The 72,089-nt window shown below is 45.8% G+C and overlaps 1 protein-coding gene across 4 annotated transcripts; it reads right to left on the bottom strand.

Annotated features, from left to right (window-relative positions):
• Positions 1–20,896: 20,896 nt before the first annotated feature.
• PIK3R1 (phosphoinositide-3-kinase regulatory subunit 1) lies at positions 20,897–67,232 on the bottom strand. Of its 4 annotated transcripts, none has more exons than XM_066602819.1 (15): positions 66,679–67,232; positions 38,886–38,978; positions 37,189–37,263; positions 35,703–35,831; positions 35,020–35,221; positions 34,841–34,920; positions 28,092–28,197; positions 27,548–27,646; positions 27,256–27,436; positions 27,035–27,160; positions 26,735–26,877; positions 26,429–26,605; positions 26,259–26,327; positions 25,519–25,686; positions 20,897–25,427 (listed from the first exon to the last, which is right to left on the bottom strand). In XM_066602819.1, the coding sequence occupies exons 1-15, from the start codon at positions 67,010–67,012 to the stop codon at positions 25,238–25,240; spliced, it is 2,172 nt and encodes a 723-aa protein (XP_066458916.1). In that variant the 5' UTR covers positions 67,013–67,232; the 3' UTR covers positions 20,897–25,237. The 4 variants fall into 4 exon arrangements, with proteins under 4 accessions (XP_066458916.1, XP_066458917.1, XP_066458919.1 ...); XM_066602820.1 differs by lacking the exon at positions 66,679–67,232 and adding an exon at positions 41,558–41,810; XM_066602822.1 differs by lacking the exons at positions 34,841–34,920; positions 35,020–35,221; positions 35,703–35,831; ... (1 more) ...; positions 38,886–38,978; positions 66,679–67,232 and adding an exon at positions 29,953–30,240.
• Between the last annotated feature and the right edge of the window lie 4,857 nt (positions 67,233–72,089).

The following is a 72,089-nucleotide window of genomic DNA, read 5'->3' as shown; positions in this document are numbered from 1 at the left end:
TTTATTCCAGACCTTCTGATAAATTTTGTTTGTTGATTCCTTTCTACTAAGTAGGAGCGTATTTCCTACTTCTGTGTAGAAGCCCCATCCTACCAGCATGGATTTTTCTAAATCAATGCCGACAGATATAGGTTCACTAAATTATGGTGTTTTAAGAGGAACCTGAGTTAAGAGGTCTGGCTGTACTGGTAGTTTTCTGTCCCATGCGGCTAAAATTGCTACCTGTAATACTCTCGCCGGAGCCTCGGCCCATGCTACTGCAGGGATACACAAAGTGAATTTCCCCAATAGTGCCATCGCTGCCCTGATAGTGCAGATTTTGGGAACTTCTCGACTAAGAAACGTAATTCCCGCATTTCTGAAGAAAGACTTTTTTCTGGCTGCGTGTCGTGTCTGATTTTTTCCAATTGATTACCCGGGCTCCACAGGCTCTGCCTGTTCTCTTGTATCCGAATTTAGAGAGCTCTTTTCAGAGTCAGAAAAATAACATGAGCTGCTCCGTCTTTTCTGTTGTTTCAAAGAAGAGTCCGAGGCTGGTTGTACGACATGAGACGTCAAATCTGAGTGGACCTCCTCCCTAATTAAGGTTCTGATGTCATCCATAAATCCCCCTGATCCTTCCTTAATTATATTGGCAGTGCAAATTTTACATAGGGATTTGTTATATGCTATTGGGAGCTTTTTCACGCATGCCGCACATTTTTTTTAGCCTGCTCTTTGTGGTCGTCTCCTTTTTTATCTCCCTAACAACAATAAGGAAAAGGCATATCAAATGTATAGATTTTACACACATACATTTACGCCAGTGACCTTTTTACCCAATGGGCTACTTACGACCTCAGAGGTAGCAGCCGGTTTAATTATGTCCAATACCGGAGTACTCATGGTATGAAGCACTGCAGGTATGCTGGATAGAGGTCTTGTACACTACAGGATCCAAAAATGGAGTCCACCTTCTTTACTTCTCTCAGATTCCTTTATTTATTTCAAATTTACAGCACATCTGCTTTGCCAGCCCCCGACGCCAACACAATTGCGTTATCATTCTGGTCACATGACCCCGCAGGCTCCTAGTGCTGACTAGGGGAGCGACAGAAAACCCTACCTGCCCTATGCAGACCCACGGGGACCAGGCTGAGAGTGTGAGGAGCCAAGAGAGGACCAGCCAGTGGCCCCCACATATGGCCTGCCTGGACCGCGGTGGGGTGGAATCTGGACCAGTGAACTGTGCCTGCAGCATCCTGGGTGAAAAGTCCACAGGAAGAGAGAACAGCGCCTGCTGACTCCGATCCGACGTGAGTATGCTTCATGCTAGGAGCTCCAGCCACCAGCACCTCTCTGGATACCTGCCTCCTGGCAGGACAGGTAAAACACTGAGGAAGGTGGGAAAGTGGGGGTGTTTTAACCCTCTGTGTGTTTCTGTCCTATCAGAAGGAGGTGATCTCAGGTGGTGCTGTTGTGCAGATGACTGGGAAAAGTGTTTTTTTTCCTAAGGGTTTTCAATTGAATCTGAATAAAGCTTCACATCTAGATGGTGGAATTCATTTTGCTGTTATATGAAGTGCTGCCCTGCATATACTGTATACCATAGTAGGTAAGTCAGATTTCTATTGTTTGGCTTTATTCCTGATACATTAGTGTTTATTTATTTTTTCTATCAGAATGTAGCTATTTCTGAATACACAGTCACTTGATATAGTGTGATGGTGGGGTCAGGTTTCCTATTGTAAAGCAATTAGTCATATTGCAGTACATATATACTGATAGAGAGGTTGCATCTAAAATGTGTACAAAAGCTAGTTAGAAGACTTTCCAGACTTTTACAGTGCCTGATCATAATGTAAGGGCCTTTAAAGGTGTTTTTAAACTGAACAATTATCGAAAGTGAGTGAACTACTGAATGACAAATGATATCGTTCACTTTTTGCTCATCATTCATCATTCATCGTCGTTCACTTATCAGTTGCTTTAAAAAGCAATTGTTCAGTCATTCTCAATCACTTATACAGCGATTGTGAAAGACGATTCTCGTTTGAACGAGCCAATGGTATTAGTGTACCTTGACACCACCGGAAGCTAAGCGTTTGAATGGAGGAACGCCCCTCTCACACCCCCAGCTTCCGATAGGGTGAAGGCACGAAGGTCCTAGCTGCATAATGGACATTGCTTCATGGCTGCCCGGCAGCCTTAGCCTCACGATTACTTCGGTTCTTAGCCTACATTATGAGCTGTAAATGTTCCCGTCTCCCGGGCGGCCCCCGCCTCACTGCTGCATTAGCCGGCAGCTGTTGCTGCGTCTGTGCTGACTGATGGCTGGTCCCCTGCTCACCCCGATGTCATCCGACTCCGTCAGGACAGCCTGCCGCCCAGCACCTCTATGTTCCCTCACGGCTGCTTCCCCGCTCAGCACTCACAATTAGGTCCCCCGCAGTGAGAGCCGGGCAGCCGGCGCTTGTGTCAGCTGTCTTGTGCCTCTCTGATTTCTTCTGGCCGGTGCCTCAGTGGTGATGAGCGCTCACCGCTCCTAAGGCACCGGCACTCTGCAGCTGGCCTCACATTTCTTCAGGCCAGCGCCTCGCTGCTCATGAGCGATCACCGCTCCTTAGGCACCGGGGCTCTGCAGCTAGGCTATAGTTACTGCCCTACAGAACCTAGACCACGAGCACATGTGCAGCCAATCACAATTAGGGGGCGTTCCCCCCCCCCCCCCCCCGTCTATCTTGACTCCACCAGTAAAAAATCGTGGCTAACAGCTTAAAAAATTGCACGAACGGGCAATTGCTCCATGCAGAAGTCCCAAGCTTAATTAGTTTAAAAATCGTACATTTACGCGATCTGGGGCTACGTGTCGCTTAAAAAAACACTGCTGCAATCGGCGGAGAGAGAGATAAAGCCCCAAAGGGATATCCCCAAAGCAGGGGGGTGAGGGGGGGGGTTGGAATAGAGAGGGCATAGAGGGAATTCCTGAGGGATTTCCCCATAACGGAGAGAGAGAGGGCGGATCTAGAGGGGAACAGCTGACCATCAAATTTAAAATGTCCCGCTGTAAACTTCTGATAGTCCCGGCTGGGAAGAGGGGAAGCCCCGGGACGATGAAGGGAAACCCCAGGGAGTCCCTTCATCCCTGTGGGGCCTAACATAGCGGGACATTTAAAATGTGCTTCTGGGTTTAGCAGTGCAACAGCACTCACTCCCCCTTATCTCCTTTCCTCTCCCATTCCCGTTGTTAAAGGTTTAAACTAAACAATCAGAATGTTTAGCTAATCTCCCTACCCTTGTTATCTGGCTCCCATAGGAGTCTGCGGAAACTCCAGCGCATCATGCACCAAAGATAGGTCAGGTCCTATTTTTGCACGCAGCAGGCAATTTCAGTTGCTCGCGTCCTATTTTTCTTTTGGTGCGTGTTTTTTGCCCGGCTAAAATCCCTTCATCTGAATGTTTCCTTAGGAAATCATTGGTTCTAGTAGTCACATTTTTTTTGTGCATGTAAGTTAGCTGTGTGAATCCCCCGTGTGAACGAGCCCTAAGAGTGCAATGTCCTACTTACTATATTACCTCTGCTGCCATACACAGCACTATAGCTCAGCTTTCGAGGAAACACATCGTCAACCCTTCACATCACTAAAGTGCTTCCAACACTTCAATAAAACCTTTTGCAATGAAATGAGACATTGACAACAAAAGAGGAGCACGGGACAAGTGGGGGAGTCATTACGCGTCAGCACGCCATAAGTATTTGTATAATTGGCTGCCTTCTAATTGTAATCCCTGCAGAGGGAGGAAGGTTTGAGCTGTGAATGTCAGTACGGTGGGGGAAGGGGGGAATGGTGCAGCTCCGGATAGGATTACATTCACTGGTAAGAAGGTCTGAGTTAATATAGTGGTCTGATGTCTGAGGGTGCATTCACACAGGCGAGAACATCATACGAGTTTTGTGCATTGCCAGACACACAAAACTTGCATGAAAATATCACCCATTATTTGCAACGGGTGTGTTTACATAGGTGATTTTTCTCCTGCAATGATCATGTGAGATAGAAAAATTGCAGCATGTTCTATTTCTGTGCGGGTCTCCCACACATCACACACTACACGGACAGGGTGTCCGTGTGCTGTGAGTCGCACCCGAGAATGTCCGGAATGACTCACTGTTACCCATATGATTGCACCCTGAGTTAAAGGGAGCCCTGTCATGTCCCCACAGCATGTATTGTATGCGGACCTTACAGCTCCAGAAAATCCATAAAGACATTTTTTGGCTCATGTGGATGGAGTTTTGAAAACCCTATTCCCTTGTATAGTAAATAGCTGTAGATTTGATTTAAGACCCATTGGAAAAAAAAATTAAAGGGAACCTGTTACGTCCCCATAGCACCATAAACTAAGTTAAGGTGCAGCGTCCCAAAGGGAGACCCCGGACACCTGACATACGTGGGGAGCTGGGGGGGTAGAATGCTGACCTGTCACGGTGGTACTTACCAGACTCCTTCCCAGAGGGATACATGCAGCCAAGGCCAGAGTATCATTGCAGGCCACCTGGGACAGCCTTAGGATATGGAATGCCCATTAAACAGGATAACAGGGTTTGTAGTTGTCACCGGTGATGCCACCGTTCCTATACACACTGGTATGACCCTTCGGCAGAGAATAAATGCAGCCTTAGTCAGTTTTTAGTACCATGGGTCCCTAGGAACGGTTAGAGCCCAGCAAACTTTAATTGGAAAACTTGAAACAATAATTACAAGGCAGTTCACTTACAGACTTTAGGCTAGGGTCACACAGGGCGGATTTGCCGCGGTTTTGCCGCAGCAGATCCGCCCGCGGCAAAACCGCCCGCGGCTGCTAATCCCGGGATTAGCCAGCCATGTGGATGAGATTTCTCGTCCACACGGGACGGCTAATCCGCTGCGGTAAATCCGGTTGAAACCGCGGCTGCAGCCGCCGCAGCCGCGGTTTCAAAAGCAGCAGCATGTCCATTCTTTTTTCCATTCCACTGCGGCCGCGCTCTCCTCTATGGGAGCGCCGGCCGCAGTGAAAGAGCGGGCGGCCGGGCCGCTTCAAAGCCGCCGCGGTTTAAGCCAAACCGCGAGATTTCCGACGAAAATCCGCCCCGTGTGAACCCAGCCTTACAGTGCAGGTAAAAGGCTAGTCTTCAGAACGTAGTTCCTCCACACGGCTCCCACAAGCTCAAAGATGCACATGTGTGAACAGTCATTATTGTCTTGCAGTGCCTCCACCCCAACTTGCAGACACATGGGTGTGACAATTAAAGGGTGTACCTCTATGCAGTGATCCAGGCTCCAGACGTCCGTGTAGGAAAATTAGACAATGAAGTAGTACCTCTGCACTGGCCTTGAGAAGAAGTAGTTGCTTGCAATTGCTCTCTCTATCTCTGGGGGCTCACTCCATTAACATCCAATCATACATGGCACAGAAAATCTCTCCTCCTTTTCCTCTTCACCACAAGAAGGCTGAAGGTGCCTCCATGTGGCTCTGTGTTAGGTGGAACTCAGGTAGCAGGCAAGATGGAAGACCCGCTACTCTAGAAGATGGAACTCCTTTCCAGCTCTCAATCACTCCTGTTTATATCTTCTCTCATACTACATGACATGACAGACTGGATACATTTACATGCAGGCATTAGATTTTTGCAAACATTAACCTCTCAAATGCTGCAGCTGTGCAACACACAAACTAGAAATAACAAGACAGCTTTGCACAGTGCATCCACATAGGACCAGGATGTACTGGGTCACTACAATGGTGTTGTTAGGGAATGTGACTGGGAGCCAGGGGAGGTAGTTTTTTTTTCATACTCACCTGTGTCCTGCTTCCTGCATTGCCTGCTGCTGAAGATCAAACTCTTTTTATACATGTCTATGGGAAAGCATTAGAGATGAGCGAACGTACTCGTCCGAGCTTGATACTCGTTCGAGTATTAGCGTGTTCGAGATGCTCGTTATTCGAAACGAGCACCACGCGATGTTCGAGTTACTTTCACTTTCATCTCTGAGACGTTAGCGCGCTTTTCTGGCCAATAGAAAGACAGGGAAGGCATTACAACTTCCCCCTGCGACGTTCAAGCCCTATACCACCCCCCTGCAGTGAGTGGCTGGCGAGATCAGGTGTCACCCGAGTATATAAATTGGCCCCTCCCGCGGCTCGCCACAGATGCGTTCTGACAGAGATCAGGGAAAGTGCTGTCTTGCTGGAGTTGCTATAGGGAGAGTGTTAGGAGTATTTTAGGCTTCAAGAACCCCAACGGTCCTTCTTAGGGCCACATCTAACCGTGTGCAGTAGTGTGGAGGCTGCTTTTTGCAGTGTTGCACTTTTTTTTTTTTTTGTATATCGGCCGTGCAGAGCATTGCGCCCTGCAGTAATTATACATAGTCCAGGGCCAGTAGTGGTGGTGAGGCAGGGACAGAAGACATATTTATTGAATATAGGCAGTGGGCCTTTCCAAAAACATTTGGGAAAAAAAATCTATTTGGGCTGCCTGTGACCGTCCTCAGTGTACTGGGTCTGTGCTGGGGGTAGTTGTCCTAATTCATACGCAGCCAGCTAAGTGTTACAGCAGGCTTGCGCAAAATTATTTCCTGGCTTTGCTGTGCGTTCCGTAAGCGAAGTCAGCCTCCAACCACAGGCCAATAAGTGGCACATTTAATTACAGCGTTCTGTTTCTGCACTACTGGTAATACAGCATGCTGAGGGGTAGGGGTAGGCCTAGAGGACGTGGACGCGGGCGAGGACGCGGAGGCCCAAGTCAGGGTGTGGGCACAGGCCGAGCCAGTGCAGTGGCCAGGGGTAGAGGCAGGGCCAGACCGAATAATCCACCAACTGTTTCCCAAAGCGCCCCCTCGCGCCATGCCACCCTGCAGAGGTCAAGGTGCTCTACGGTGTGGCAGTTTTTCACAGAGACGCCTGACGACCGACGAACAGTGGTGTGCAACCTTTGTCGCGCCAAGATCAGCTGGGGAGCAACCACCACCAGCATGCGCAGGCATATGATGGCCAAACACCCCACAAGGTGGGACGAAGGCCGTTCACCGCCTCCGGTTTGCACCACTGCCTCTCCCCCTGTGCCCCAACCTGCCATTGAGATCCAACCCCCCTCTGAGGACACAGGCACTACCGTCTCCTGGCCTGCACCCACACCCTCACCTCCGCTGTCCTCGGCCCCATCCAGCAATGTCTCTCAGCACAGCGTCCAGACGTCGCTAGCGCCACTGTTTGAGCGCAAGCGCAAGTACGCCGCCACACACCCGCACGCTCAAGCGTTAAACGTGCACATTGCCAAATTGATCAGCCTGGAGATGCTTCGGTATAGGCTTGTGGAAGCGGAGGCTTTCAAAAGCATGATGGTGGCGGCGGCCCCGCGCTACTCGGTTCCCAGTTGCCACTACTTTTCCCGATGTGCCGTCCCAGCCCTGCACGACCATGTCTCCCGCAACATTGTACGCGCCCTCACCAACGCGGTTACTGCCAAGGTCCACTTAACAACGGACACGTGGACAAGCACAGGCGGGCAGGGCCACTATATCTCCCTGACGGCACATTGGGTGAATTTAGTGGAGGCTGGGACAGAGTCAGAGCCTGGGACCGTTAACGTCCTACCCACCCCCAGAATTGCGGGCCCCAGCTCGGTGCTGGTATCTGCGGAGGTGTATGCTTCCTCCACTAAACCACCCTCCTCCTCCTCCTCCTCCAACGCAACCTCTGTCTCGCAATCAAGATGTGTCAGCAGCAGCAGCACGTCGCCAGCAGTCGGTGTCGCGCGGCGTGGCAGCACAGAGGTGGGCAAGCGTCAGCAGGCCGTGCTGAAACTATTCAGCTTAGGAGAGAAGAGGCACACGGCCCACGAACTGCTGCAGGGTCTGACAGAGCAGACCGACCGCTGGCTTTCGCCGCTGAGCCTCCAACCGGGTATGGTCGTGTGTGACAACGGCCGTAACCTGGTGGCGGCTCTGCAGCTCGGCAGCCTCACGCACGTGCCATGCCTAGCCCATGTCTTTAATTTGGTGGTTCAGCGCTTTCTGAAAAGCTACCCACACTTGTCATACCTGCTCGGAAAGGTGCGCCGGGTCAGCGCACATTTCCGCAACTCCAAGACGGACGCTGCCACCCTGCGGACCCTGCAACATCGGCTTAATCTACCAGTGCACCGATTGCTGTGCGACGTGCCCACACGGTGGAACTCTACGCTCCACATGTTGGCCAGACTCTATGAGCAGCGTAGAGCTATAGTGGAATACCAACTCCAACATGGGCGGCGTAGTGGGAGTCAGCCTCCTCAATTCTTTACAGAAGAGTGGGCCTGGGTGGCAGACATCTGCCAGGTCCTTGGAAACTTTGAGGAGTCTACCCAGATGGTGAGCGGGGATGCTGCAATCATTAGCGTCACCATTCCTCTGCTATGCCTCTTGAGAACTTCCCTGCAAACCATAAAGGCAAACGCTTTGCACTCGGAAACGGAGGCGGGGCAAGACAGTATGTCGCTGGATAGTCAGAGCACCCTCATGTCTATATCTCAGCGCATTGAGGAGGAGGAGGAGGAGGGGGAGGAGCATGAGGAGGAGGGGGAAGAGACAGCTTGGCCCACTGCTGAGGGTACCCATGCTGCTTGCCTGTCATCCTTTCAGCGTGTATGGCTGGAGGAGGAGGAGGAGGAGGAGGAGGAAGATCCTGAAAGTGATCTTCCTAGTGAGGACAGCCATGTGTTGCGTACAGGTACCCTGGCACACATGGCTGACTTCATGTTAGGATGCCTTTCTCGTGACCCTCGCGTTACACGCATTCTGGCCACTACAGATTACTGGGTGTACACACTGCTCGACCCACGGTATAAGGAGAACCTTTCCACTCTCATTTCCGAAGAGGAAAGGGGTTCCAGAATGATGCTATACCACAGGGCCCTGGTGGACAAACTGATGGTAAACTTCCCATCCGACAGCACTAGTGGCAGAAGGCGCAGTTCCGAGGGCCAGGTAGCAGGGGAGGCGCAGAGATCAGGGAGCATGTACAGCGCAGGCAGGGGAACATTCTCCAAGGCCTTTGCCAGCTTTATGGCTCCCCAGCAAGACTGTGTCACCACTCCCCAGTCAAGGCTGAGTTGGCGGGAGCACTGTAAAGGGATGGTGAGGGAGTACGTAGCCGATCGCACGACCGTCCTCGGTGACGCCTCTGCCCCCTACAACTACTGGGTGTCGAAGCTGGACACGTGGCCTAAACTCGCGCTGCATGCCCTGGAGGTGCTTGCTTGTCCTGCGGCTAGCGTCTTGTCAGAGAGTGTGTTTAGTGTGGCTGGGGGAATCATCACAGATAAGCGTACCCGCCTGTCAACCGACAGTGCCGACAGGCTTACACTCATCAAGATGAACAAAGCCTGGATTTCCCCAGACTTCTCTTCTTCACCAGCGGACAGCAGCGATACGTAAGCAATACGTGGGCTGCACCCGCGGATGGAAGCATCGTTCTCTATCACCATCAAAAACGGGGACATTTTTGCTTCATCAATCTGTGTATAATATTCCTCCTCCTCCTCCTGCTCCTCCTCCTGAAACCTCACGTAATCACGCCGAACGGGCAATTTTTCTTAGGCCCACAAGGCTCAGTCATATAATTTTTCTAAACAATTTTTATACGTTTCAATGCTCATTAAAGCGTTGAAACTTGCACCTGAACCAATTTTTATTTTAACTGGGCTGCCTCCAGGCCTAGTTACCAATTAAGCCACATTAACCAAAGCGATTAATGGGTTTCACCTGCCCTCTTGGTTGGGCATGGGCAATTTTTCTGAGGTACATTAGTACTGTTGGTACACCAATTTTTTTGGGCCCTCGCCTACAGTGTAATCCAATTAATTTTTTGCCCACCTGCATTACAGCTGACGTTACATCAGCTGTGCTGGGCACTGCAATGGGATATATTTATGTACCGCCGGTGGGTTCCAGGGAGCCACCCATGCTGACGGTCCACACAGAGTTGTAACTACATGTGTCCACTTCTAAAGAACCCCAGTCTGACTGGGGCATGCAGTGTGGGCCGAAGCCCACCTGCATTAAACATGACATTACCTCAGCTGTGATGGGCAATGCTATGCGATATATTTATGTGCCGCCGGTGGCTTCCTGGCACCCACCCATGCTGTCGGTCCACAGGGACTTCACAATAGGGAGTTGTACCTGCCTGTGTCTATGAATTAAAAAGCCCGGTCAGGTTGGGGCATGCAGTGTGGGCCGAAGCCCACCTGCATTTAATTTGACGTTAGCTCTGCTGTCCAGGGCACTGCAATGGGATACATTTATGTACAGCGGGTGGGTTCCAGGGAGCCACCCATGCTGTGGGTGTACACGGAATTCCCATTGCGGAGTTGGGGATTCCCAGTTGTACCTGCCTGTGACTATTTATAAAAAAACGCGGTCTGACTGGGGCATGCAGACACCTTCACAGAATGAATAGTGTGTGGCACATAGGTTCCCCATTGCTATGCCCACGTGTGCAGCTCCTGATGGCGGTGGCACAGGATTATATTTCTCATTGCTTCTGTACAGCATTGTGGGCTATCGCCCTGCCCCTTTTAAAGAGGGTCGCTGCCTAGCCGTGCCAACCCTCTGCAGTGTGTGCCTGCGGTTCCTCCTCATGGCAGACGCACTTATAAATAGACATGAGTGTGGCGTGGCATGAGGGCAGCTGAAGGCTGCGCAGGGACAATTTGGTGTGTGCTGTGGACACTGGGTCGTGCAGGGGGGGGGGGGTTGGGCAGCATGTAACCCAGGAGAAGTGGCAGCGGAGTGTCATGCAGGCAGTGATTGTGCTTTGTTGGAGGTAGTGTGGTGCTTAGCTAAGGTATGCATTGCTAATGAGGGCTTTTCAGAAGTAAAAATTGTTGGGAGGGGGGGGGCCCACTCTTGCCGCTATTGTGGCTTAATAGTGGGACCTGGGAACTTGAGATGCAGCCCAACATGTAGCCCCTCGCCTGCCCTATCCGTTGCTGTGTCGTTCCCATCACTTTCTTGAATTGCCCAGATTTTCACAAATGGAAACCTTAGCGAGCTTCGGCGATATACAAAAATGCTCGGGTCGCCCATTGACTTCAATGGGGTTCGTTATTTGAAACGAACCCTCGAGCATCGCGAAATTTTCGTCCCGAGTAACGAGCACCCGAGCATTTTGGTGCTCGCTCATCTCTAGAAAGCATGCATACGGTGCTGTGAAAGAGTTGAACATTCCGAGTGGTGCGCAAACATTATGGGCAGGCAACGAAGGAGCAGATGAGTATATAAAATACATCACCAAACTCCCTGCCACATCCGCTAACAGCACCATAACTTTGTTTTTGGTTTTGTGGGGACGTGACAGGTTCCATTTAAATAGCTGTAGATTCGATTCAAGACCCCCTAGAACAAACTTTAAGGGAACCTGTTACGTCCCCAAAGCACCATAAATTAAGTTATGATGTTAAGGGATGTGACAGGGAGCCAGGTGAGTTTTTTTAAACTTTATACTTACCTGTGCCCTGCTTTCTGCGTTGCCCACTACTGAAGATCCAATTTTTTATGGGGGTAATAGTTGACTGTAGACTTATCTGGAGCAATTAATGCCAATCAGCTGCTGCAAAAGCAAATAAAGTCTTGGGGTGCATTAAAAGAGGTATAGGGGCGAGCGACAAGAACATTATACTTCCTTTATATAAGGCACTCGTCAGGCCTAACATGGAATACTGCGTGCAGTTCTGCACACCGGTGCTCAGGAAAGATGTCACAGTGCTTGAGGGGGTCCAAAGAAGGACAACTAAATTAACAAACGGAATGGGAGGATTGGAATACCCAGAGAGGCATCAAAATTGGAATTGTTCACCCTGGAAAAAAGACGGTTAAGGGGCGATCAAATAACTATGTATAAATACATTAGGGGACAATACAAGGATCTCTCCCATGATCTGTTTATACCCAGGACTGCGACGGTAACGAAAGGGCATCCACTACGTCTAGAAGGTAGGTTTTAGCAACACAGAAGGGGGTTCTTTACTGTAAGGCCTTCTTCACACGGGTGACAAAGTTGTGCGATTTTGTTGCGTTGCTACAATGCTACAAATCGTATGTATGTGAAGCCCATGCTTTCCTATGGGTTAATTCACACATGCGATGTTCTGTAGCATGCGACATCCCGACACAAAAACCTCACAGGTCCTGCGATATGCCCGCAACTCGTGAGGTTTTGTAGCCCATGTTTCCCCATAGAGCATTCCTCTCCATTGCATCGCATAAAAACGCGATTTTTGAGCGATGCAACTTTGACAGTAGGAAATCCTACTGTCAAAGCCCTAATCTAAGTCCTAGCTGCAGGAAAAAATTAAAAAAACAGTATACATCACCTTAGAAGCACTGTCAGCCAGCCGCATCTTGTCCCCGCCACTATTCTCCTTCATCTCTTTTGAAAAATCCCCACCTCCTGGAAGCACTGCCTTTCATTGGCTGATGCTTAGCCAATCATAGCCATTCATCGAGTGCTGGCTCTGACTGGCTAAGTGTCAGCCAATCATAGCCAGCGCTTCCAGGAGACGAGGATGTTTCAATCCCCGTCCAGAAGAGATAAAGAAGACCAGTCCTGGGGACTAGGAAGAAGCTGTGGCAGAGCCCTGGACAGCGCTTCTAGGTGAAGCATACTTTTTTTTTTTAATTCTGCAGTTAGGGCTAATATTTCAACCCCCCCTCCTCCACCCAAAAATCCTCGCATGTGGTACTATGAAGTTGCGGGTCGACTTTGCCACAAGTAGACTTAGCGATATCGCATGGACCAGCGATGCAATGTTCCTCCGATTTTCTCACGGCGATACCGTGTCACCCGTGTGAAGGAGGCCTAAAAGAAGTGAGACTGCGGAACTCTCTGCTTGAGGATGTGGTGATGTCAAAATCAATGGAGGATTTAAGAGGGGACTAGATGTCTTTTTAAAGCCCTGTATTATAGGATATAGACATTAAATAACCAGCAGTTTTATTGATCTGGGGCTTGTAGTCAGGTAGGAACTGTCAAAACGTTGATCCAGCGATTATTCTGACTGCCATTATGGAATGAAGAAGGAATTTTTTTCCCCCCAAATGGGCTAAATTGGCTTCTGCCTCATTGGGTTTATTTTGCCTTCCTCTGGATCAACAAGAAGAAGTGGAAACAAGCTGAACTGGATGGACATTGTCTCCTTTTAGGCCTCCTGCACACAGGCAGATTTCCATTGCGAAATCCGGAGTGGGATTCCGCCTCCGGAATCTGCAGCAAATCCAGCCCATAGCATGCTGTGAGAATATGTAATTTCCTGCCCACAAGCGGAAATCGATTGCAATTTTCCCCTTTGGGGGTGGGGGGGGGGGTGGGGGGGAAGAAATCAGAGCATAATCTTATCACTGTGTCAGGATCTAGCTACATTGGGTTCTCCAGTGCTGGAAATAGGTTTGAAAACCTTGCCCTAACCACTTAGCAACATGTGATGCAGCATTACCAGGGAAACATTGATACCATATCCCAGAGGTGTAACTTGAAGCTGCTGGGCCCCAGTGCAAGATCTGGAACTGGGCCCCCAACTATAAAGCTTCATTGATCGTATTGGTTTGCAATATGGGGAAGAGAGACTTCATGGGCCCCTTATGGGTATTGAGCCGTGAGAGAAAAGACCTTTAATTCTGTATTCTCACATATGAGCTAGTGATGACCTACATATTACCTGAAATGCCAACTCAGATTAATTTGGAAGCTTCTCTGCATTCCAGTAATTTCTTCACATTTGAGCAATACTCGGCTCGCTGTATTTATTCAATGCATTAGAATGTGTTCCATGGAATTAGGAAAGCCTGCCGACTGGCCAGGAGTTCAAATGCGACAAACAGGTGAAGGACAGTTTAGAAATTAGTGCCAAGACCAGCCGTCATTGTATTAAGATGATTTTTCAAAGATTGTAAGCTTCGGCTTTAATTAGTCTCTTAAGCCCCTGTTTAAACTGAACGACGCAGCGGCAGACCCACAATGATTTTATGGTCTACTTGAAAGATCCAATCAGCGATTTATCACTGATCAGTGTTCGCACTGGACAATGACTATACAAATTGCTTGATCTAACGAGTGATTTGCATGGTAAGTGTCCAGTATAAAATGGGTTTTACACTCAAGCACAATTTTGTCTCTACATGTACCCTCTGAATGTACGGAATATGTTGGTGCCATAATAAAGAAAAGTTCTGCTAGATAAAGAACCCACAATGTCCTTCATAACTTAGGCGTATGTTAAACTGGTCATCAAAAGATTCTACACTGTAGAGTCACTGTAATCCAATGCAAATCATTAACCTGGTGAATTGATTCTAAAATCTCTACCTGTGATACATGAACTATCTGCACCAGCCTACCAAAATTCAAAAGCAGTATTAATTTATACATGTTAATACTTAGTGGGTCTCCTTTGGCCCTAATGACAAATATTCTCCAGGGCATACTTTCTACTAACATCTAATACACTTCAGCTAGTTATTTCCCTCCATTAATCCTGCAAACATCTGGCGAGTTCTCTCACAAAAGATAGACACTGCTCATATTTCCCAACCCAATGTTCCAGTTCATCCCAAGGATGTTCCATCAGGTTTAGGTTAGGACTCTGTTTAATGTTGGTTTGAGGACATGGATGACCCCAAATATCATTCCCTGTATTAGTTTGTAACTATATCAACCTCTAGTATGTGGCATGGACACATCTATATATATAAAATTGAATGTATGTCTGTCTGCGTGCGTGCGTGCGTGCGTGCGTGTTTGTCCTTTATGCGCTACTACACCATTCATCCGATCGCCATGAAACTTTGGGAAGTTGTTGAGTACACTCCTGGGAAGATTATAGGCATAGTACAAATATCCTACGATAAATGGCGCGCGCACGAGCGTCGAAAGTTACGCCCCCCCCCCCCACGTAGATCGAATAAGTAAGCCACCTGCTACTGTGATGTCATCACTGATGTCATCAACATCGGACGCCCTTGAACATGCCCCAACATGTTCTATAAAGCTGCATCGTGAGACCTCCTGCTCATCTATATATATAAAATTGAATGTATGTCTGTCTGCGTGCGTGCGTGCGTGCGTGCGTGCGTGTTTGTCCTTTATGCGCTACTACACCATTCATCCGATCGCCATGAAACTTTGGGAAGTTGTTGAGTACACTCCTGGGAAGATTATAGGCATAGTACAAATATCCTACGATAAATGGCGCGCGCACGAGCGTCGAAAGTTACGCCCCCCCCCACGTAGATCGAATAAGTAAGCCACCTGCTACTGTGATGTCATCACTGATGTCATCAACATCGGACGCCCTTGAACATGCCCCAACATGTTCTATAAAGCTGCATTGTGAGACCTCCTGCTCATATATTAATATATTAAACAGACGACCTCCTCCTCATATACTAATATATTACACAGACGACCGCACCGCCTCCTCATATCTATATATATAAAATTGAATGTATGTCTGTCTGTCTGCGTGCGTGCGTGCGTGTCTGCGTGTCTGTTTGTCCTTTATGCGCTACTACACCATTCATCCGATCGCCATGAAACTTTGGGAAGTTGTTGAGTACACTCCTGGGAAGATTATAGGCATAGTACAAATATCCTACGATAAATGGCGCGCGCACGAGCGTCGAAAGTTACGCCCCCCCCCCACGTAGATCGAATAAGTAAGCCACCTGCTACTGTGATGTCATCACTGATGTCATCAACATCGGACGCCCTTGAACATGCCCCAACATGTTCTATAAAGCTGCATTGTGAGACCTCCTGCTCATATATTAATATATTAAACAGACGACCTCCTCCTCATATACTAATATATTACACAGACGACCGCACCGCCTCCTCATATACTAATATATTACACAAGACGACCTCCTCCTCATATACTAATTCTATGCGCAAAAGAATTAGCGTCCAAATTTTACGTACGGAACCGAATTCTCTCGCTTCGCGATGTAATAGAAACTTGAAATTTGGCACGAGCATTGAATATGTCATAAATAGGAAAAGCTAATCAGTCCCAACTCGATTATTCAATTCTAGGTGCAAAAGAATTGGCGTCCAAATTTTACGTACGGAATGTAATTTTCTCACATAGAAACTTGAAATTTGGCACGAGCATTGAATATGTCATAAATAGGAAACGCTAATGGGTCCCAACTCGATTATTCGAGATTCTATGCGCAAAAGAATTAGCCTCCAAATTTTACGTACGGAATGTAATTTTCTCACATAGAAACTTGAAATTTGGCATGGGCATTGAATATGTCATAAATAGGAAACGCTAATGGGTCCCAACTCGATTATTCAATTCTATGCGCAAAAGAATTAGCGTCCAACATGTTCTATAAAGCTGCATTGTGATGTCATTAAGGCTCTATTATGACACGTACAGCTTGGAACCACTAGAGCACGCCAGCCAATTACCATTGGAGTTGGAAGTGGGTAAACAAGTACTAGGATATCTTCCTAAGAAGCCACAGCAGCCGGATAAATTGTATGTTCCACCCAACGGCTATTTTACGGAATCTAATTCTCTCATTTCCTGATGTCATAGATAGATAGATAGATAGATAGACTGTATGCAATAACCCTGATAGATAGATAGACTGTATGCAATGACACGTACAGCTTGAAACCATAAATACTAGAGCACGCCAGCCATTTACAGTCAGTCTCCATTGGAGTTGGAAGTGGGCAAACATGTACTAGGCTATCTTCCCAAGAAGCCACAGCAGCCGGATAAATTGTATGTTCCACCCAACGGCTATTTTATTCAGCCCGCAAGGGGGAAGCAGCGGCCTACAAAATCTCATTCTCTCATTTCCTGATGTCATAGATAGATAGATAGATAGATAGATAACCCTGATAGATAGATAGATAGATAGATAGATAGATAGATAGATAGATAGATAGATAGATAGATAGATAGATAGATAGATAGATAGACTGTATGCAATGACACGTACAGCTTGAAACCATAAATACTAGAGCACGCCAGCCATTTACAGTCAGTCTCCATTGGAGTTGGAAGTGGGCAAACATGTACTAGGCTATCTTCCCAAGAAGCCACAGCAGCCGGATAAATTGGATGTTCCACCCAACGGCTATTTTATTCAGCCTGCAAGGGGGAAGCAGCGGCCTACAAAACCTCAGTGGTCGCTGCTGCCGTCATCTAGATATATAAAAACGAATGTATGTATGTCTGTCTGTCTTCGCAGCAACGCGCGACGGGTACGCTAGTCTTAAAATAGATCATTCCCTAAAATAAAGGCAACAGGCACCAATTTGTTTTTCTTTACCTCCTTGCCAACTGCCTTGCTGTATGACATAAATCGGATACCCAGGAGCAGTGCTCTACCAGCTTTTTTGCCGCTCTCAGAGTTAGACCCATCAAGGAGGAGAAGCGAATGGACATGGCAGAAGTTTGTGGAGAATGGGAAAAGCATCCAGATTACCAGAGAGGGCAGATCATACCAGCTATAGATTGAAAGAATAGCAAACACAAGGCATATTGCAGGACCGTGGGCAACCACATGGGCTGTATGCACAAATGTAGAGAGACCACCCAGGAGAACTGCTACAGGGGAGTCCAATCACACACTTCTCAGCATTAGTGTACATCAGTGCAAGAAATAGGAGATACTTCAGGGGCTGTGGGGGAAAAAAAAAATCAGTACCAGAAATGAAGCTACGCGAGATCTAGTGAAAGCAGCAGCATCCTGGACAAACCGACCTCATGTTCAGCTTGTAGCAGTGGGAGAGGCACATTCACATGGAGAGTCTGAAGTTAGTAGGTTACTAACTATACTAGATCTGAAAAGGAAGATTGCAGCCTGAAATTTAGTGCAACATTTCTGACTCCAGGTGACCACTAATTTATGGGCAGAGGTGTCCAAAACAGGGCTGATTTAGCTAAACTAGTGGAAGCAAAATCATTCAAATCAGCCAGATTAAGTCTAATTTCTTTTTTTCTAAGAGCCACATTTGCAGAATGAAAGCAGATTGGCTGCTCCTGCCATCTCCGACTTTTCTTATGCATTAAAGTGTGTGTCTATGATTAGAAATGGCTGCTCTCTTCCCCCAAAACATCACTGCTTCCTGTCCATTGTTTCTGTGTGGTATTGCAGTCCAGTTCCAATCAAGTGAATGGGAGCTGAGCTGCAATCCCAGACAACCCATGGACGAGGGTGGAAGAAAGCTGTCATATGCATCAAACACTGCACACCCCTTTTTATTTTTGATAGACCTCCCCGAGGGCTCATGTCTACGACTGCATCTTCACCATTGCACAGATGTGTGATACATGATGGAGTCAATGGACTTTCATTGATCCATGCACATATTGATACACAAGAGAAATAGATCGCAGCATACTCCTTTTCTCCACGTACCACGCAGCGTGAGCCCTATGCATTTGTATAGGCAGCATTTTCATCTGCCTCCACGCTCTGCAACAGAGCAGAGAACTGAAGGGAGAATCCGCAGGGAGGCCTGCAGCGTTTTATGCATGAGCCCTTGTAGTTAGTCCAGGTTTGTCGATATGTAGATCCTTGATAGAGAGTGAGGCAAGGGCAGCAATCAAAGTTTTATTAGTCAACATATGTTGCTATAACCATGGAAGTGCCAGCTTAGATCCCTTCTTTCTTGATTAGTAGTCATTAATAATTGGTTGATCAAGACTGGTCAGTGACATTAATAAGACCAGGATTCAGACCAGTCTTGGGATCACCCAGTCTGCAGAGGAATACCTTTTAGTTCATAGGGCTCTCCAGCACAAGTTATCACATATGCCAATGACATATGGATTGTCTACATGGACCAATGATTGTGAATGAGTATTCATTAGAGATAGGGCATGTAAAACCAGGGTAGTGGTCAGCTGTGGTCACATTTTGTGTGCACCCTGAAACATTCATCATTCTTGGTAGCCCCCCCCTGTGAAAATGGGATGAGCTGCCGACAGCAACAGAAGTGAATGAGTGATTGTATGAATGATAGTTGGTCCCCCTCAGAGTCTGACCCGACTAGTGTAAACAGTCAGGTAATCAAAAGGACCTCAAACACCCACAGCAGCCCTTACTAGGACTTTTACAAGTTACTTTGAGTACTTTTTACACAGGCCAATAGTCACCCAAGTGGTCATTTAAGGGAGCTGTCCCACCACAAACACTTTTCACATATCCACATGGTGGGCGATAAGCATATGATTGCTGAGGGTCAGACTGCTGAGACGTAAGAATCACAAGAACAGTGCAGAGTCAATTTAGTGAATGGAGTTAATGTGTGACCACGGGTTCATTCACGATTCATGGAAGTCGAATGCTCAGCTATCTCCTTCAGTCCAGCAGAAGTGAATGGGTGGCTCATCACTCATGCACACAGTCATTCCATTCACTAGGGAGACAAGGTACGCTGTTATGATCATAAGTGTTTTATGGAAATATGCCAGGCAAAACTAAATCTACTACATTTTATGTGGATCAAGGATCACCAAGAACAGAAGTCAAGGTGCGTGCCTCAGACTTTACACTTTAGAAGGCCTCATGTCCACAGGCACATGGATGATCCGCAGTTCAATATGCCATAGACTATCATTTGGTATCCGCAGGTGTTTAAATACCTGCGGATGTCAATTTTCTTTCCCCAGCATGCGGATCACACGCGCAAGAACACAACATGCTCCATTTTCTGCGGTTTTCCCGCACAGATGGTTTCCATTGAAGTCAATGGAAGCCATCCCAATCCATGGCACATCGGCAGCTGACACCGTGGGAAAGCAGGAGCTTAAAAAAAAAAAAAAAAAGGCGGCACGGCACATGTGCCATGCAGAAGAAATAAGATCTAGCCGTGACTGAGGAGAGCCCCGCAGTGCTCAGACAGGTAAGTAAAATGCATTTTTTTGGCTTCATGTCTGCGGGCCGGGTGGAGTCCGCTGAGGGATTCTGCACAGGGAAACTATGCGGGCCCGTGGAGGCCGAAGACTCTATTCACACGGTGCAATTTGGTTGTAATAACCACCACACCAAAAAGTGCATTGGTGAGACCAGGTGGGTTTTTACTATCTTTGCAGTGAGATGTGGCAAAAGCCACACGCAGTTTCGCAAATGCACTTTTTGGTTCATTTTTTTTATTGCAACCGAACTGCCCTGTATGAAAAGGAGCCGAAGGCGTCCCCGTTCCACGGGATAACTGTCGAGCACTTAAGCACCGGACATTCGTCCAAAAGATTATGGCTCCAGGATTTTACACAGGAGCCAAAAAATAAAATCTCTCTCTATCTATCTCTGAATGGAGGCAGAGCGCTGGAGATCTCTTCCAGGCGCCCGTCTCCGGAGTAAACAGTTCTTCATAGAGCAACCGCCTGTTTACATGGGCCAGTTATAGTCAGGCCTTCATGCCAGCACAACATAAGCAACAAATAAGTGAATGAATTAGCAGTCGTCGTTCAATCGTTCGTTGTATTTACACTGAACGTTTCTCGCTCTTCCTTGGAGTGTTCATTTGGGTTGGTATTAAGGCTGCCTGTCCACAGAGGAGTTTTCATTGCGTTCGTCGCGGCGGGAAACACCGCCAACGTTCTCCATAGCGCTGCTACGGAGAGCGATTCCCCCGTCCACGAGCCGAGAATCATTTCGATTCTCCGCTTGCGGCCGGCAAATCACAGCATGCTGCGATTCTCCGCTGTCAGCCTGTCAGATAGGCTGACCGTCGGAGATCCATCTGCAGGCTCCTGCTCCCGGGCGGCGGCTCCCACGGCGGGATACCGCAACACCCGTGGACAGGAAGCCAAACTCTATGATACAGTTCGGTTCTATCCAGTAAAGGTAATAAATTGCTCACAAAGACGTAGTTTTCAAAACAATCTTTATTTTGTTTGAAGGTCTAATACAATGTTTTAAAGCAACTTAAAACGAGACACAGAGCTTTATCAAAGCTATAGCTCAAAGTTTCAGAGGCACAACTTTATTAATTGCCTTGTAAAGGCAAATAACGACTAACCATCCTTTCCTCCCCAACAAAAGACCAAAGAATTAATGATGTTTAGCAAAGTCATCTTTTAATGTTGTATAAACAAATGAACATAATTTTATTTGAAATAGGAATAAAAAAATAGCAGCACATCGGGCAGCTAATGCAGTCATATGGTGACAAAGAATATGAAGTCATTGACATAGCGAGTCATAAATATTGACGCATTAAGCTGTTATTTAAAGGATATAAAATTTGGCATGTTTCGCCTCTGCCAGGCAAGGAGCACAATGCTGCCCATTTCTAAAGAGATCCTGAACACCACATAGAGGTCTGTCCAAATAAAAAAAAAAAATTGGACAACCATGCATAACCAAGCCTACATTATGGGCAGCAAACTGCCAAGACTGGAAACGAGTGGAGACTTCAACAATTCTAGTTTAACAGAGTTTTCCTTGCAGTGCCCGCTGTCCATGCCAGGATACACCGGGGTCGGAGTGGAAGCAGCTGCTCCAGCCAGTGTAATGCCCGGCGAAACCCATTGGAGCTGGCCTTGCAATTACAAGTGCTGGCCACTACACCGGGTTTGAGCAGCGGTTTTCACTCTAACCTCAGTGAACCCCGGCACTGGCAGCGGGCACTGCCTGGAAAACCCCTTTAATGTAAATCAAACTTAAACAATAAGTGTCTTTACATGAAAGAGCATCTACTGACATTCACAAATATACAATATATAAGTAAATGTTTCAACTGGCCCAAACCAAGATCTATCCGAGGTCTCTCGAGTTCCATAAAGGCAATTCCATGAGGCCAGCCACTTGGAAACATATGGCCAGTTAGAGATCACAATGGCTTTGTATTGAGAGAGATCATTCAGATATCTTAAGTTCTAACACAGTTGACGGACTTGTGTTTTAGGTAAAAATTGGGTTTCAAGTGACCATTTACAGTAGGGACAGGTAGGCTTTGGCACTCCATTAATTGCTTTATATGTGGTCAGCACCTTTAAGCAGAGCACCATATGGAACATAGGTTCAGCGCCGTCTAGAGTGCTGAAGGCTGTCTATATAAAGAGGACCACCAAAGCAATAATACAAGTTGCCTTCTCAAAAAAACCTGTTCTAGACTTCTAAATGCATCAACAGTCAACGAGTTTGCATTGTAGATCAAGGGCCAATATTTACATCTGTAGAAAATGAAAAAAAAACAAAAAAAACTTTTTTTTTCCTTTTTGCATCGACTTTGTATTGTAGACTCAGTTGCCCTGTACACCTTTCCTACTGCAATATGGATAATCACCACCTTAAAAGGGGGTCTTTTTCTCCCCATTCCTGCCCATGGGCTGTGGCTCATATTGCAGCACCGCTGCATTCACTTGGATAGGGATGAACTGTAGAACTGTAATACCAGACACAACCTATAGATAGGAGTGGTGCCGTTTCTGGAAAACAATGCAGACACTTCTGAACCCCTTTAAAAAAAAAAAAAAAAATCAACTTATTGATCCCTCTCACACTTACCAAGAACACAATATACATTAAATTTACATTTTTATTTTTCCTTGTTGAAAACATGTGTTTGTGCTTCAGAAATCTGCATGGTGTACCTTGAATCTGATGAACAGTGCATGTGCAATTCACAAACTTAATTTATTCTATCTTAAGAAAACCTCTTCCATTTCACCTATTAACGGTATGAGAGAGAAAAAAATAAACTACAATGAAGTTAGGGAAAAAAAAAAATTAAATTTTTTTTTTAAAAAGTATGGCTTAGATCGGGGAAGAAGTATGCTTTTCCCCCAGAGTCTTAAGGAGAAAACAAAAACCGCATACAAAAAGAATATCTTATAACCTTAAATTATCAAATGATGTAAAATCCAAAAAAAGTACCCCAAAAAAATAGTTCATAGCCAAGGAACAACTTATCAAGCAAAAATTTCTGGGCCGCATGATTTCCAGAAAAGTCTACAGATTAAAAAAAAAAAGTAGCTGATGATGATGGTTTAACATGACATAACATTGACTTAATCTACAGAAGCCAAAAAAGTTTGCCCAAAAAGTTTTTCTAAAGTAAAATCGGGAGTCTGAAAAAATGCAGACCCGCTATTATTAAAGTATAGTTTGGTTTTCAGAATACGTTAATGTACTGTAAGAACAAAAGCTCATCTCACAAGTCTTGGGACTTCCCAAGTATTCCAAAGTTGGAGATGGCGGACAAAGTCAACAAATTTGGATGAACGCAGAGCACAATTCATCCTGGTCTAGAAGGTAAAAGCAATGTACAGGGACTATAATGTAAGATAAACCACATAGGCGACTGGATAATGTCAGCAAATACTACAAGGCAGGCAACGGCAAATACTATAGAATACAAAACTCAAGCAGTACGTGTCACCGCTTCCCAGAGCCATTAGTCAAGGTACGTTTCAAAAACGATTGGCCTGTGAAGGAGCAGTGGAGAAAGTGCCAAGAAAGTAAAAAAAAAAAAAAAAAGGTACATTGATGACGTTTGTATCCCACAGTATTCCATGCTCATCTGCAATCTTTTCCGATACGACTTTTGGGGAGGGGCAGAAATTTAAATGCAAGAACAATTAAATTTATACTAGGCCAAAAACAAAAAAAAAAAGTTGCCCCATCATCCCAAAAAAGCCGGATTCTAACCATAATTCATTAAACACGTCTTAATCTCTTGGAAAAAAACCAATGCAGTGAAGTTACTTATGGCAGGGTTAGCATGCTACACAATTGAAATGATGGGGTTTGTCACGTTCATATTGAGCAGGAGGCAGAAAGTTTGTGCAGGCTTTCCACCTAGTCACAAGTAGTAAGGACAGAGGACAAGAAATCGCCAAGTACCATAATTAGAAACAAAACCATAATAAAACACTGTCAAACTCTTGATTTATTACGTTTATATATTTATATATTTTCTTTTAGGTTTTATTTCTCTTTTCTTAAAAAAAGCAGCTTTGAAGCTCATTAGGCACTGCCCAACAACGCATTAATCAAATATTTGTAATGAATTTTCAATTATTTTCTTCTTTAATCTTGGGCACAACGCCAAGTTACTCTATACAAGGTTCACGGTAAAATAGTTTTTTTTTTTTCTTCTTTTTTAAATTCCCATGATTCTCTTCACCTCAGCTACTACCATCCACTCTTAACCCCCCAAACAAACGTACTGCACATTTCCTAAAACACGAAATAGAAACTATAAACAAAAAAGTAACATTTCTTGGACAGAACGGTATGTTATTGGTACGTATAAAAAAAACAAAAACAAAAAAAAACACGAAAAACAGCTTAAAGAAAATGGATGTTGCATAGCATTAAGGATTCAGCAGTCAGCAAAATAAAGAGACAGTTTGGTATTGATAGGTTTCTTTTTGATAGCTTGTCCCCAATTGCTATGTACATATATATATTTATATATATACTGTTTTTTTAATCAGTTTCCATCCTGTCGTTGTCCGTATTAAATAGGTTCTCTTAACAGAATTCGTTTTTTTTTTCTCATAAGTCTTAAAAAAAAACACTTCCTGGCACTTTGCTTGGGTTGAAAGCAAACTCTTAAAAGGTTCCATTATCCAAAAATTTCTCCCGAAGTGCCGTTCTGCTACATTTGTAATTTTTTTTTTTTTTTTCTTTTTTTTTGGGGAAAACGAAACAATCCGCAAGGCTTGTGTGGGTAGATCCACTTAGCAATATGTCACTGGTCCTTGAAAAGGCTGTTATGGAACGGTAAGTTTCCCCTGACGAAAAAAAAAAAAAAAAAATGAAAAAAAAAAAAAAAAAAAAAAAGAAAGTACTGTTCTAGCAAAAAGACACCTTGGCTTCTTGGATCTGCGGTGACCAACATTCAAGCTGGTAAAGCTTCAATAGAACGTAAACAAGCACCATGGTGAAGGCCTCGAGGTACCTGCAGGCCGGGAGATAGGCTTCTAATAGCATATCTTTCTGTTGCTGTGCTTCTCGATCTCACAAAGCAAGCACAATAGCTTAGAAACATACATTCACAGCTTAACACTCATCTCCTGCTTCCATGGCGAAAGAAAGCTCTTATCTCATCTGAAGGTAGCTTTGATACTGCAGCTCAATCTTGTGAAGTAGGCGGACGAGGGAGCTTTTTTGGAGGATTTTAGTTTTTCCTTTGCTGAAACTGGCATCAAACTTTTTTTTTGTCGATGCGGGAATAGACTCCAGAGTTCGTTAGGTGCTCATCGCCTCTGCTGTGCATATACTGGGTATGCTAGTGTGACGTTGAGAGAGTCATTGTGCTGTACGAGGGATGTGTGTTGGTAATGTAGCACCAGTTCTTTCAGAGAACTATATAAGTTGTATGGTTCTGCAAATCCATAGCCGGTAAGGGTTTTGTTGATGACACAGTGCTTGACCTCCCCATCCGCTCTGCAAGAGAAATCAAGTCATGAATAACCAAGCCAATATGGATGACGGGGCATTTATTAGCATTGGGGGTCTGTAATAAAGAGATACATACACTACGGAGCAGGCGTAGCACCCTTGTTTGCTGCTCTCCCGTACAAGGAATGTTCCATCTCGCTTTCCACGTAACAGGCTTTCGGCTTGATTTCTGTTAATATTCCCTACGTTCCACGTCCTTTCATCGTGGTGAGGCAAGTCCTCATCTTCCACTGTGGAGTATTGACTAGGGGGCGGAATAGAAAACTCAGGTTACAAAGTGAATGAAAATGTAGCAGAGTCATTTGGATACACTATCTCATCTTGAGCAGTCAGGCCTTTAAATGGCAGAATTCAGCTCTGCCATATGCCCTTTAAATCCCAGGTAGCCATCCCGTTCTTGCACAACGACATGCTCTAGATGGCAGAGCACTAGATAAATGCACGTTTCTCATGACTCATCTAGGGAGACTCTGAACTGCTGTGCCTTCAAGGCATCATGACACTACACCTGCTATAAAAGGTATTTAAACCCCCTGGCATTAAGTGCATTTCAGCCCCATTAAAGCTATAAAGAGGATTTGCATGGCATGATCGGCCATAAGGACCAGAAGATTCTCGACTTAATATAACCGTGACGCCATAGTAATCTAAAGAACTAATCCATGGCGCTTCTTTGGTCACCAGGATGCCCATTTACAAGAGATCAGATAGTAATAAACTTTATGCAGTGCCAGCTGGTAATGCATTTTTGGAACTGGGCATATTAGAACTAGAAGTCCCCCCCTGCCCTCCAGGAGACAAAGTAGGAATACTTACTCTTCTGTGTTCTCTGTGCCCAGCCACTCATTCAACTTCTTCTGTCTTACTCCTTTTTGTGTCAACCACCTATCGTATGAAGAAAGGGAGAACAAGATGAGTAAGGAGGCCTGATGCTCTAGTTATAGCAAGCAGATACATACTAGAGATGAAGGTGGAGCAGAACTTACAGTAAGTACTGATCTCTGGTCTTCCTCAGCTGTATCAGGTCTGGTTTAATACTATTCATACGTTTGTCAATCTCCCTGTATTCAGCAGCCTGCTTCTTGAGATCTTCTTCCAGCCTTCGTTTACTGTCTACAATCTCGCTGATTCGAGATTTTAATTTTTCATAGTTATGAAGAATTCTATAAAAAAAAAATATTGAGTCAGTCATGATCAGTCTTGGCCATTCTTTATCCTCAAAGCCAACAAGGCCAAGGCTCAGCTTCTACCCTCACACCACTTTACACTTCAGTTGTCCAACATCTATGTACCTCTGAATCTCCTTCTCATTCCCTTCCCGTCTGAACTTCTCGATGTACTCCTTACTATACTTCTCCTGGGTCTGACACTGTTCTTCAAATATTTTAATGGTTTCATTAAATGCTTCGATGGCCGTCCTTTTCATTTGGATTTCCTGCAAATGTCAAAGAGGATTTGGTTCAATTCTGCAATTCTATCACTTCCTGATCATCTAGACAGCAGACCCTTATTGGAAACTTGAGCAAGTCAAACAGCCACAGAAACGTTCGATCTTTCTAGAAGGTTTACATGAAACTGTGGTTTTGCCTTACCTGTGACGTTCTTGTATAGTCTTCATACAATCTATCATATTCCTGGTTCTTTTCTTGGAACTGAAGGTTGTACTCATGCAGCTTCTTGCCAACAGCTTCAATACTATCTTCTTTCACTACTTGATCCTAAAGAGAGAAGTAAAAGAAGACATTGTTGACCTCTCTTCTACTCCTCTAGTGCCGACAGGACCATCTGGTAGCAGACTACAAGGGATATCTACCTGTTGGAACCTGGATACAGGATACAAGAGCTTCACATCTAGTTTTGGATTGTACTGGGCCAAAGACTCATTCCGGTAGTGGATGATAAGCTCGACCACCGAGTTGAACGTCAGTGGGTCGGAGAAGCCATATTTCCCATCTCGATGAAATATTTTAATTAGTTTGTTGTTTCCCCCTTTCCTAGAAAAAAAAAAAATCGTAAAATGTCATTAGTAAATCAATGAAGGGAAAGCCATGCCCAAGAACTACAGCCATTGCCATAAGAGACATCACACATGACATCCTCCTCACCTTAGTGTAAGTGTGTAGTCCCCATGCATTTTTGTAGATGCATCTCGTACCAAGAAGGTACCATCAGTGGTATCTCGAAGTTTCTCATTTACTTCCTCCCTGAAGTGGGGGGAAAAAAAAAAATCAATTTAGGATTGTGAGAACCACCATTGTTGAGTCAATGATCAACGAAGTGACATCTTACCCTGCAACACTAACCACATGTCTAGACAGGGTTGTTACAACAGGATATTGCCATTTGCTGCCCAATACCCCTTATTCCGACAACTATTTTTGACTATTCACTTGGCCTAAAAGTATTTGGGGCTTAAGGCAGTCAAGTACCCTGACACTTAACCTTTAAGTAGGTGTTACATGGAATCTGAAGTGGCTGAACAGAAAGTTCTATATTTACTTTATTTCTATGCAACTCCAGCAACTTGTCATGCTCTACACAGCAATACCTGCTATAATACCCGCAGCTCCTCTTTCTAACATTCCTAGAAGTTCTACATCTATACACAGCGTGCTTCTACAGTCATGCAAACAATGGGATTGGCTTTACCTTGAGATATCGCCCCAGTACCATTCAGCATCTTGCAGAGACATACTGTGATTAGTACCGTTGTTTGTTACAGCAGTGGTGGACTTGGGAGGCTTTGGAGGCAGTGCTGAAAAAAACAAACAAAAAAAGGCAAAAATGAAAGTGATGTCATGCCAATGATGGAACAGTCCATGAAGCAGCAGCAGGACTAGAATAAAAATCAAGAAACTATCCAATGTACCATGTTGCTATGCATAACCTGCCTTCATTGAATTGCAAAACAGGTGACAACAGCGAGGCTCAAAGCAGTACTTGATGAACAAAAAAAAAAAAAAAAAAAAAGATACATAAAAAAACAAAAAATCAAATTAAAAAGAAAAAAAAAAAAAAAGTGCTGAAACGTCAATAACTGCACCAAGTCAGATTGCTAAAAGCATCGCTTTGACCCAGATACGCCTGGCACTAATCTCCGTATAAAAGACGACATTTTAATCTGGCTCAGTATCATCGCGGCAGCTGAACGCAACAAAAAGCACTGGATTTAACCCCTAAGTCTCCCCAGCCCATTGTCTTTGTAGTAGGAAGTCTTCTGAACAATAGGCTCCACTGGAGATCACTGCACAGAAACTACACCGACTACTAACAAAAGGGATCGGCGCAGAGGAAGAAGATGATAAAAAGTGCAACAAAAGAGAATCTGGCTGATTCGGCTAGGATGCCCATACATGCAGGAGGCATTACCTGGAGCATCCATCTCTATATAAAACATCAAATCGCCCCCAAAATACGCTTCCGGCTTGTCGTACTGTGGGACCCCTTCATCTAGGCTCCACATAGCGTTGCACATTGTAACAACTATAAAGCCCTCCGCTGAAATGGTGTCTTGGAATTCATTTAAACCCTTTAAGGGGCTGCACAGAAACCTATTACATCATCACCCGAGCCGTCCAATCCTACGGGCCGCCGACGGGCCACTCCTGTCTCTCACACCAACCTTATATTCAGATTTTGCACAGAAGGAAGATTTGAAGGCGCCATAAAAATAATTACGTAATAAGGTGTCCCCCCCCCCTCCTTCACTTGGCTGCTGCCTCTGATAACGTTACTTGCACAATGCAATTCCCTTTTTTATGAGCGTGTGAAATGGTACGGTCCATGGCTGGCAGCCGGATGAGCTGATCTCCTGCAGCACGTACCACTGACACTTTCCTTTCTTCTCTACCGTGCCGGCACATGTAAAGCCAGCACCGTCCCGGCCGCGCACAGGCAGTGGGGCGGAAAGCAAATGAGGTGTCCAAACCAACACGTAATATACTCAATGTTAGAAGGAGCCGATACCCCGTTACACATGTCCGTACTGCACACACAGCCCATTTCCTACTGCTTTGCCCTTTTTAATACATCTCAACCACTTTTCACTTGAGTGCAACTCAAACTAGAGACAATTGCAAAAGTCTACACACCCCCTATAAAAGCGATCAATCAATTATAAAATTGATGCAGATCCTTTCTGTATTCCTATAGCCTTAAAAAGCGCAAAAAAAAAAAAAAAAAGCTATACTTGGGATGATGGGGTATTTCTACTATACTGTCAACTACGCCAGCACTCTCTCTAAGCTCACAGGGAAGGAAAGTGTTAATAGCTGATCAAACCCTCTGTCACATTCCCATGAGCAGGCCGGCAAACCAGTCTAGCTTGCTGGGAAAGTCTATAGGCTTAGTGAAGAGACAGGTAGATTTCCACTGTCTCCGAGAGTGATGGAAGGAAGGAGAGCATGACTGCCGATTAACCCCTTCCTCAGCCTCCCCTCCAATAACCAGCAGAAAAGTTCAATTAAAATCAGCATTAAAAAGAAAGGCCGTCATAAGTAAACGTACTTACTTAGAATGTCGTGCATCGTCCTCACTTTTACAAATCGTCAAAAATAAAATTAAAATCCAAAAATGGAAGAAAAAAAAAAAATTTCTTTCTTCAAAAATCAAGCAATTTCCAGGAAAGAAGAAAAAAAAAGTGCTATAAATAATCCGGTTCTTCTAGTAGTTGAATAAAAGTTTAGATTCCTTTTAAGTGGTTAATATCCCCCATAGGCGAGAAGTGTCAGCGCCAGCTCGCCTCCGTTCAGGAGTCAGACCACAGAGCCAGTGCGGTGGAATCTAGTCCTTCATTTCGAGTTAATGATTAAAAAGTGAAGGCGATTTCAGTGCAGCGCTCGCTGGCTGGCAGGAGGGGAGGGGGGGAAAGAGACTCTGGCTTGCACGTCTCTCCGAGATAAAGATCTCAGTTTCATGATTAACTCAAGCAGGTTCAAATATTTGCTGAGCTAGGGATTTGAGTGGGGGGGGGGTGGCGGTGGGGGGGGAGGGTATAGATGAGGCTGTCAATCACCGGCGGGGAAGCTGTCATCAGCTAACAAGTGGCTGATGCAGGGAGCACACTGGTTTTAGCTCAGTAACTGAGACAACCATTGTGTGGGGACTTAAAATAGACTGTCAGCGACTGCTAGAAGCAGGGCTCCAGTATGGAGTTGCAGACTTGATCTACTTGACAACCGCCACATTCAGGAAGTGGTTGAGAATAGACAGAAAAAAAGGGGGTGGGGGGCTGAAGACATGCAAAAAAAAAAGTTATGTTTGCACCTCCAATGATGTCGACACCCCTCCGCAGAAATCACACCGCAATACCAGGTACGTTGCAGCAGGTTCGCCGGTCTGCCCCTAATAGCAATTCGTGTGTTCCAGAAAGTCCGTGACTAATCGGTTTACTGCAGGAGGATAAATGTGCATTGTTCTGCACACGTACTCCCGTATCACATGTCAGCCAATCTGTGCCCGCTGCAGATCTCAGCTCCTATATATAATCACGCCGGCTCCCTTACCACAAAGGACGAACGCCGCCATAAGAGGATCTGCAATGTAGTTCAGCGTGAATGGGATTTGGTGACGCCATGTGCGATGATTATCTCGTCCGGCGGCAGAAGTGCATGCCGGCAGATGGCCCAACTGAACTGCTGCAGGAGCACAATGCCAAGAATTGTCTGCGATAAATGAAGCGGCGTTTAACCCAGTTACAACATGTGACAGCCCTGCAGACGTGTGCTGGCATAGTTACCCTAATCACAAATCGCTTCGAAGAAATGCATGTGACCCGCAGTGTGCCACACACACAAAAAACACACACTTTAAATCAATAGCTGTAAGTAACCAATAAATCTTAAGACCTCGGCTCCACTGCCCCTTCTTTAAAAACCCTATTATGAAATTAGCCAAGGCTTCAGGGTACAGAATTACTTAGAAAAGCACAGTATTTCTAAAAAAAGGTTTTTTAAAAAAAAGCAGTTCTGGACAAAGCAGCACTCTCGTCTTTATCATGGAGTCTTGGGTTACACTAAGGAGATGATTTCATGTCTTGCAAATGAGAACAAAGACTTCATAGAGATTAAACTAGCTAAATGGCTCCCTCTGGTGGTCAAAGCAAATATCACCATTAGAACTGGTTGGACTGAAAATTCTAACTGCATCTAAAGTAAAGGGCACTGTTAATACGGGGAAACATTACAAAAGCATCCAAGACTGTGCAGTAAAATTATACCCTATGGGATATATAATAAATGGAAGTAGTAGCATCATTTAGAGACAAAGAAAAAAAAATAAGGGTAAAAATTCAGTGAAGAGCGAGAAAATAATCTTTTGGCGCAACACAAGCAAAAGACAGACGTATGGATGCTTTACCCTGCAGTACTGCCCCCCCCAAGGACAGATGTATGGATGCTTTTCCCTGCAGTACTGCCCCCCCCCCCCCTCCAAGGACAGACGTATAGATGCTTTACCCTGCAGTACTGCCCCCCCCCCCCCCAAGGACAGACGTACGGATGCTTTACCCTGCAGTACTGCCCCCCCAAGGACAGACGTATGGATGCTTTACCCTGCAGTACTGCCCCCCCAAGGACAGACGTATGGATGCTTTACCCTGCAGTACTGCCCCCCCAAGGACAGACGTATGGATGCTTTACCCTGCAGTACTGCCCCAAGGACAGACGTATGGATGCTTTACCCTGCAGTTTCAGGTTAACACAAGAAATATGTACAAACAGATCTTAGTTTCCAGCACAATTAAAGATGTAAATGATATGGACCAAGAATACACAAGTATCTACTGACTGCCCTCAAGCGTGAAGGCACAACATGCCCCGTGTTATCAAACAGTACGACTATAAACAGTCACGCCCGCTGCGAAGTTTCCGACAAGCCATAATTCATATCGTGCCAGGGTCTCCAAAGAAAGCGTCAGATATTCAGTGACATTCCAAGAAATCAGAAAGTTGATAAAACAAAGGAGCCAAGACCATCACAGATCCATATGTCCTGCTACCACTGTCCACACTACTAGTGCCAAGCATGTATGCAGCATGGCGTGAGCACCCCCTAGTGTCCTAGCAGCAAGGTGCAGGCAGCACAATCACATCAGAGCTTTATTATTAGATCATACAAAGCTGACTTTAATAAAAGCCAAGTACAAGGCAGGAGCCATGATGAAGGAACGGACACCCTGCAGCGGGTTTTATCTGCAGGGCTGGATGCGATGTCTTTGTTTCCTTCTCTATTTTTTTTTTTTTACTTCCCTGCGATGGGATCAATTCCGTTTTTTTCAGCGAGAAAACAAAACAAAAAAAAGTTACGCAAGAGAATTCAGACAGCAAACACAGCCTTGTAACCAATTAGTCTTCGTGGGTGGTATCGGTCCACATTTCATCTAATATGGGGGTCTCTGGTGCAAGAGATCTTAGCTGCATCGCCCTTTCATCTTAGTGTCAAAAGGAGAGTAACAATTAAGCAATAAATCCTTCCCATCAGGCTAGCCAAGGAAGACACCTGTCTAGCCACACAGATTCCTCAGGATTTAGTCCAGCAGCCAGACATCACCCTCCCACGCGCTGCTGCGGGGGTCAGCGCTCAGATCACAAGGCAAAAGCAAAGAAAACTCTAAAATGAGCCAAGAACAAAAAAGTAACACTAAATACTAAAAAAGAAAAAAAAACAAAAACACACACACCAACCCCCCCCCCCCCCTCATATATTCCACCGTTACACTGTATATTGGAGTTCCTCCCGCAGCTTGCTACATAGGAACAGACTGTATCGAGTCACTTCCTGCACACATGCAACACCCCATCTACCCTCCTGTACGTTCCATGCGTGCGAGGCCTGGTGACGTGGACGGGTATCTCTCTGCGCTCGCATAGGATGTAACAAGATGCATGTGACCAGACGTCTGGTGAGCAAGGAGCCTATAATTATCTGAATAAAGAGTACACAGTAGCCTGGGAGGCCTGCCAAATATCACCATGTACCGGCCCAACAACAGCTTACAGCTCATTTTTAAACTTCTGCAAGCAGAAACAATGAACATTGGTTCTTTAAGAAATGAATCCTTGGTACGGTATCTTTCCAGTCATAATACAGTGCAATAACCAAAAAGGAGCCAGCTACTGCTGCACATTCACAAAAAGCATGGTGCATCAAGTTTTTGAAGCTCCTTACAGATGTTGGATGCGGGCACAGTTGTTGACACAAAAGATGTTAAGCTGTAGCCCAGTTGTGCCCAGACACGTCTTATAGATTCCACTGCAGCAGAAATGCGCTTTAGGTTGTCTAGTGTCACCAACGGCGCCCACATCTAACATGTGTAAGATGCATTCTAAATGGAGTTCACTCTTGTCATGTCATTCCAGCTGTTGAAAGTAATTTCATGCATGAAAGGAAAAAATAAATAAATAAAAAAAATCAGCTTTACTTCTGCACCGTTTTTTCTGAATTGCCGGGTACTATTTTACAGCAGGTTTTCACTACATGTAAACTTTAACACGGAGTGGCCATTTGGCTGAAAGGTGATGCGTAACCGGGTCAATAAAGTAATAAATCACACTAAAGGCGCATTTACATGGAGCGATGATTGCTCAAAGATCGCTCAAAGGACAGCTTTGAGCGATCATTTTGCATAAACTATTAAGTAGCTACTTAAGAGCAATTAAGTGTGCGAATGAAGCCTTAGCTGAATGCAGTTAATAGCCAGAGGGCTCTTATCTGCATTCAGATTCTTTGTTCTCCAGTTGGAAACAATGCCATCAGCACTACCTGCGGAGAACTGCTGATAAGGCTGAATGACAATTTTTAGGCTGGCTTGAATTTAACAATCAGCTAGCAGTGCCCGAAAAGTGCACGATGGCCGTGCATTTAGACGCACCCATGATTGCTAAAACGATCATCGCTCCGTGTAAATGGACCCTTAGGCTGCTACTACGCTAGCGTTTCTCCTCTGACAAAACACAGCCAAAAGTGACCTTTCACACAGGACAAAGTTAGTCTGTGCAGACGTTTCTGCGCCCCAATTTTACCCCTATGGGGCTTGAATTCTGCACCTGTTAAATTACAGAGCGGAAAAGCTTTCTGCTGTGAAATTAAGGAGGTCTTGCAGAATGTTTGTACATTTCTAACATAATAGAGGTGTAATTCCCCAATTAAAGTCTTCGCAACAAGCCACTAGAAATTCCACAGTTAAGAACTTAAGAAAATCTGCATATACTGAGTCCTATGGACAATTCCATCCAGTACAAAAGTAAAAATGTAACTTAAAGCTTTGTACACAAATGGATGTTAGAGCTCGTTCCAAACCCGAAGCTGCTGGCCCCTCTGGCAAGTAGCAAATTTTGCTAAGCAGAAGCTCAAGAAAAAAAGGTAGATTTCAATGCAAATGAAAGACCGGCATTAATTACCTGGTGCTGCTTGCTGCTCATTCCATTCACTGGTAATAAGAACTTCCAGAATCTGAGTGCTGTATTCTGGGCTGTCCGTGCTGCAAAATACACAAGAGTCAATTAGACTTACTATGCAAATACTAAAATTGGGTATTAAAAGATCATATAGCTTCAAAGGGATGCATCCCGCTACCCACCTTCCAAGCTGGTTTCTGAAGAGGAGCGGGCTGAAGATTTCTGACAGTAGCTTTGCACTCAGCAAGTTCTTGCTGGAACTCTGAGACAGTTGAAAGAAATGTTTCAGCATATGCTGGAGGGTGAGCCAGTACTGTTGGGGCACATTCGCAGACTGGATGATCTTCCTCAGCAGTTGAGCATAGTCGTCAGAGTTCAACGATTCTGCAAACCGATAGAGAAAAAAAAAAGTTTAGTCTGAAAAGTCCTACAAAAGTTCCAGAACTGAAACTACAACTACAGACCACAATATTTAGGAGGGCCGACTGCAAGAAATAAATGGGCAGCCATTGGCTGAGGTCTTGTATGAAGGTTATCAGATCGATATCCATGTGACAGAACGTTAGGTATCAGGGTTGATACGGAGACGTCCTTCCATTTGTTCTTGCGTGGACTTTGTGAAAAGATAAGCCTCGTAGTGCGCAGCAGGTGTTGAATCCTGCAGAGGCCGCTGAACCTGGAACACCATGTCCTCCCCAAATAATACACCATTTGCCAGCACTGATAAAGGTTAATTACCTCTGTCCGCATACAGATACAGAGATCAGATCGTTAAACATTACTGGTATCTTTTGCTTCTCAGAATCAGAGCGCCTATGTACCAACGATATAGAATACCTACACTGTACATAAGTAGGACCCTCACCTCGTACAGCAGAGAGCATTTCATTGTAGGTGGTTGCTGGAATGACGGGGTTAGGGAGATCTAACAGGTATCTCTTCACAGCATCGCTCAGGGTTGGCAAGTCGAAATGTTCCCAATCCGCTGAAGTATCTGGAAAGAGGAGAAAAAAAAAAAAAAAGTTTGTCATTAAATCTAGAAATTGATTTATATACACACACATCTAGCACTCAGCCCAATGTTAACTACCTTACAGTACGTTTCTGATTTCACATAGAAGGAGTAATAGTTTGCAAACAGAAGCCAAGTGCAGGACAGTAAGACGTAATACTGGCTGCAAATGAGCGAGCGACAAGGTTATAGAAGCTGATTTTAACAAGTCTATGTTTTGCCTGTAAATATTTTAGGATAAACATGCATCAGGATTTTTAAAAGGGTGGGGACGGCTTCGGGCAAGGCAAACAACCCAACAAGATCTGAAGTCTAAAAGGAACATAAGCAGGGGAGAAAAAAAAAAAGTTAAAAAGCAAACAATGAGCTTCAGATTTCTAGAAATAAAATGCTTCCTTCCCTGCGAAAGGAGGCAAACAAATGGACTGTGTGCAGAGTGATTCAATCAGTAAAGGAAACTTTTTGGAGGAGCCGAATCAAAGCCTAATATGCTAAAGAAATGCACAAAGCTTACGTAAAAAAAAACCAAAAACAAGCTTTGTGCAAAATATTCTAAAGATTCTGCTAAAATTAGAAATCTCTACCTAAAAGGACAAGAAATCTGAGAACATGTTGCCCTTTAATAGCCACCATCAAACATGGTGCGACACTGGATTGTGTGGTTTTTGGCGCCATCTACTGGCTCAAAATTGAATTCAGCAAGAATGCCGTCATTGGTTACACCTATTAGGATTACAATAGCGACAGAAGTAATTCTTGCATGGCAGACAGTCTTTTTTTTTTTTATTAGGTTAAGTGAAATATCCTTAACCATCCTGAAATAAGTACATCTGAAAGGTCATCTATTCTATGTAGTAAGACTTCACCTTTATTAAAAAGGGGTTTTCCAGACTTTTTTTTTTTTTAAATTGATGACCTATCCCCAGGACTGTCATCAACAGTTGATCGGCTGGGTGGGGTCTGTCACTCTGGACAGCAAACAATCAGCTGTTCGGTCGCCCGCTATCACTGACAATACACACAAAGCATGGAGCAGGAACTGATCACTCCAACCGGTGTAGTGGTCAGAGCTTGTAACTGCAGGCACAGCACCCATTAAAATCAATGAGAGCTGCATCTGCAATTACCAGCACCAGCCACTACTAGGGGTTGGAGCGATCTGTTTCCACTTCATGCTTTGTGTTCTGCCAGTGATTGGGGTATACAGCTGATTGGGTCAGGGCCCTGAATGGTAGACCCCAGCTGATTATTAATGACCCATCCAGGAGATCGGTCATCAATACAAATAGCCCCAATAAACCCCTTTAATGGCCATATAATCTATGTTGTAGGCTCGTACCGTAATCAAGGATCTGACGGAGCTCCGCCACACCGAGGGCACTCTGGGATCTGTATAATGTTGTGGATTCCAAACCTGAAAGACAGAACAGTATGAGCAACGCTACAGGAGCCTTCACTCCGTGAACGATAATAAAGCATCCATTAACTGCTAGGATGGCAGATCACCTCTACCGCCTGGCATTTATAAGGCTACATGGTGGATTCGGTTGTGCGACACCAAGATCACACGGCAGCGTTGTACAAAATTGTGACTATTGTGCATGACTACACGCGATGTGATGCGACTGCCATACAACACCGTACGAAAAATTCTAGATTGCAAGTGACTTTTCCTGCAGAAGTCAGTGTAACCAACATGCCTTTTTTTTTTTAGGCCGGCTGCACACGGCTGTGACGGGCTGCGTCGCGGAATTCCGCGGCGGAGCCTGTCACGGTGCCCCCCCCCAGGGGACCCCATACTTACCTGCGGATCCGGCATCCTCGCTCCCGCATGACGCTTCCCCGCCCACCGTCGCCGCGTCATGTGACACGCCGGCCACGTCACATGACACGCCCACCGCGTCACATGACTGCAATGGAAGCCATCCGCGGGTACACCCGCGGCAAATAGAGCATGCCGCGGGTGAGGGCGGGGGATTTCACGTGTGGAATTCCGCACCGTGAGCCCTGATAGCACCTAATAGAACCTAATAGCTGCGGGCAACGCAGCGGATTTTCGCCGCGAATTACGCGGCGGAAATCAGTCCGTGTGAAGGAGCCCTTAAGAGCATAATGTCAAGTTGCAAACTAAGACATGCAACTTCAAAGTTACAATCCAGCCCTAGCGCAATGCTTTATATGCTAGGTAAGAGTCAATATTTGAAAGGCTCTGCAGACCAAGTCCCCTGGTGTCCACCACTGGGACATGGGGATCAGACAGGTACAATTTTTAGTTGTCAGACACCTTGTTTTCCTGTTCTCCGCTGTACTGCAATAAAGTGTTATACGCTTCTCATCATTTTCTCGCTCAGTGCTTCACCTCCTATGCGAAGCACGAGAAGGGAGCGTTTACACAAAAACGACCACGATTTGGCGATGGATTTTAAGCTGACTGAGAAGGGAGCTTATCCACTTGTGAACGAACAGTGAGCGATCTCTGCATTTACACCGCACGATCACCTGAACAGACTGAGCGCTCATCGTCCCGTGTAAATGGGCCGTTACCTTCCCTCTCCTGCACCTTATCAGCTAGTTTATGATCACAACAAAAGTTAGTCTTCCTTGTGATCACAAATTAACTGCTAAAAGTGCAAAAGAGGAGATCAGGGCTGAGAATGATGTGCTAATCCTGTCTGAGACTTGGGGTGCGATAATCCTTCAGTGTAAATACACAAAAATCGCTATAAAAACCATCTCTGGATCGCGGGCTCATTACGTGTAAACGCTCCTCGCTTCCCATAGGTGAAGAGCTGAGCAAAGAGCCCGCGATCCAGCGGTGAAGTCTGTCAGTGTAAATGCTCTGCACGAGCGCCAACGACCTTAGTGGTGACACCGGCGCTTGTACAGAGGTTTACCTGACTGTTGGCCCGTGTAAAAAAAAAAAAAAAAAAAACCTAAGTGAAGAAAAACTAATAAATTGCCCTTGTAAAAGGTCTGCATAGCCTTTGACATTACAGTCAGAAGGAGGACGACCCGATCGTTGCTCTGTAAGATTACCTTTTCTTTCAATGGTCTCTACCAGCTTGATAAGGACTGGAGGGGCCGTCTCTGGTGGAGAGAACTGTTCAACCAGATCAGGAAGCATGAAAGCTGCAGGAGAGAAAAGAGGAAAGAGAGGCATCAGTTCTCAGCTCGTTACCAACCAGAGAGTTAAAATTTAAACACTGAGCAAACACTCGATATTTGACGAGTCTCAGCAAACATTACGTAAATTGCTCTCACTACAAGAAACGAAGGCTGTGTCATCATTTGTAAAGCCGGAGACACTGAGGTATTGTCAATACAAGAGGATGAGCCTGCGAGTGCACATACAGCCACACAGCACTTGGGGGAGCCAGAGACAACACTTACATTCAGTACGGCGAGGACAGACCCAAAATGCAGCAGGTTACACATATATATATCAACCAGTATGAGGCAGGTAAAAAAAAAAAAAACGGACACTGCTCAGGGTCTAATGCCCCTATTTACCCTGAACGAAAATCAAGACGATTCTCATCTGCCTGAGGTGGTGACAGCATCACCAGCTCGCTCGCGCAGTGTGTTCAGACTACATGATTCTCGTTGTTGGCTGGCGTTTAACGATCTAACAGATTAGAAATTAATGGTAACAATTCGTGCATTTTTTTTTCTTTTTATCCTTAAAAAAAAAAATCTAATCTTAAAAAATAAAGTAAATTGACAAACTGCAAAATATTCTACTTGAAAAGCTCCTCAATGGCCTTTTTCACAGTCAAACGTTTACTTTACACGGTCCTTTAGACGCAAAATATAAAAAATATATAAAAAGTTGAAGTCTACAAGACTATTAGCAGCTGGTAAAGACATCTGGCTTCTTCTAAACTTCCATTCATCCCAGAAGTAGGGCACGAGGGCGGCCATTTTTAACACAGGTCAAAAAAAAAAAAAAATGTTCCAATCATAACGGACTTTCTGCAGCGAACAGTGAAATTTGCTTATTTTAGAAGCGCTCGCTAGCCGGATCCAAGTAAAACATAATGGGAACAGGAAAAGCTCTCACACTGCAAGCTTTCAGGTTGAAAAGGTACATTCTAAGCGATGCACAGCTGTGGCAACAAGGGCCGGGGCGCTAAAGTACAGGATTACTTTTCAAGTATTGCTAAAGCCTCCAACGTGCTGCACCGCCGCGCCGCAGAATTTCCTTAAAGGCGACTATTATAGGACTTCACACGGGAGGAAAACCAGTTTGCACTTATCCGGCAAGGAATGTAACTAAGAGGATCAGTGTGCGCTCCGAAAAGAAACTGGCTATTTTTAACTTTTTCTGCATGCTATAAAAGTGACCCAAATCCGAAAAAGCCCTAAAATCCAGGACTAGAAAAGCCGCCTGTAACCGAACATGCGCCAACCTTCGCCGCCTTACTAAAGACTCCCAATCTTGGTTAAAGATTTCCGAATGAGTCGCTTTCTTTGTGCCGTTTAATAACCGAAGCGTCCAAATGAAACAAAACCAAAGCTGCGTAAAAAGAAGGCATTCATTATCCCGACAGAGACAAGAGAACAATTAATCCTCTGCTTACAGGAATTAAACAATAACCCCGCTTAATCCCGTGCAATTTATAGGCGAGCAAGCTACCTCAGACCATATTGCAAACGTTTAATCTCCCGTTCTGGTCGGTCTGCTAGACTTGCATAATCAGCACTCGAGAGAAGGGCAAAGTGCACACTCAACTCTGCTAGATTAATTCCTTGGGAGGAGGAGGAGGAGGGCGGTGGTGGCGTGTGGAGACACTATGCTGCCATATGACTATTGGAAATTCCATGGGACGGATATTTCAGGAAGTTCTAAGACAAAGTAAAGAAGAAAAAAAAAAAAAAAAAAGTCTTGTCCCTTATGCTTTACATACCCTGCGCTCACATGTGGAGTGTAGACACCAAGCAGTTCCCTCATCTTTCAGATGTCAATGGCCTGCACAGACACGTTTGCAACATCTAGAGCACTCAGGGGACCCATATGTCACCCACATCTGCAATGGCTGCTAACAGAAGACAATAGACAGCATTCAGCTACAGACCAGATGGAGATTACATACTACCAGGGTTTAATTTGCTGCAAGCACTAATCAACTAGTAAAAAAGTACAGAGAGCTATACAAGAGAAAAACTGAATGCTGATTCAGTAGAACACAAGTTTTGTGAACCCGCATCCTCCACCCGAAAAAAAAAAAAAAAAAAGAAGTGGTACGAGATCATTATAGCGGGCATCAGGTTCTATTACAACAACGCCTTCATGAATATGGTGGACGTGTTCATTTTCAACAGTCTCTGAACTGGAATGTGAGCTGTTACAATAACTCCCTTCTAACCTCCTGTTCCGAGCCGAAAAAAATGCAAATGTTGGGCTCTGCGGCAGGATTGTGAATAGTCCCTTTTCATTTTAGGAAGGGAGTCAGGAAATGATAAAAAAAAAATGCTGAATTGTGGAGGGGGAGAAAAAAAGGGGCTGAATGAAGCTTGGAAAAAAGTAAGAAAAAAGGAGGGACATTAAAATGCAGAAGTCCAGGGTGTGACTAACCCAGCAGGTCCACAAAGCAGGAAGCGGACTACACCGATAGCCCAAAGAGGTGCAAGCGAGACAACGAGCCGCTTCCTTCATGCACAACAGACTATTCTGTCTGGGACACAATCAAGCACACGCGTTTCTGTACCTGCCACCAGGATTTTTGCTTGCTTGCCGCTGTTCTGAAATACAGCCTGAAGTTTAGGAGCAGCGAAGCCTCCTTTAAGAAACTTGGCAACTTTGTTGATCCCCTTGCTACAGTCCTCGATGAGTTTCTCACTGAGAGCAATCATTTTCTCCCCCAGGTCTCCCGATTCTTTTTTTCCCCCCCACAAGCCAAAAAAAGTTGGGATCACTGCCCCGAGCACCGCCAGGAGCTGCTCACGCCGTGCATAGGCGAATGTGACGGGTAGGATCTCCAGCAGGTAGTACAAGAAGCCTGTCAATGACATGTCACCCACACAGCATTTTCCACTAAGTCTATTTTTACCCGCATGAAGCGGCAGCAAATCAGTTGGCTCGATAGATCAAGATGCCCTCCTATCCCCTGGCTCTTGTCTCCTGGTAACAGAGACAGGCCCGAACAGAGACGCTGGAGCCGACAGCATACCTTACATTTAGAGCCGTGCCAACATAGCTACACAGTGCAAGATGAAACCGGCTCGCAGCTGCACCTTTTGGAGAGGTCCTCAGCAGAAAAGAGATATTATAAAGCCAATACCTGGCACGGCCAAGTGGAAACTTAAAGCGTCTACATTTGTTCCAGATACACATACCTGCGCGCAAAACTTTTCTTCTGTCTGTTGTATGAAAAAAAAAAACTATATAAAAATAGTGTTTGGAAGACTAAAGGCTGGTGTGCGGTGACCCGTGTAGGGCGAGACGACCAAGAAAGATGAACATGTTCTGGACACTACGCCCAAGTGGATGAACTCTATGATCGGCAACTAGGAGAAACTTTTTGTGGGCACTTCACTATAAAACATACAACTTCCAGAAACTTTTAGCAACTTAAGGCCCTTTTACATGGAGCAATTATCTCGCAGTGTGAACACGGCCAACGACTGATGAATCGGTCGGTTATCATTCGTTTTATGAAGGCATAAAAACCCGACGATATGATTGGCCCGTGTAAACAGACATCGTTCATCTACGATCGACTGCTCGGTTACTCTTCAGGCTGTAAGATCTCCTGAGCACTCCGCCTCCATTCACTGAGCGATTATGGCTCCAGTGCCTTTACACGAGCGCTAGACAGTCGTCCAGTGCATAAGGACCCTAAGGCCGAATGCATATGGCCAGGTTGGATTCCGACATCTCGCAGTGGAATCAAACCCTGTGCCCCAATGGTGACCCTTGGCTTACCCATCTGGCATCTTCTCTCTGCGCTGCGGATGTGCCGGCTGGTGCACCGCGGTGCAGAGCAGTCAGGCCGGCGAGGATGCAAATCCGTGGAATCTCGCAGCGGGACGGACAGCTTCCATTGATTGCAATGGAAGTCATCCGTGTAAGGCACGCAATAGGATAGGACATGCTGCGATTTTTCCCCTGCAAGCAGAAAAATCGCAGTTGATTTCCACTCATGGCCATGGAAAAGGGTTTTGCTTAGCGTGTCCAATGGACTGTATTTTCTGCGGGATCCGGATCCCGCAGTGCAAATACGCCATGTGCACTGGGCCATAGGTCCGTCATAGATGAACGACTACCTGTTTACAAGGGCCGATTGCCATCCGGTTTTCATTTGTGCATGAAATGTATGACGCACTATTAACGAACAAATTATTATTTGGCAACCGGAAATGTGGTGGCTGCGCGATGGGGGCTCCTTGGGCTGGAGGAGAGGACCCCATTATGTTATAGACAAGTAGGTACAAGTGACTGAACATACATACTATCAAATACGAAACCACCAAGTGTGCGGAGAACGTGGCGCACAAGAGCCTTTAACAGGTCACTCCCACTGGCGTCTGTAAAAACGCTGCGTCTTAAACGTGTTTGCAATGATGGGGTGCGTTAAAATAAATAAAGTCACTGCCAGTGGGTGATGAGTTCAAAAATGCTAAAAAAAAAATGCACTAAAACAAAGCAGACCGTGTTCGTACGCTCGTCTGTGAGGCCCATTGATATCAATGGAGGCATTTTACAGCGTCTAACGTGGCATTTCAAACGCCGCATTAAATGCTGTAAAAAATGGCTTGTGTGAGAGCGGCCCGATTTTTTTGCCCGTTGCTTACAAACCATCAACATATCCTACAGTAGAGCGACTGTAATCACACAGACTCGTCCCCAAAGCTCACAATCTAGTATTCCCATCTCAGACAAAACACATTAAGGCCAATTACCAAGGATTTTCAAGACAAAATATTAAAGCATAGGCAGGAAATGCCTTATTATTTGGGATGGGGGAGGAGGGGCGGTGGAAGAGCTGTTCTGACCTGTTAAATGCCCCCACTCACCCCTCCAGCGCAGCCACACTGGTCAGCGCCTGTTGTGGGCACATGCCATTATCCTTTTCCAATCCACTGTCTGACCTCTGAAGACATTATGATTTAAGGCTGTACAGCTCCGATGTTGGTAGACGTCCGTCGGGGTTCTCTTACTGTATATTGCCAGCCTCTCTGCTGTCGGAGCCTATCCAACGTGTCACCTCATGCAGTACTGGCTTTAGCCAGAAGATAGCGCAATTGTATAATGGCAGAAAAAGAGTAAGCCCACCAGGAAAATCTGGATACAAACTGGATTAGAAAGGGCTTAGGGCTCTGGCCCCCAATGGAGGATTGATTTGGGGGGGGGGGGGGGGGGGGGGTATGAGAAGGGGATATTTAAGCAGTGCATTATTTTAGCCATTCCTTACCCAAATTTTCTCTTTTACGCTTGGAAAGGCCCTTTGAGTAATCAATGTCTTTGATGGACTTCTGAGTACTTGGAGGAATTCCATAAAAACATGGGGAGAATATACAACCTTGATGCAAATGTAACCCTAGTTGAGATTTCAGATAGGCAAGGCACTAACATGCTACCATGAGCGTTCCAAGCGCTTGTGGAGTAAGGCGTTAATACATCTTCCAGCACTGCCATAGGTTCCCCATCATCACCCATGAAGGATAGGGCAGATGTATATGGCCAATTCATACATCGGCAGGTTGGTTCTCTGTTGTGTTCTCCTTAGGAGCCTATACATGTCTGCTAAGCCTTCATGTCAGCCTTGTACCAATCCTGCACTGCATTAGCGGAGCTCGCTCTTTGACCTTAACGACAAGTAGCCCCATCCCTTTTATTAATTAGTGCCCTGAAGAGCAAGTGCAGGTGAATGGACTTTGAGGTGTTGTACATCATGTCCCGCCAGTTGAAGCCTCAGTAAACTTGTGAATTATGGCCTGTCATTCACGTTTTATCTGCTATAGAATATACTTCTTAGAAATAGGAGCTATAAATACGAGAACAGATGGCTTTTGTTGGCTCCAGTCAAAGCAGAGACACTTTCTGGAAGGAAGCCCCAAGGAATTAAAGCTGGATTGAGTTCTGCTGCCCCCTACATGTCTGTTCTGCATTAAGAAGCCTGCGGCTTTTCCAATGAAATGCTATTTAATACAAGAGGAAAAAAAATAGATATATATTGCAAAAGTCAGTCTTGAGATGCACGCGGGCCGTTCCTTCCCATGTAGGCTCCTTGCACTTCTTACAGAAAGGAATCTCAGGTTTCTAAAAGTTTTCACTTATCAGCACATCACACTTGGAGTGGTGCGGTGCAGAAGTAGTCTTCCATCATGGAGTGCGAGCGAAGAACATTGTGAGCGTATGGAGGCTGCGATAACGTTAGCAACATAACAGAGTATCCGCAGTAACCTGAATGACCTACATAGATGGAGGAGGTACCCATTAGTAGATAGTCTGACATCATGTAAAGTATGCCCAACCTAAGGACGCAGACATGTACTAGTACAACACAGCTGCAAGAAAACTTTAGTGTAGTGGGCTTCGCTGGAGGAAAAAGCAAGCTAAGGTGTATGCCTCCAATTAAGATCTGCAACACGATAAGGGTCCATAGCAACTTGTGATTGTACTGCAGATTTAGGTTGCACGGGCCCTTAAAGGGGTTGTCCCGCGCCGAAACGGGGTTTGTTTTTTTTTTTAACCCCCCCCCCCCCCCGTTCGGCGCGAGACAACCCCGATGCAGGGGTTAAAAAAAAACAAACCGCTCAGCGCTTACCTGAATCCCGGCGGTCCGGCGTCTTCATACTTACCTGCTGAAGATGGCCGCCGGGGTCTGCTCCCTCCGTGGACCGCAGCTCTTCTGTGCGGTCCATTGCAGATTCCAGCCTCCTGATTGGCTGGAATCGGCACGTGACGGGGCGGAGCTACACGGAGTCGGCATTCTGCACGAGCGGCTCCATTGAAGAGAGCAGAAGACCCGGACTGCGCAAGCGCGGCTAATTTGGCCATCAGAGGGCGAAAATTAGTCGGCACCATGGAGACGAGGACGCAAGGAACGGAGCAGGTAAGTAAAAAACTTTTTATAACTTCTGTATGGCTCATAATTAATGCACAATGTACATTACAAAGTGCATTAATATGGCCATACAGAAGTGTATAGACCCACTTGCTGCCGCGGGACAACCCCTTTAAGTTTTGCTCCTTGAAGGGGCTGCCTAGTTGTAAACTATTAATGGCCTATTCTTCAGATAGGCCATCAATAGTAGATAAGCAGGGGTCTACCACCTAGGATGAATTGCTGATCAGCTGTTTGCTGGACCATTGAACTCATATACGCAGCTGATTCCAACAGGAAGCAGACAGCTCCATCCTCACTGTAGTGGCCAGGCTTGGTATTACATATGAAATTCCTGCTCATTTCAATGGGAACTTTGCCTGTTATACCAAGCCTCACCACTACAGTGAGAACAGAGCTGTCTGCTTCCTGTAGAAGTCAACTCAGTCTTTCACCCAGACAACAGCTGATCAGCAGAGGTCCTGAAAAAAGACCCTTGCTGATCTTCTATTGATGGCCTACATTATGAACAGGCCATTAATAATGTACAACGCCTTTAAGTCAAAAAAGTGTCTAGAGTCCTTGCCCAAGAATCCCATTATAAATTACTCGTACGCTGGTACAAAACACCACAGTGGTTGGCTGCATACAAGTTGGCGCCACATAGCAGATGTTGGAGGTGTGACGCCGAAGTGGGGTCCTACCTGCACTTATGGTGGTCCTGCAAGGGACTTGAGACCTTCTGGAGGGGAGTGAGCGAGGTGTTAGGACAAAGTTTTGTTTAATTTTGCACAACGCCGGAGAAGGTCTTCTTGTGGAGACCCTCCCAGGCGTTTCATCCACGGAGAGACAGGTTGGTGGCCCATCTGATAGATGCGGCCAAAGCCTTGATCCCGCTGTCTTGGAAGGCTGAAGCATCCCCCCTGCTTTCACACTGGAAAGAGAAGGTAGATTGGATCTACAATCTTGAAGAACTGGCGAGCTGGCAGAACACACATGACAAATTCATTATAACGTGGCATCCCTGGCGTGAGTTGAGGCTCCTAGACGTTTTCTCCCAATAGTAGGTGCAGTTACCACAACCCCCCCCCCACCCCACCCTCTTCTCCCCTTCCCCGCCTTCCCGCCCCCGTCTCCCGCTAAGTGTTGTAAAACAGGTTCATGTGGTCCTCCGGTCCCCAGGGGCCCGTATGGACCACTCGGGTAGTGGGAGCACATTGTTCTCTAGTTCCCTGAACTCTCGTTATTGTCTGTATTTAATGCTGTCATTCCAGAGCCAGGGTTACTGGGGTAAAAAGACTGCTGTATTATCTTCATCCCATCTGTGTTGATGCATTCCCATACCTTGTATGTTCAAAAAAAGCTAATAAAAATTGATTTAACAAAAAAAAAAAAAAAAAAAAGTGTCTAGAGGAGGGACAGGGGAGCATCAAAAATCAAAGCTCGTACACCAACAAGCTTAGAACTGCTGAATGCAAGTGTAGAAGAGGCATAAATAGTAAACAGCAATAAAAAAAAAAAAAAGTTAGAATAGATCTAGTCAAAGTCTTGTTCCTGGGATTTGTGAAGTGGTGATCTGTGTTAGGAGTGGAGGCATTTAAATGTTCTGCATGTGTCTACTACATGGAGACAAGTAGCCAATAAGTTACAAAGATAGGCATAGGAGATACCTGCCTACAGTCCATGCATGGAACAGGAATATACGGGTCCTGCTCCATATGTGTTGGCTTTATGTTACCTTCAGTGGAAACTTTTTTGGGCATCTTTCTTTACCTGCTAATGATGTGAAGCGCAATATATAGGCGATGACAGGAGATCTGTTCTGACATGCCAGCACAGCGCTGCAGTCCTGTACAGGGTAAGAGAAGGTGACCCGAGTGCAGGGCAGAAAGCGAAGCCCAATAAATGTAACTGGCGAGCTGACAAACAGCGACCGGCCAGCTCAGGATCGCTAGTCAATGTATTTTTATATTCAGCGTCACCTTCTCTATTCTCACTTTTTCCATAGCGTACTGAGAATATTGTAATAAAATGCTTATTTATTAGCCTTTATGTATTAAAAGCCTCTCGCAGCTCCTCAATATTACTACAATTCCTGTATTACCAAATCACACAGAGGTCCACAAAAGGTCTCCCAGGAAATCGGCTTTTCCGGTTCTCAAAATGCAAGTGGGATGGAAATTATAAGCGCGATCGTTTCACAATCCGGGTATATTTCCATCTCCCTGCAGCACCCCCACAGGGCAAACAAAGCATGACATGCTACAAATTATCACCGCTTGTGATTGCTATGGCCATGTTGGGTATTGCAGAGTGAGAAACACTCTTTGGAGCCAACCTCCACCTTCGCAATAGCGGGAGACTCCAGATGCTGAGCGCCCTTTTATCTCAGATGGTGCTTGAAGAGGATTCTTACAAGAAGGACGCCTAGAAAACATCTGAGGGCCCTTTTACATGGAACGATTAGCATTTAAAAAAAAAATAAAAAATTGCTGGATCATACGAATCTGTACAAAGACAAGCCTCACCAGCAGAAGTAGACAGCTCTGTACATTGGGCAGTGGTCCAGGTTGGAACTGCAGGCTGAGTCCCATTCAGTTCAATAGGACTCTACATAGTGGTCCAGGCTGGTTCTGCAGGCTTGAGTTCCATTCACTTTAATAGGACTCCGGTCGCTCCCCTACTTGCTGTTTTGCAGCAGGAAGTGGACAGCTCCTTTCATTACACAGTGTTCCAGGTTGCTACTATTGAAGTAAATGTGACTCCGCCTCTACTACCAACCTGGACCATTATGTAGAGTCCTGTTGAAGTGAATGGGACTCAGCCTGCAGTACCAACCTGGACCACTGTGTAAAGGATGGAGCTGTCCGCTTCCTGACAAAAAAACAAAAACAAAAAAAAACGCAAGAAGTGGAGCAACCCTTTAAGCAGCATAAAGACAGTTGGCCAACTGGAGGGTTTTAAGCTACAACTACATAAAAGAGGACACAGTAATATTAAGCTCTACTATAAGCTGCCATTTCTGACCGTGAGCTTGCAGGACGGCCTGAGGCTGAGCAAGATGCTGCTCTTGTCATATAAACCCAGAACAAACTGTCAAGTTACATCTTGGTCTGTCCGTGCAAGATAAGGATGGCAAGATATTGTGTATCTGCAGCCACATGCCACAATACACGCGCCCCCCTACTCCTGAGGGAGGGGGTGGGGAGGGGGGAGAGAACAGTGGGGCGCTTCTATTAAAAAAAAAAAAAAAAAAGATACTCTGATACTCTCAAATATGCAAAATATTGGATTCCAGACTTACAGCAAAAAGGAGGTGAAATCATTGCGGCCATTAAGCGACTGCCAACAACACTAATGGTGACTGCTTCATTTTCCACCATGGCTGGATCTGGAAATAAACTCTGTACATATTTTACTACTGAAGCGCTATCATCTCCAGCCCAGAACAACAAATTGAAAGCACATTGGACTCGGCTTTTCTCCCTGTGAATTTTACAGGACGCCCCTCCGTTCCCCTGGTAAGAATATTGCCCCGCTCTTCGTTCGGCCCATTCTGTCTGGCATTGGGTCAATTCTGTCTGGCATGCTGTCATCTCGCCAACAGACATACGAGGAAAAAAAAAAAAAAGCACATGTATATAAAAAAACCCTAAAATCGTACTTGCCAACTTAAACAGCAGTCTCCTCAGGCGATTGAATAATGAAAGGCACATGTACTCGCTTGCACGAATCTGACAGATGAGAATTTCTTAAACTCAGCTAAACTGTTGCACAATCCCGGCGTCGGGCGGGGGAGATCGGCAACGTTCCCTCGCCATTGTACATACTAAATGTAGCACCCATATGCAAGAGGGAGGAAAGAAATGCACTTTGTGCTGGAGGAGCAGACGGTCTTCTTGCTGACTGATTTGATAAACCCTTTCCATGGAGGTTAATCCTATAGGCTTAACGTTTATGGGAGACAGTTGCTGAGAGCTGTATACGCCCTCCTGCGGACGGGTGCTGCCATCTATATGAACCCGGATTAGTTCCAGCAGCCTGGTTTTAGTGGTTGAGCCCCATCACATATCCTAAAGACCAGTACAGGTAATAATATAAAGACACACTGGACAGAAGTGCTAGAAGCAATGACCTCGCTTATCTAAGCGGGCAGAAATAAGCTGTATGGTTGCCCAAGACTATTTAAAAAAAAAAAAAAAAAAAAAGTGACTTAAAGCTGCAGTCTGATTGGCTATTCTGGACAGCTAGATCCTGAGAAGGAAGGGCTCGCAGTTCTTATGTAGCACAAAGTCCACTTTATCTCATTTTCCCCTGCACAGTGGCGCCCCCAGGCAATAGGCTGTTTAGGGAGTTGCAGGGTTTACTGAAGTGCTGCTGTGCAAAAACAGTTAAAGGCGCCGTAGACCCTTCATTCTGAGATCAGTGAGGGACCCCGTTATTGACCATAATGTGGTGGCATAGCCTACCAATATGCCAACAGTTTATAAGATACCCCTTTACAGGGTTGTACCAGGTTTGCAAGTTATGTCCTATCCACAGAATAGGGTATAGCCTGCTGATCAGTGGGGTCTCACCGCTGAGACCACCACCGATGGACAACAGCATCCCAAGTCTTCCCCCCCCCCCCCCCCCCCCCCCCCCCCCCCCCCCCCCCCCCCCCCCCAGCAGTGACTGCAGAATGCAGGGAGCACAGGCGGATATTGTGCTTGCCAACATGTGATTTTGCTGCAGATGCGAGGCGTTTTTTTTTTTTAAATAACCGATCCTCATCTCTGCTTCATATTTTTCACGTGTTTAAGTTTGTGTTGTATTTCACTTTTTTTTTTGCGCACAAAAAAGACACACAAGGCCAAAGTGATGCCATTTTTGTCACAACCCAAAGAAAATAGGGTGCCCATAAAGTGAATAAGGATGTCAATGCGTATTCAGAGGCTTCATAGGGTCAGCTTTATTCCATCCACAGATACAGACCAAAATAAGCCAATTCCTATAACAAGAGCGAATGCAGATCACCTTTTCTCCCAGTGCAGAAATGTGCAAGAACGGAGTTATAGATAAACCAGCAAGGACCACCGCCGTTCCGTCCAATGACGGGATAGCGAAGGCAGCCAGTTATTACATGAATATCACGTATAAAGGAAATGTTATACGTTTCTTCTATACAAATTATGGAATTTTGTAGGTCATTTCCCGTTTTAGATCTCGGACGTCACCGCGTACAGTAACTTTGATGTTCGGAGGATGTTTTAAAGTTTCCCATGGAAAATTCAATGAAAAGACTAGGATCGGGTCCAGGAAATTAAAAGTGCGCACTGTGATCCTTCTTGTTAATTTACAGACGGGGTGAAGAAAAAAAAATGGTTGTTTCAAGCAAAAACGGGAATTTTTCTTACCGATAATTCCCTTTCTTGAAGGCATCATGACAGCCTACAACAGGTGAGCAACCTTCTGGTGTATGCTGTCATGATGTCGGAGGGAAAAGATGATAAAGAGATAGAATCCTAGAATAGTAGGGTTGGAAGGGACCTCCAGGGTTATCAGGTCCAACCCCCTGCTCTGTGCAGGATCACTAAATCATCCCAGACAGATATTGGTCCAACCCTAAAAAATCTCAACCATAGGGAAGTCCAAGGCCTCATAAAAGAAAGTAGGGGCCTATAGGACAAAAAGGGGAGGGCATATCGGCTTCAGATGACATCAGAATACTGCTGTACATGGAAATAACCAAATGCACTGCCGAAGAGGGCAGCAGTAATGCTTCAGTTCGCTGTAGGAGAACGTTCTCCAGAACCCTGAGGACAGATCTTCGAGCATTGCAAGTACTGCAGCTCGTTCCCATACAGTCAGTGCATACACAAGAGGCACTTGCTGCCATATACCGTAAGCTCTACAGACTGTATAGTATAAGGACTTACAGTTTGGATCTACGCTTACGAAGCCTCCAGTGTGGCCGACCACAATGTACTGAATGGTGAGGTCAACACACCATAGGTTTTACATCAGCAAAAACCACAACACGAAGGGGAGAAAATACAGTAGAAAGTCCAAAATTATGAAATCTACAGAACACCAAAACGGAAAAAAAGTCCTAAATATATCAAGCTCATGGGGTAACAATTGGGAACATACAGTGTGCCGGGGATGGAGAAGGAATTTGGGTTCACTATAATCAGTCTCACGAAGAGGATGTAGCTGATAGCAGCAGTATTGGTTGTATCAGTCCGCCATTTGTGGTTGGGGATTGGCCACCAGTCCTCTCCTCTGGTCAGTCACATGACCAGCACCAGTCACCTTACTTGGATTCATTTGACTCGTTGGCAACTTTTTATCTTACACAATCTTTTTTTCCTTGACATTTTGCAGTATTGTAGAGACATGAAAGATACCTACAACTATCCCACATCATCAAGTTGGTTGTGGTCCAATTCCTGGTTCACCCACTGATCAGCTGACTTAGTTTCTTGCTAAAAACAGTGCCTTGTCACTGCAATAGTCCTGTTTAAGTGAATGGGACCAGGCACAGTTGCTACCAAATGTTAAAGGGGTTGTCCCGCGCCGAAACGGGTTTTTTTTTTTTTTTTTCAATAGCCCCCCCCCCCGTTCGGCGCGAGACAAACCTGATGCAGGGGTTTAAAAAAAAACAAACCGGATAGTACTTACCCGAATCCCCGCGCTCCGGTGACTTCTTACTTACCTTGCGAAGATGGCCGACGGGATCTTCACCCACGGTGGACCGCAGGTCTTCTCCCATGGTGCACCGTGGGCTCTGTGCGTTCCATTGCCGATTCCAGCCTCCTGATTGGCTGGAATCGGCACACGTGACGGGGCGGAGCTACGAGGAGCAGCTCTCCGGCACGAGCGGCCCCATTCAGGAGGGAGAAGACCGGACTGCGCAAGCGTGTCTAATCGGGCGATTAGACGCTGAAATTAGACGGCTCCATGGAGACGAGGACGCTAGCAACGGAGCAGGTAAGTGAATAACTTCTGTATGGCTCATAATTAATGCACGATGTATATTACAAAGTGCATTAATATGGCCATACAGAAGTGCTGAACCCCACTTGCTTTCGCGGGACAACCCCTTTAAGTGCTGATGGTGATGGGAGTCGGATCCTAATGATCGTGACATTACAGCCAACCTTAGGATAAGCCAACAGAGTCTAGAAAATCCCTTTAAATGAGGCAAAGTCTCAATACGAGGCAATCTGTGGACAAGAGACATCTTGTCTTTCCCTAAAAAGGAAAAACCCCGGTACCCAGCAGAATGCAGCATCCGGATGGGCTTCACCCTAACAGACATTATGGACTTGGGATACCTGAGATGCCTGGACATCAAGTTCACAAGTATGCAACTAGTCTGCACCCCCTTACTGCTCTCCAACCAGTGCGGTGACCTCTCCAGATCTGCCGGCAGCACCTGTCTGCATGAATGATGCCCCAGCACTCCCACACCCAAGCTCAGGAAAACCTAGAAGTTCATGATCCCAAGTTGCCAGTAAAAGAGGGAAAAAAAAAAAATGAAAAAGCTGCAAACATGTATTCAGAAGAGGCCAAAACGGCACCTTTCCATGTGCCACGCGGATCGCGCTCTCCGGCCAGGTTAGTGCATTCCTGTTTGGCACCATCATGTTAACAGGTCTCGGAGGAGAACTACCTTGGCGTCATCCTCGCACAGACACGTATATGAAACCCGATTCAGTTGGGCAACGAACAATCATAATTCTGAGGACTGCTAAGCTGGGCAGCTGTAACGTAGGGGACATACGTCTGGACTGATGGAGTGCGGCCAGTGGATTCCGAAAGATCACAGCTCGGATCTGCTAGGGTCATTAAATAAAACCTAGCCAAAAAGTTTCAAAAAAAGAACGTCGCCGGCCAAGTATAAATGGCTGGAGGAGCGAGGCTTGCTCTGCAAATCCTGCCTTTTAAAAGGAAAGTGCGGTATAATGTGGTTTGCACACCGTTATCTGGCAGCGGCGCTCATCATGACCTTACAAGTGGGAGCTGTAAATCAGGGGTCCGTACAGAGGAACTGAAGACTTCTTTCCTCTGTAGCCATCTGGTTTTGGAACGTGCCAGCAGTTAAACCATACGAGTCTGGGACGTCATGATAGGAGTTGTAGTTCTGCAACAGCCGGAGGGGACAGAGGACTATATAGATTCCTTACTAATGGCCTGATCATATTGCACTCCTCAAGGTAGGAGCAACCTCGTGCCTTACAGCTAATTAGCACCCTGTAAAGAGAAGTTAGCACCGCCAGCTAAGTGTGACTGATACAAAAGGCAGTGAGAGCAGACAATAGGCAGTATACTCTCAGGCAAGTACAAGCATGTCTAGTCAAGTACAAGGGACTAGTCCGTAAGCCGCCGCAGAGAGCGGAGTAGACGACACTACTTGTTCCAGACATGACAAGAAGTTCTAGTGTGCCTTCCGTGACAAGACGAGGGGAATAAGACGTCTTCATTATAGCAGGAGAGGCAACCAATTTACATATCCCTGGGGAGAAGCAACTGCCAAGTGTTTGCCGGAGACAACATTCTTGGGGAGCAGGTTTAATTGGAAGAAAGAAGTTGAATCGTAGTTGGAAAAGACGACATCTGTGAAGTCCCCCACCCCCCCTCGTAATCAGGACTCTTTAATGGCCACTTTATTAGAGACGCCAGCCCTTTCACGTTTGGAGCTTCCCTGTATGGAAACTAGACCCACAACTCTGCATGGCCACAAGGGAGCGAGTTTTCCGTGGGTCACTTTCAGGGTGAATCCACATTAGAATGAGCAGTTTGCAATGGTGCCAAGGCCAGCCAGGTATTAAAAAACTGCAGTATGGAGTATACAGAGAATGGCGCGATTGCATTTACAGGATCCCCTTTTGCTGGATCTTTCTCCTCGCACAACTCGTCACCGATAGGGGTCAGAGTAGGAGGTCAAGAATCGTTTTGATGAACAGGCAGTGCACGGTCAAACGGTAGGCGAATTACGACACTGGTGCTCCAACTAAAAAGAAGTGTCCAAACATACAAGCGGTCATTCCATAGCGTGGATGGGATGTAACAGCGGAAGACCAGTTTACGGGCCACTGTCAAATGAAGCAAAGGCACAAAGCGCTAGTGGGCAAAGAGCGCAAAAATTGGATGGATTGGCCAGAATTTGGTACAAGCAGCTCTCCTATCTGCATGGGCCAATATTCCTGCAGTACGATTTCAACACCTTGTGGAATCCGTGCCACCAGGAATTGCTGACCAAGAACATCCAAACATGCTACTAGATGGGCGTCTCTAATAATGTGTAGTTTAGTGTGTGTACTGAAGAGCGGTGGTCTCAAAAGGGGCCTTATGCACTGGCCTAGTGGGACCCACTCATGGATAACAATGGCAGACTAAAGGCCACATTAGTACATTAGATTTTAGTCTTTCGAAGCGGTCAACAACAGCGAAGCAGGAAACGGATGTGTATTGGGGCGGCTCAGGGATGGTGTATCGAAATACCACATCCTTGTGGTCCCTGAAAGATAAGCCGCCACCAAAGCTGTTTGGCCATGGCTTACCTCCCTAAACACATGAACATTGGGCCAAGCTAATGAGTATGAGTGCCGTAAAACAGTGACCGGAGTGTGCCTTTACACTGGCAGATCTTCTGCCTGGAATGAGCCTCAATGGCCTTTTTTTTTGCAAGCCTAATGGGGCTCCTTCAGCTCCATTTACACCGAGCAAATAGCACTACTGCGCCCAAACTATGGCAAAAACTAAAGAAAGACCGAATTACAGTGGCGGATCATTTTTCTAGTCACGGACACAACATAGAATTTATGAAAGTAACCATATTAAAAGGTAATTTCAAGTCTCAGCGTCACAGAAGAATTTGTGAACACAACTCTATAACCATCCTGGGTACTCTCAAAAAAGGGAATGAACCTCAGAGGGGCCTTTTTGCATCAGTGGAGAATATGAGAAATCTGGAGCAGAGATAACACACTGGCCTGGTGACCCCCTAACACCAATTTTGAGGCCATAAAACTTTCACAGCCCTCATCAGTGGACATCATGTAACATCATGTATTTTTGTTAGCTATTAAAAAGTATATCTACAAGATTACTTGCTTTCTCTTACTGATAACACCACTATGCAAACTACGGCAAGCACATCAAGCGGTGCTTCATGGGTCCATAATATATATACACTCAGCATGGTGAAGCACAGGATCTGTCCATGTGGCATTCCCATATCCATGGCCCTGTATACTACATATTGTGAACCTAGCCTGAGAAATAGATGACTGCGCGGTATATTTGCACATTTTCATATATGTAAACCGTAATGCAGATCTCTAGACACATCTGAGGTCCATATAATGCCATTCATTGCATAAAGACTGTAGAAAATGAGGGCTAATAGGATTTAGCGATGACTGATCTCTACAAATTGGTGCACATAACCTTCCACCGGTGCTGACGTAGATAAGATAATACATCATGCTTCAATTACGGATCGGTGTCAGCACTTTCTTATATACAGCACATTAGCATTCATTTCTACCGTAACGCCTATAATTTGCACGAGTCCTGGAGACTCCGAGGAGGAATGACTCAGATCTTTTCTAAACAAGTCCTATAGATTGACACTATGGATTCCAGCCAAAACCAGGCGAACATATGTGATTGATTCCTTGACCACCTGTACTACCGCCATCTGGTTTGGCTTTACATGGAGGTCAATCTAGAAGTCCCTGCTCTGGAGAATGACGATTGTGGTTGGAATATTCCTGCAGCAGAAGAACCAACATAACACGATGTATTTTCCAGCCAGCCATGGTCAATCATTCTCTATTGGTTACGGTTTAGCCATATAATCTTCTTAAGGAGGACCTGTCAGCCGAATTACATTTGGAAAGGCTTTGTATTGTAGTTCCCAACAGAGGGTCCCCTCCAAGAAGGCACCGCTTCCCAAAGCCATCCCAGTAACTATCAGGATTTAGCAAAAATTAAACCTCCTTAGCAAAAAAAAAAAAAAAATCTTAAGGCAATTCCTAAACTTCCCATCGACCCAGAACAATAACCACTTTATGTTCCAAGTAACATTTTGGCCTGGAGGAGGAGATATGGTCTTAAATGTGCAACGAGGAGAAGGTCAACGCTCTCCAGATATAGTAACTAATAAGCAATTTCTCACGGGATGACAACGCTTACGGTAGGCATCTCAGGTCACAGTCTACGGTATAATAATACACCGATGAAGGTCCAGGAACGGAGCCGGTCACAGCGTGACTGCATTCTCCTCCAAATTAAGTCTCCTTTCTTAGGCCTGAAGACTTTTGTTAATATTTCAGTATTTATAGTGACTATAATAAACGTCTTTCATCTCTTGGGTTGTGGAATTTGGATCCTGTTCAAACTGGCATCATGGGTGCTGTTTTAGAGGGGCTATTAACAGGTCCCGTAAATTCCATCCGCTTGGAACCGGTCCATGAGGTTTGCTTTAAAGGGGTTTCCCATACATTTTTGAACAGCTTTGAATGGTCTAAAACAACAAAAAGGCATAATACACACCTTGTTAGTTCCGATCCGCTCCCATGCCGATGCTTGCCCCGCCGATCTTCAGTCACCAGTGGTGTTGACATGGCATGTGACTGCTGCAGCCAATCCCCGGCCGTTGAGGTGACCCAAGTGGCGTTGACATACCATCGCTAGTCGGTTATTGGCTGCGGGGGGGGGGGCATGTTACATCTCTGTAGTCTGGTAAGGAAAGACTAGCTAGGGACCAGGGAAGCAGTCACATAGAATCGGTAGAATAATCATTACAGGGGTTTTCTAAAACTTTACTATAGGCGACCTACACTGAGGATGGGTGATCAATCGTTGATCGTGGCGATCAGCTGTTTGCTGGCAGTGAGGCTGGTCTGGTTGGCAATTGCCGGCACAGCTCCCATTGAATTCCATGATCAAGCAAGAACGTTCGTAAGAATGACTGTTTGTCTGACCACTGTCCATGTAAAGCTGCATCACCATCACACACAAAAAAAAAAAAAAAAATATCGCTATACTCATCAGTATATCCTCTGTGTAAACAGTGGATGTGCTGCCAACAATGACAAAACTGTATGGGGACCAACAAGTGTATGTAGGATCCATCATCCATTCTGACTTGGCCGGTGGGGAGGCCAGTTAAAGGAGTGCCAATCTCGCTGATCAATGCTCACCATCAGGTGGTGTAAGGCTAGGGTTACACAGCGACAAGTGTCACATGCAATGTTGCGTCTACTGAGTGTCAATGGTGTCGCGTTGCAACACAGCAGGACGCGACCATCGCTGAAAATCTAACTTTCGGCACAGTTTGCGACTTTTTCCTCACAACGAACAAAGTTTCATGCGTGTGCGACTTGGGTTTTACTGCAATTTCTTTCCTTTTGGTTTTCCTGCTGTGGAGTGACTTGTGTAAGCCTATAAGGACCTTTTTAAAGGTCCTTTCACAAGGCAAAAAAAAAAAAAATTATAGTGGGCACGTAACCATCGGTTATCCGGAGCCTGCCAGCGTTGACAGGGCTGTTTCACTTTATTAGTGACAGCCATAAAAAGGGTGAAAACATTACAAGAAGTGTTATATAAAAGATTACAAGAGCGGTTTTAACCCCCCCCCCCCCCCCCAGAAGCAGGGCAGCGGTGATCCATGGACTGTGGCTGTCCTGCATGGCAGAGGCCCCATAGAAGTCTATGGGATGTGCGCAAATACGTAAAGGGATGCATAAAACTGTGCAAAACCTCTGAAAAAAAAAAAAAAAAAAGGAAAAAAAAAACATCTGAACCTCATTAGGCTAAAAGCCCTTTAATCCACAGAAAGTGTGAGAGTGCGAGCGTGTTCTCCCTGCGTGCACAAAGTACAGTACTACATGCAGACTCGTGCGCAAATGTTTCTCATCCAATCTCATTTATGTGCAAATATGTTGCGCTGCGGCAAGCGGTTTTGCGCATATGCTCCAGTGAAGAAGCCCTCGGCAAGGCCGGGCCGCAGCAGCGTCAGACAGACAACCGGACACTTCACTACAATGATAAAGGGCCGATGTGCACAGAATTAAACCCGTTCATCAGGCTTGGTGAGATGGGCTAATGCTGGACAACAGGTTTCCAGAAAGGCGACCCCTCTGCAGTGGTACAAACGACTTCCCGGGAGGAATTTTTCCCAAATATCTTGCAAATGTACTCAATCCAGAAAGCTAAAAAGCAGAAAGCAGCAGATTGAGCTACAGAGCAGCAGCTGGCAGTGGAAGCGGCCTTGCATCATTGTGCGAGCGGCTCATCCATTTCCTGAGTGTCTGCAGCAGGATCGCACCGGCTCAGACAGGCTCGCTCCAGAGTCAGATTACCCTGCAGCTTACACTGTGGGAGCCGGCGGGGGACAATGCCTGCAGAGCAGTGCATGCTGGGAGACCAAGTACTGTTCTTTATGTAGACCGCACAGCGCTGAGCACAAGTCACAACTACTACACTCATTAGTAAAAAAAAAAAAATCAGCAGGTTGCACTTTTAATTTTGCTAAAGTGCTGGATTGTAATTACCAGTTCCAGCCAAGGACAGCACCCCACACTTGTCCGTTGTCATCCCTCAGATGGGAGGGAGCAGGCAAGGGCTGGACAGGGCTGGACAGGACACATCACATTGCAAGACTTGCACAAAAATACGACCTGCTGCCATTTCTTTCGATCTCGCATCACTGCGAATGACTACAACAAGCGAGTTCTCTGTGTTTCACGGTCACACATAACTCGCACGTCCTCAGCCGTGTAACTACAGCCTAACCCCTCCAAAGCACCAACACTCATCGGCAGGAGGATACGCCATCACTACTCCAAAACCACCCGCAGTCACCTTACATAAGGGCAGTGCTGACACTTGTAGTACCACACAGCTGCTGCTCATTGCAAGTCATATAACACATACAGTACAATCCAATAGGGTATGTGTATATATATATCTATCCCCCCATTGGAACTTGTTATTGTACATACTTGTCTTATCTAGGGCTGTGATGCGCCTCTGTCATTCCTCCTGGAAACGTATGAATAAATTGACACACAGGTTTTATCCGTTGGAAGTGTGTCCCTGCACAGTCCATTGCTGTACAATCAGTGCTAGACTGTTTAGGGACACACCCCTTTGGGAATGGTAACGCCTAGATGTCAATTTATTCATAAGCTCCCAGGAGGAATAACAGAGGAATGGTACAATATAAGAGTTCCAAGATACTCCAGAACTTTTATTTCATGGATCACGTCGAGAGGCGATGGATGATCTGTACCATGGACAGCAAGCCTTTATTTCAGTACTTCCATGCAGCAGTTACACACGTCTGCTTCCTGTATATCGGCCTAACAACTGGTTCTCGGCCCCTGGCATCTTCTCAAAGGCCAATTCATATTCATCTGCTTCCCATGTAATAACTGCACTGAAATACAGGTTCCCTGCCCATACTTAAGGAGCCTTCCAAGACTTAGATATGGTTAACCTACCAGCATATAACTTTCTGAAGGAAGCTCTGAACCCTCTTGGGACATCACATCCACTGGTCTTTGAGCAAAAATCGGTCCCATTTACATGAATGGGACTCAGCTGCAATACCAGGCACAGCCACTACAAAGTGTGCAGCACTCTTCCCAATGTACAATGAAGAGGCTGCAGCACCAAGCAGCTAGGAATCCAACCTTTCACAAATCTGCTATTGATGAACTATCCTAAGGATAGGCCATCCACCTCGAAGTCTCCGAAAGCACCTTTATGTGCGTAATGGGTAGATATTCCTTTAGATTGTAACAGGGCCAATCAAGACCACACAGGACGTTGGTCAGCAAGATAGAACACCGAGAACTAATCACTGCAACCCCAAATGCCAATGTCATGGGGCGTGCAATAACCGGACTGCAATAGGCACAATTCCCAATTGATTGCAATGCATTTCAGCATCGACAATCATCAGTGGATTCTAACCTGTACCTCTCCAATGCTCAAAGTTGGCCAGTTATGAACATCCTGTGAAAAGGCCATCACCAGTAGATCAGTGGCGATTTGCTGCCTGAAAACTCCAGCAACTGTCCTTTTACTGGGCTGATGCACTCATGTACTGAGCTGATTTCTGAAGGAAGCAGACAGCTCCATTCCCACTGCAAAGGTCAAGATTAGTTATTACAGCCCCAGTTCCCATTCAACTCAATGCCTGAAATACCAAGCCTGGTGACTGCAGTAGAAATGGAGCGGTCTGCTTCCCAGAGAAATCAGCTCCCCACCTGAGAGCAGCAGCCCAGCAAACAGAAGATCAACGGGGGTCCTGAGCAGCAGACCTCTGCCAATCTGCTAATGATGGTCTATCCTAAAAGATTCTCCACCAGCAGCTGGACAACCCCTTTAAACTATTACTCCCAGCATGCTCTGACAGCTAATAAGTCACAGCCTGGCAAAAACCTATATACGCAGCGAGTTCGAAAACGCTCTGCCTTTAGGTTGTTGGCTCCGATAAACTTGGATAACCTATTCTGATAACATCGCCAGAAGGGCTGGGACTCACATCTGCTTCTATTTACATGGCGTGTCAGCAGCTCCTCATTTTAATGATGAAATAGAACGCTGGTCTTTAATTAACATGCTTATATTAAAAAATATTATAAAATTGTAGGGAAAAAAAACAAAAAAACTGAGAAATTGCAACATTTCAGTAAAGACGCCAAAGAAGACTTTGAGGAATATTTGTGAAGGGTAAGAAAAAAAAAAGCAATGGCCAATGTGTCACCTGGCAGAGCGAGGTGCCGGGGACATTAGTTCAATGGATGCCCGGCCAAGGAGTACATGATGCAACCGGTGGTTCTCTCGCTCTTGTTGACTTAAAGGCTCCCGTGATCTTCCAAGAAGCAAGTCATTACCCTAACCAAACATCTCGGCAATAAGACACTACTAACGTGCCAAGTATGATATCATAGTCTGTGCAGAGATTACTGGAGATTAAGTGTCAGAAATCAAACCTCATCACGCCATGTAAAGTATAGGTGAGCGGCGCAGGTTAGAATGCAGTTCGGGCAATTAAAAGGGATCAATCATTAGCGGTTGAGAAAATATTTACTGGGCGACTTGCAAGCAGAATCAATCTACAAGTACGTCTTGATTACAGTACATAGAAAGCATACGGATTACGAGAACGAGCAATTTAACGCCTGTCCCATCGGCTCTTATCCCCATTAACGCCTGTTAAGGGCTCATCTGTGATTTGGCAGCGCAAGTATTCAGCGTGTAAAAGGTGGATAGCGCTTCATTACAGGCAACTTACACAGCAGCGGGAGGGATCTGGGCCATGTTATAATTTAACAGCTTGGGATCATGCCACGTGGGCACTTACGAGGGTCTGGTGTGTGCGGCGAAGCATAGACGTGGGTTATATATCGCCGTGAATCACAAAGACGACCACCGAGAAGTGTTCTTAGCACACTGCGATACATCCCAAAGAAATACCTGTGCCATACAGATGCCACCTCCCATACAAGAAAAACTCGTTGGCATGACCTTGCATACGATGCAGACAACACATTGGATTTAACCACAGAAATAGCATGTGAATGACGGCCATTCTCAGACTCACCCCCAGCAGGTAGAGCGCGCCCGAGATATTACAGCTGCCCACCTCTATAGAGGAATGCCTGCCTGTTCAAATGGGCCTTGTTTTAAACTAAGTGACTCCAACAAGTAGTAGATTCTTTCCCACTTGCCCCGTCGGGTCTTGTGTTTACATGGGATGACAGTCGACCATAATGGCTCTTTTAAGCAATCACTTGGATAACTTGCAAAAATACCTTAATGCATATGGATTTCTTTACACTGTGTAGAAGACATAAGTGAGATCTCAGGAAAACCACCCTTTCCATATGGCCACATATATGGTGGCACTGAAGGGCCCAGCCCACACATGGTCCTTCCAAGTCACCATTTATATGAATGCCTGGCATGTAACACTACATTTTCCCTCAAGTGTGACCCATGGCGATCACCTGAGCAGCAGGTTAGCTTCAGGGTAAGAAGGGCTTAGCATGGTGAGACAGTCCCTTTAAGCAATAAGGAGGAGGCTGGATCACCCTTCTGTTAAATCAGGGCAGCATATGCCAAAGCAAAACAAGTCTGCACAGAGCCTTAACGATGACCAGTCAGCGCTCCGACATGTCGGTGTTAAGTCACTACCGGCATGTCCCATAATAGTTATAAGTATTGTCCTGCCATTACATTACCAGCTGGGTATTACCAATTTAGGGGGCGGGCTCAATAGCCTGATACTGTCCAATCAGTGCAGATTATGTAAGGACACACCCCTCCGACAAGGAGGATTGTAGCACCCTGTTGTCAATTGAGTAAGATTTCTGGAAGGAACAACACAGAGCTACAAGAAAAGATGCTCCAAAAGTGGTTACATCATAAGAAGGCAGATATTTACTAAACAGACATTAGAAGTGACGATGGGTCCTCTCTGAGCAAAGCAGCTTGCACGGACCCTATGGCCACACGCAGTCCCATGATGCTGGTGTTCGGTGTGTCCACGAATCACCTCCATCCGCTCTAGAAGCAATGTTTCTATGGGCGAGTTCACACGCCGCAGGATTTCAGCAACGGAACGCGAGCCGGGATTCTGCAACAATGTACAGTCCAATATAAGTGTTAAACTAGATTGAGTCAAAGTGGAGAATATCTGCAGCAGAAGGTAGAAACGCAGCAGATTTGCAGCCCTAGAGCATGCTCTGCCACGGAAAAGCCATGGCTTTGCACCACAACGATCACACCCTTGGGCCCCCATATATTTGGGTCCGTGTGAGGTCTGTGTTAATCCACAGACACACACCCCATTATAGGGCTACGGGGGCATGCACTTTGACATTTTTTTCACACGGACCAATACTTTGTGTTTTAAAAACACACAAAAACTCATTGCATGTCCTATTCTTGCCTAGACCGCAGAAGAGAGCTAGGACAAGTTAATGCATGTCAATGCACATGGCCTTACCACTTTAGGGCTTGCTCACATCAGCACCCTGGGGGTAGAGGTTCCGTTTTTTTTTCCTATTTGGTAAAGCAAGAAAACGGCACCCATTGGCTAAAAGGATTTGTTTCTGATCAAACCAAACGGCCCTGTTCACTATAATGGTTTGGTTTCCGGCCAGCTTCCGTATATTACAGGACAAAGCACTATAGTGGCCCATTTTTGAGCTTAGTTCAGTGACAGACGTTCCTAATGGAATCTCCAATGCAGATGTGAGCAGACCCTTACTTGGGCAAAAAAAAATTAAAAAAAAAAATTGAGATATATATCTATCTATCTATCTCGATACTCTTTTAAAAACACACAACTATAATAGTCTTTTCTCTTTACATGCACAACCACCACCAAGAATCAATCCCAACACAAACTTTACACAGTTGTATCTAAACCAAGGTAGCCCTTTGCTTCCGGCAGTGGCTGTATCCAAACACCACAGGTAAGCAAAAATTTAAAAAAATCCTAAAAACTATCTAAAAGAAAAAAAAATGGTGTAACAGGGACATTGCAACAGACTTGAACTAGTGCAGCTCTGATATATTCCAGGCCAGTAGATGGCACTTGCATCTCAAAAAGCAACTTCACTGCATTCCTTTTTCTGGCCACATTGTATATGATTTATAAGCATACAGAATAGGTGAATAATAATGCAAAGATATATATTTAAAAAAAAAAAAAACTAATATAAAGTGAAGAAACTACACCCTGCAGCACCACATCTGCTAGAATTCATTATCTGATGCAATTCTGACAGCCAGGGACTGTAGCAAAAGGCAAGAATTGTGTAGCCATCACAGCAAGAACCAATAAGAGAACACTAAAGACAACAAACATCAATGGCAACACAATAAATAAAACATGATACAATGTAACAAACAGTCCTAATAGCAAAACGCTACAGGAGGAAGAAAAAAAAAAGAATCTAAAGTTAGAAAGGAATTCACAAATATTTAGATCTCCTGCAAACAAACATGGCAGATACTTGTAGCGTGGAACTGGAAAGTTTAATCATGTAAGCCGTGCATTCTATAAGGGCCGGCCCTCAGATGGATCCCTGATCATGCAGAGAACAGTTCTCGGCACCCTAAATGGTGCATGCAGATCTGGGTGCTAAAATAAGGCCCTATAGGGTTTAATAGTGAGCCCCTTCAAGTCGCAGGTGATGGACTGACTACAAACCCAAAGCACTTCCATGCAATCCGCTCTGGTACACATCTAGTCCTCGCCTATTGTCCTCCACACAAAGCAGATCGACGCACAGCACAGGAAAGAGGAAGAAAAATCAATAGTCAATGACAGGAACCGGGCTCCTTTGTGCACAAGCTGCAAATTCCAAACCTTCACAGTCAACTTGGACTCAAGAACGCCTAGAACAATGAAGGCAGCAGCATGGCTCCCAGGAAAGGCTGCAGAGGACCCAGATAAAGCGATGGAAGCAAGCAAGCATTTGCAGGAGGGGCTGATGGTAAACGCACAGACCCCAGGCCTGCAAGAGTCCTGTGACAAGTTATTAGTGGCATTCTCCGCTTGCACTTAGTCACACTCCTGCAACGGATACATTTCACCGTGTTTGTAAACACTTGCTACAAATTGTATCAACTTGATGGCCGGTTACCCAACAGTAACCAGTCAGCGATGGCAGCGCAGAACTGCAGCAATCAGCAATGCAACCTGTAGGGAACTACAAGCACCAGCATGCAGCACTATTCTGACTGACACAGGGTAACAAAGAAGGAGGTAATATAAATAATGCCGAAATTCCATCGCAGCTCAATACCAGGAGCGATAAAACAAAATATCAGCCAATGGCTAAAAAAAAAAAAAAAAACAAGAAAAAAAAAAAAAAGTTCTACAAATCCTTCTCATAAGTCAAACTCATACTGCAACCACAAATAGTGATATTAACCCTTCTAGTGCACCTATAGGCAGATGCAAGCTAGCAATAAAAAGTTGGCATTAAAAAAAAAAAAGTGCAACATTAACCCTTCCGTTTCCAGTTTGCATTGATATAGATACACTAATAAGACAGTGCAATATGAATACGAGCTAGTAATAGAAGGGTTAAGTCTTGCACTTTTTCCTAGTTTGCAACCATATAGATGCACGGAGAACTCAAAAAGTGCAAGATTAACCCTTCTGTTTCTAGCTTGCGTTCATACAGATGCAGTGCAATCAGAATACAATCTAGTAATAGGAAGGTTTTCATCTTGCACTTTTGGAGTTTTTTCAGTGCATCTCTATGGATGCAAACTAGCAATGGAAGGGTTAAGATAGATGGGCCAATAACCCAAGAAGTACACTACGGATGCAAACTAGCAACAGAGGTGTCAGTCTTGCACTTTTTGGGCTTCTAGTGCAGCTATATGAATGCAAACTAGTAAAAAGAAGGATTAATAGCAGTATGGATGCAGCAACAACTCAAAAAGTGCAATACGGATGCAAAGTAGCAACATAAAAAAGGGTAAATATGGCGCTTCTGGGGTTAGTAGTGCATCTATATGGATGCAAAGTAGCAACTGAGGAGTTAATTTTGCACTTTTGGGGGGTTTTAGTGCATTGATTCAAAAGCAAACTAGCACTGGAAGGGTTAACCGTGCACTTTTTGGGGCCTCTACAGCTACTTTCAGTGCCATTTGTGCATCACCCCCGTAAGGCCGCAGCACCGTGACAGCTCCGCAGGCAGGACAGACATTGGGGAAGTAGGGGGTCTGCATTCAGCACTTCTCACCCTGTGCTTCTGCCCCCGCCTCTCCGCGGGCGGCTCCGGGGGCCACGGGCAGGGGTCTCGGTGGCCGCGGTTTAGGGGTGGGAGGACTGATCTTCTTCCGCCCGATATACTCCACGTAGGTGCCCGGGAAGTCGCCCCTCTCCCCCGTGTTCTCGTTGAAGCCGTTGAGCCAGCCGATCTGCTCCGGTCTGGCCTCGTTGCCCTCTCCACAGCCCAGGGCCAGCAGGGACCCCCTGTTGACGGTGAGGACGTCCCCCACCCGCAGCTCCATGTCCTCTTCCCTCTCCTTTTTGTACGGGAACAGGGCCCGGTACTGATATCCCTCCGCGCTCATGATGCTGCCGCTGCGGGGTCTGTGCACAAGAAGCCACAAGCGGAGTGTTCTGTGAGGTGAGGAGCCGGCTCGGCGCTCACACGGTGCCCGGGGACTGCCTGGAGTCGGAAGCGCCGGAGCTGGCTCTCATTTCTCTGTCTTCCTCCCTCTTCTCAGTCTTCCTTCCTTCCTCGACGCCTCAGACACACACAGGAGCCGCTCACAGCGCTGGGCGAGGGAGACGCAGGCAGCTGGGTGGGCGGGGTGGACAGATGCTGTCAGTAAGCACAGCGCGCATGCGCCGCACCTCGTCCTTCTTTACACATCTGTCATTCAAGAGTTCTAAAGCGGACGCCTGATTGGTTGGATGTATAGTTGACGTCACGGGAGAGGCGGGGTGCGGGAGCCATTTTTTTAATGGGCAGGAGGCTTGTTGCCATGTGCGTGAGGGTTTACCAGGGAAGATTTCGTCGCTTTGCTGCACGGACAAGTGTGAAAGTCTCTGCTAGTAGTTAATGACCCCCATACACTCTGAAAAGGGGGGGAAGTTCTATAAGAACAGAGATGATGGGTGGAGTAGGGGGGTGTTCTCCGCAGGCAAGAAGCGCAGCTGATGCAATGGCCATTCTACATTAAACCATTGTAGTTCATAATTATGCAACTTTTGTTTTGAATTGTTTCAAATAAATACAATTACGGGGAATGAGAAGAGTGCGAATCTCCGTACGTGCTACGTAGTCTGTCCAAATCCCATCGGGGCGTGATACCGTGCCCTCTATCGCCACTGATCAAATGCATCCAGAGACCAGAAGTGTTTGATCGGCACCCGAATACATTAATGTGTTGGAAAATCTTATTATTGGATTCTAGAATTCAGTTACAGAATATCATAAAACCGTAACGCTATTTCATGGTGGAACGCCATCCTAGCAGGGAGGATCCGATGGAAGATATCCCGCCTAAACCTTTAGGCCCCCTGTCTACGGCCATTGCAGAGTATCCTCAGCGATATTCCGCCGCAGGGGAGGAGGGGGGAGCAACTCTCAGCGGTGAGCCTATCTGACATAGGCTCACCGCGGAGAATCGCGGCATGCCGCGATTTAGATCCTGCGAGCAGAGAATAGCTATGATTCTCCGCTCACGGACACTGGCGCTGCGCTTTCCATAGCAACGCTATGGAATGCTTCACACAGCGTGATCGCTGGCAGATTCACGCCCGTGGACATGCAGCCTTGGGCCGCTGTCAAATGGCGACAAAGCCGTGCGATTTTCTCGCTATGTGACAGTGCTACAAATCGCATGTATGTGAAGCCCATGCTTTCCAATGGGTTCCTTCACATCTGTGAGGTTTTGTAGGCTGCCACATTGCAAGAAAAAAAATTGTAGGTTGCTAAATATTGACGCAATTTGCTATGTTCTTTGTAGCCCATGTTTCCCTATGGAGCCTTACTTTCTGTTGCTTTGCATGAAAATGCAGGTTTTCATGCGGTGCAATGCAACTTTTGTAGTAGGAAATTCTACTGTAAAAGCCCTAAAATAAGCCCTGGCTGCATTAAAAAACAAACAAACCACAATACATCACCTAACAGGCGCCGCACTTCGAACAGGTGCTGTCCTCTCCACCGCACTTCTCATCGCAGGTCTCCGGCATGCTTGCCTGTAGTTTTCAGTCAACGCTTCCTGGTTTGGAGATTCAAAATCCCCGCCTTCAGGAAGCACTGCTGTGATTGGCTCTTGAGTACAGAAGCTCAGCCAATCACTGAAGCGCTCGATGAACCAATTACAGCCATAACATTGAATGGCTGTAAATGGTTCTTAGGGCACTGAGTCTGATTGGTTCTTGAGCATCCTGGCTCAGCCAATCAAAGCCAGCGCTTCCTGGAGGCAGGGTTCTTGAATCCCTAACCAGGAAAGACTGAGGGAAAACTACAACTACTTATTTTCGGAAAAGGGTTTATATTTCAAGACCCCTGAAAATCCTGGCAAAATAGCGCTACAGAGTCGCTCGACCTTGTCGCGACACAAAATCGCGATATTGCCGCGAGAAAACGCAGCGATATCACACAGAACACCGACGTAATATCACCGCTACAAAATTGCGATGATATTGTAGCTTTGTTCGCGCAATTTTTAGCGCTAGCAAAGCTTTTTCTTGAGAATAATCTCGCATTGCATCGCTGCCGTCCATGATAAAATCGTGTGTCTTTTTTACAAAAGTCTATAGGAGTTTCTAATGTTAAAATCGCATCGCATGAAAACCGCAAGTTCGTGCAATGCGGTGAACAAGGAGGCTCCATAGGGAAACATGGGAGATAAAAAAAAAAAAAGCACATCGCAGAAAGATAGAGCGAGTAGTGCCCTAGCCGAGTATCTCCCCGCTCGTCTCTAAAGATTCGGGGACGGCACAGGTGACAGGTGAGTTGCGGGGGGGAGAGAGGGAGAGAGAGATCTCCCCTCTGTTCCTCCCTGCTCTCCCCGGCCGCTCCCCGCCCCCGCCGGCCCCCGAATCTTTAGAGACGAGCGGGGAGATACTCGGCTAAGGCACTACTCGCTCGAGTAATGTGCCTTAGCAAGTATACTCGTTCATCTCTATAGAGCATGTCACAATTTTTTTTCTCGCTACACAGCATCAGTGAAAACATCGCTAATGTGAAGAAAACCATTGAAAAGCATGGGTTTCACAAACATGCGTTTTGTAGCGCTGTTGCACAATTTTGTAGCCCGTGTGAAAGCGGACTAAGGGCTCTTTCAAACGAGCGTATATCGGCCCGCCGTTTTCATGGTTGGCCGACATACGCTGTGATCTGATGCATTGGATTCAAATGCATCAGATCACATGGCCGTATTCCCGTGACGTAAAAGCGCCCAGCCGGCCACTAAAGAGTCGTGCGTTTTTACGTCGGGCCCAAAAGATAGTCCTGGAACCATCTTTTGGTCCAGAATATGCTGGCTGCTGCATGGGCTCCTATGGGAGACAATGAAGGGAGGTGGGAGGGAGTTTAGCAGTGTAACTGATAAACTCCCTTCCTCTTCTCTCCTCCCCTCCAGCTGATTGCAATGGGAGGGGGGTGGAGATAAGCTCCCGCCCCTTATCCGCAACCAGCAATGGGAGCCGCCCCTATCCCGCACCCTCCCATTGCAATCAGTCGGAGGGGAAGTGAGCCGGCGAAGGGGAGAGAAGGGGAAGGAGCAACGGCATGGCGGCCTCGGCATATATGTGCATGGGCCCATGCTGTCTGAACGGGTGCACAAACTTTAGATTAGTGTGCACGTTCACAAGTTTTTACTACTCAGATTGTAGCGTATATCGTCCGACCGTGAAAACAGCGGCCGATATACGCTCGTGGGAACAAAGCCTTTTACTCTTTTACTGAGTTCTCCATTACCACGTCCTAAGGGCTCTTTCACACGAGCGTATATACGCTACGATCTGATGCATTGGATTCCAATGCATCAGATCACATGGCCATATTCCCGCAGCGTAAAAGCGCCAATATAGTGCCGAGCTGCAAAGATAGTCCTGGAACTGTGCTTATTACACTCATTTGACAACTAGAAATTGAGCTATAACCCCTTTAAAATGGAATCTGATCAGCTGAATGAATGTTTGTATAAATCTTGGTAATAAACATGTGAGCGATCAGCCAACAAACAAACAAACGCTCTTCTGTCTTCTGATTGCACGTTTTATGTGCATATTAAAAATAATTGTGGGCAGCACATCTCCTCTTGTAAACAGGCAATATGCTGCCAGCAAAAGTGGAAATGAATTTGCCACACAAACAGATGCAAATGATGAATGATAAATGCCCAGTGTAAAAACTGATTTCGCAAGATTTTAGATAATATTCATAATTTGCTACCAGTAAAAGCTAATATGTAGAGATGAGCGAGCATGCTCGCTAAGGGCAATTGCTCGAGCGAGTACCTGCCCGCTCGAGAGAAAAGGTTCAGGTGCCGGCACGGGTGACAGGTGAGTTGCGGCAGTGAGAGCGGGGGGAGCAGAGGGAGAGAGAGATCTCCCCTCTGTTCCTCCCCGCTCTCCCCCGCCGCTCCCTGCCTGCCGCCGGCAGCCGAACCTTTTTCTCTCGAGCGGGCAGGTACTCGCTAAGGGCAATGCTCTCATCACTACTAAAATGCTTTAACTTTTCTTGCAACTTCTTGTCCAAGTACGTTTTTCCTTTTAGGTGTCGTCCAATTTAAAAGACTCTGAATACAATGGGACCCCCTGGAAATACTGTTTGCACCTCCTGCTTGAAACCTAATAGCGCAATTTCAATAGCTGTTGGCTGAACGCTTGCTTGGCCAACAGCTATTTCTCCCGACTCAACCATGCACATGTATGCCGAATCTGGCTGAGAAAATCCATTTCCTGGAAAGAAATGCTACCATATGTGTACAGATCATTGATACAGGCCCTAATTATGGGCTAAATTATAGGTCACCTATGATTTCTTATTTGCAGTCTCAAGATATGCTCTTCTCCTCTATGCTAATTACTATTGCATTTGTTGCTCATTTAGCTATAGGGGTTTAGGTGTTCCTGTACAACCTCTCTTATAAGGACTAGTAGATGGTCCAGTTAATGGTTCTGAAGCCTAATTGGTCGTCTTTCTAACAAGCTGTTGTTTTCTCCCCTTTTGTTCCATTTCTTACTGATTATAATTTCAATGGATGGAGCTCCCTGGCAGAGAAACCAGATGTCTCTACCGACTGGAGAATAATTCTCCCATATAATCTAGACATTATGATTAAGATAATTTAATGCAATGTCAACAAATCCCATGCCCTATTAGTTTCACTTATCTGTAGACTCTCCTCTTCAAGGGCATAACTGCACCATTAGCAGAGTAATCATCCTCTATTTACCTCACTTTTCCTGGGCAAAATTATTAGATATCCTATTAAAGCTCCAATATGTGCAGGTGCATGTAGATAGGGAAAATCTAGTTTGTGCTTTTAGGATATTTTAGGCTATTGAGTCCCTGCCAATGACAACCCTACAGTGTAAAGTCCTTTACTTATTTAGTCTTATGCTTATTTTAGTTGAGTTTATGTTTAGTAAAGTGAACAACCGTTCTAATGTTCTGTGTTCCAC

This window comes from Eleutherodactylus coqui, chromosome 5 (assembly GCF_035609145.1).
Source record: "Eleutherodactylus coqui strain aEleCoq1 chromosome 5, aEleCoq1.hap1, whole genome shotgun sequence".
NCBI classification, from domain to species: domain Eukaryota; kingdom Metazoa; phylum Chordata; class Amphibia; order Anura; family Eleutherodactylidae; genus Eleutherodactylus; species Eleutherodactylus coqui.
The sequence above is the reverse complement of the archived record's forward strand: the minus strand, read 5'-3'. Positions and strand labels throughout refer to the sequence as shown.

Excerpts from the sequence above, each read along its gene's own strand:
- PIK3R1 (XM_066602819.1), bottom strand. The coding sequence starts at position 67,012 with ATGAGCGCGGAGGGATATCAGTACCGGGCCCTGTTCCCGTACAAAAAG. Across the intron at positions 27,647-28,091 it reads TACTGGGGCGATATCTCAAG|GGAGGAAGTAAATGAGAAAC; the intron begins GTAAAGCCAATC and ends CCCCCACTTCAG. Across the intron at positions 27,437-27,547 it reads GACTACACACTTACACTAAG|GAAAGGGGGAAACAACAAAC; the intron begins GTGAGGAGGATG and ends TTTTTTTTCTAG.